Source organism: Andrographis paniculata, unplaced genomic scaffold, assembly GCF_009805555.1.
Source record: "Andrographis paniculata isolate CXL003 unplaced genomic scaffold, ASM980555v1 Contig71END, whole genome shotgun sequence".
NCBI lineage: Eukaryota > Viridiplantae > Streptophyta > Magnoliopsida > Lamiales > Acanthaceae > Andrographis > Andrographis paniculata.
The window spans coordinates 3397599-3469687 of NW_026137608.1; the positions used below are offsets into that span (position 1 = coordinate 3397599).

Below are 72089 nucleotides of genomic sequence, written 5' to 3' on the forward strand. Positions count from 1 at the left end.
TAAAATTTGTAAAACTAACATTAGAAGCACTTTTGGACATCTTGCTTGTGCTGATTGGTCAACACATAAACGTCGTTTGGATCACCATTATTTCCGGAACTAATCCGAATTTGCCTGTATTGATATGCATCTTTTTGTACGTGCCATGGAACTATGCACGGTTGCTTATGTTTTCCATTTACTTATGATAATGGAGTTTTAATTTTGCGAGATTCTTCGAAAAAAAGCTCGTTACCCTCAGCAGTCGTGTGCACTAGTTGTGAAAGTTTCCGGGAGTCTACGAGCATATCTTTTATTGGGTGTTCATAACGTAGGAACTGACGCAACAAATGGATAGAGGAAATCAGAAACCATCACTTAAAATTACTTGGAAGTTAAACGGAGCAAAGTTGAGTGATGTTTATTGGAAGCCGGTTGACGAGCCAAAGGCAGTAGAACAAGAAACGGGAGCAGCGGGTAGTTCTGCTCTTCCCAGCACCCCGGCAACGAATGTGCAGGATCAAGATCAAGAGCGTGAAATTTCAGCGAGTGAAAGCGACAGCGAAGCCACCCGAGATGATCCTCACATATTGGAAATCAAGCAGCTACGCGCTGGCGAAACAGGAAATGCACCGGATTCTGATGCCTGTCAAACCCCACAATCGGCCATAGAAAGCAACCTTCTGAAGAAGAGGCCTCGAGGTATCCCATCAGTGGGTGCCTTCACAGTCCAATGTGAAAACTGTTGCAAATGGAGACTTATCCCGACGAAGGAGAAGTATGAAGAAATTCGGGAGAACATCATGGAACGGCCGTTCGTCTGTGAAGATGGTCGAGAGTGGAAGCCTGAGATGTCATGCGATGTTCCTGCCGACATAAATCAAGATGGCAGTCGATTTTGGGCGATAGACAGGCCCGGTATTGCGAAAACACCTACCGGATGGCAACGGCTCATACGAATCAGAGCTGAAGGAGGAACCAAGTTTGCAGATGTGTAAGAATCCGATTCTTTAATATTACCTGCCATCATTGTTACAATAAAGTGTGGATATTTTCTTATAATTAATCAATCTTCTTGCAGGTATTATGTCTCGCCGACGGGCAAGCGGCTTCGCTCTATGGTCGAACTTGAAAGGTATCCATCGCATCTTAAACACACCATTGGCGTTGTTATATCATATTCCACTATCTGATTTTACCCTCTTTGAAGGTACCTTTCCGAAAATCCCGAATATGCAGCCTCCGGCATTAACATGGTGAATTTTTCCTTCAAAATCCCACGACCACAACAACCGGATTATGTTAGGAAGCGTCCTCCGCCTCCTTCTCCACTTCCCCTATCGTGGGCGCCCCCTGCTCCAATCACAAATACGCATCTCAACCGGGCAAGTTCTTTGACTGACAAGAAGAATGAGAGTTCTTCAAGTCTAGCTGAGCTGTCCAAGAATGAGTAGAGACTACAACCATTAGAAAATATTGTTGTAAGTTCTTTGACTGACAAGAATAATGAAAGTTCTTCAAGTCTAGCTGACCTGTCCAAGAATGAGTAGAGATTACAACCATTATAAAATGTTGTTGTACTTCATTTGATATGTCATAGAAGAAGAAACAAAATAAGTAAATATAAATTATATTGTGTAATATATATGTTGGAAACCATAAACATGTAAAATTTAATGAAAATATTAGTGCATAAAATTGATTTATTATATTCGAAACTAATAACCATAACCCTAGTTATTTGGTTAAGCCTACTTACGGGTTAGTCAAATATTCATTCATATGTTTAGATATTTTTAATTTTGATATATATTTTATTTATTATACATATTCATTCATATTGACTTTAATTTCCCATTGGACATAATATTGATGATCCTCAATCTAAAATACTTTTGGAAATTGAAAGTTCCATTAGTTTAATTTATTGTTTATATTTTAGAATTATTTCAAGTTATCTAAATTATTAATAGAATTTAAACACTGAACTCAAATTTAAATATAATCCTATGCAAAAATCTTTTGATAGATTTGTTAAATTAGATAGATTTGCTGAAAATTTAACACTACAATTATTCTTTGAAATAATAGGTAACAAATAGAATTATAAATAAAATTTTTATTGAAATATGCTTAATATTAAATATAGTAAATTATTAGAAATGCATTCCCACTGTAGTCAACAGTTAAGCATTACCTAGGTTTAATATTTTTGGCAATTTTATCCTTTGATGTCATGATATTTCAGACGCAAAACAATCATTCAATAATATTTTTAGAATATCAAAAAAGCAGGTTTACTCCTTCTACCAGTGCTGTCGTGAACTTCTCAGCATAGGCTTCTCCTGACTCCATTGCATTCTTTTTTTCCTTTTTTGATCGGAAAACTCCATTGCAATCTTGTTCTTCAAGATCGGTGTTAACACTTGGTTTCTTTGATTTTCAGGCCAGTCGTTCCCTATCAGCTAAGATCCGTTGGTATCAATTTGTTTGTGTAATTTTCCCTCTCACTGTCTCTCTAACTCTCTCATTTTAATTGTTTGGAATATTTTCTTATGTCATTTTTAGATGTGTTTGTGTTCTTCCATGTGGATTGGGAATGATACTGTTAGTCTTATTTGCTTTCCTTAATTTGGATTTTAGAGTAATACTATTAGTAAATTGTTTTTGGATTCACCTTGTTAACATTTCACCTAGGTTTTGTCCCTCGAAGCTCTAGGATTTTTCATAAAGTTCTCCTTTTCTTTCGAAAGTTTTTCTTGCTTTCCATGGGGAATTTGTTCTCTGCATATATATTTCCAACGTACACCAACAACTTCGTGTGTGAAAACATGTGTATGAACTAGGGTTTGATGTTAGTTAGATTTCAGATATTCAATGTTTAAACTATTTTATTTGTTACAGGGGTTGTCTTGTAATCCATCCAATAGAGGTGTAGAGTCTTCAGTGTGAAATTTGTTGTTTGATATGGTGATTCCAATATTTAGCATATTTTGAAAGAAGAAATAGATTTCTTCAATAATAAATGGAAATCAAAGAGAAGCATGCATGCATGCCATAATTTTTTCTTGTATCTATACAGCATTTTGTATATGCACTTGGCTAATTTGTCCGACAGTCAATTACATTTAATTTATTTTCTACATCAAGGTGGAAGCATGCGTTATATTGACATGAAATCTCGTCGATCACTCTATATTTTTGGATATTATAAATTAGTTATACATTAATATACGAGCGACATGATTTGTCCACTGTAAAAAGTACCTTAGATTCTAAATTGGTTTTTTAGTAAAGGCTAAGTAGTCATAATCGCCATTTAATTAGACGATCACTGCACAAAGTTTTCAATTGAGATAGGTAATGTCGAAACTAAAAGGCTACACAATTTGGGCATCTATCCTGGCTTTACTGTTGCTTTCATATATTTTATATGCGTTTAAGTATTTGCGGCGCATTGATTGCTTGCTTCTTTGTGGATTTAATTTATCGATACAATTTATTGTTATTAATTGCTTTCCATTTGACGTTTCTATTACTATTCTATTGTTATTAAATACTTTTCGGAAAACTTTTCTAGGTATATATGTCGGCGATGTGGATCTAACAATTTTTTGCCTATGAATTCTTAGGTCTGCATGAATATTTCAAGATCCAGACCCTTAATGCTGATGTTTTATTAAAAATATCTTAAAAATTATAAAACTGACATTAGAAGCACTTTTGGACCTCATAGTCGTGCCGATTGGTCAACACATAAACGTCGTTTGAATCACCATTATTTCCAGAACTAATCCGAATTGGCCCTGTATATATTGATATGCATCCTTTTCTATATGCCATGGAGCTACTCATGGTTGCCTATGTTTTCCATTTACTTATGATAATGGAGTCTTATTTGTGTGCGATTCTTCGGAAAAGAAGCTCGTTCCTCTCAGCAGTCGTGTGCACTAGTTGTGAAAGTTTCCGGGAGTCTACGAGCATATCTTTTTATTGGGTGTTCATAATGTAGGAACTGACGCAACAAATGGATAGAGAAAATCAGAAACCATCACTTAAAATTACTTGGAAGTTGAACCGAGCAAAGTTCAGTGATGTTTATTGGAAGCCGGTTGATGAGCCCAAGGAAGTAGAACAAGAAACGGGAGCAGCGGGTAGTTCTGCTCTTCCCAGCACCCCGGCAACAAATGTGCAGTATCAGGATCAAGAGCATGAAATTTCAGCGAGTGAAAGCGACAGCGAAGCCACCCAAGAGATCCTCACATATTGGAAATCAAGCTGCTACGCGCTGGCGAAACAGGAAATGCACCAGATTCTGGTGCCTGTCAAACCCCACAATCGGCCATATAAAGCAACCTTCTGAAGAAGAGGCCTCGAGATATCCCATCAGTGGGTGCCTTCACAGTCCAATGTGAGAACTGTTGCAAATGGAGACTTATCCCGACAAAAGGAGAAGTATGAAGAAATTCGGGAGAACATCATGGAATGGCCATTCTTCTGTGAAGATGGTTGAGAGTGGAAGCCTGAGATGTCATGCAAGGTTCCTGCCGACATAAATCAAGATGGCAGTTGACTTTGGGCAATTGACAGGCTCGGTATTGCGAAAACACCTACCGGATGGCAACGGCTCATAAGAATCAGAGCTGAAGGAGGAACCAAGTTTGTGTTAGCAGAACAGGAAAAGAAATGCGCAGCAAAGAAATACGAACAAGAACAAAGGAGAATATTTTATTTCTGCTAAAAATATGATATAATCATTACTAAATATTATAAATTCAAATTTTAAACCAACGGTTGCAACTCCTAATAATATGCACATATTATTTACTCAAATAACAATAATAATTTGAAGCACTTAATTAATACTCCCCCTTGCTTTAAAGCTTGTCACTCCCATACGTCATTCTAAAATAATCATGTTTGGCTTGAGGAAGTGATTTGGCGAACATATCTGCTACTTGCTCGTTGGTTCCACAAAACATTACTGCAGTTGTTCCATTTGCTACAAGTTGTCGAATGAAGTGATGTTGCACGTCAATATGTTTTGTCCTCCCATAGAAAGCTGGATTTTTGGCGGTTGCAATTGTTGTCTTATTGTCACAGCAAATTTGTGTTGCCTCCTTCTGCTCATGATCCAAATCTGTAAGAAGTTTCCGAATCCACAAAGCGTGCTTTGCTGCCGAAGTTGCTGCTGAATATTTTGTTTCACGCGATGATAAAGCTACCGTGTCTTGTTTCTTAGAGCTCCATGTTACTGTTCCAGAACCGAGATTAAATATATCACCAGACACACTTTTTCGATCATCAATACACACAGCCCAATCACTATCGGTGAAGCCAACAAGTCTGAAATTTTTTTTCTGACTGTACCAAATGCCAAAGATCAACGTCCCAGCAATGTAACGAAGAATCCTCTTAGCAGCCCCAAACTGTTGTTTCGTAGGATAATGCATAAATCTAGACACAACACTAACCGAGAAAGAAATATCAGGTCTAGTGTGTGTTAAATAATTCAAGCCACCAACAAAACTTCGAAATAATGTTGCATTTGCTTTTTCAGTCCCGTCTTCATGCTGTAACTTCTCATTAATATTCATTAGTGTGGCTGTAACTTCACAATTCACCATGTTAAATCTCTTTAGAAGATCGGCAGAATACTTCTTTTGATCCATAAAAATTCCATCTTCACTCTGAATAACCTCGAGTCCCAAAAAATATTTTAGCAACCCAAGGTCTGTCATCTCGAATTTGCTCATCATGGTATGCTTAAAATCATCAAGTAAGGCCTTTGACGATGCAAGATATACCATATCATCAACATATAAATAAAACAACAAGAAATCCTCATTACCTTTCTTCTTTGTATATAAAGTAGGCTCATTCTTACTTCTTGAGAATCCATTTTTATGAAGGAATGAATCAATTTCACTTTACCAAGCCCGAGGAGCTTCTTTCAACCCATAAAGAGCTTTTCGTAACCTATAAACCTTACCTCCACTGCCAACAATATTAAATCCAGGAGGTTGAGAAACATACACCTCCTCTTCCAATGCACCATTTAAAAAAGCCGGCTTCACATCAAATTGATAAATTGGCAAATTTAATTGAGCAGCTAATGCCAAAATAATTCTCACAATTTCGAAGCGAGCAACTGGAGAAAACGTTTCGTCAAAGTCTATACCTTGTTGTTGTGAATATCCTTGTGCAACGAGTCGAGCTTTATGCTTTTGAATACTTCCATCCGGATTATATTTGGTACGAAACACCCATTTCAAGCCAACAATATTTCTATCATGTGGGGAATCGACCAACTCCCAAGTTGAATTTTTTTCAATAGCATTTAGCTCATCTGCCATGGCTTCTTTTCATTCTGATTTTTGTACAGTTTCTTCAAAAGACGTAGCATCAGCCGCTAACAAAGCAAACTCACATGATTCATAAATTTTTGTAACAGATCTGAATTTTCTTGGTGTCGATTCAGCACTGCTGCTGTTCTGGACAATGGATGGTGACAAATATTCTTGGACATATTCTTTTTCTTTCATACTCAATGTTTCAAAATAACGCCGAATGGTTTGCAATTTAATTATAAGTACTCTGTCGTTACCCAAATATTCTTAATTCAGAATATCCCATGCCATCTTGGATGTTCTCACAGCTTCAATATGGGGAAAAATATCATCCTCTAATGCCGATTGGATGAGTAGCAATGCCTTTGCATCTTTTCTACGATTTTCCTGCAATTGTTGATCCGGTGCTGCAAGAGCCGGATCTGGGTCATCAAATCCAATTTCAACCAAATCCCACAATTCTTGGGACTTGAATAGAGTCTTCATTTTCAAACTCCAAAGATGGAACTTCTCTCCTTTGAAGATTGGAACTAATGGTTGAATTGAATAATTTCTGTGCAAACGAACAAAAAACTTTAAAAAAACTTTACTTCTAAAAAAAAAAAAACGCCATAAGCCCTCACTTTCTTCTTCTTTGTGGAGAATATGGACCAAAAAAACCTAAAATTTATTTGTTCTGATACCAAATTTGTTAGCAGAACAGGAAAAGAAATGCGTAGCAAAGAAATACGAACAAGAACAAAGGAGAATATTATTATACAATACAATAATTACTAAATAATTATTTTGAAGCACTTCATTAACAGTTTGCAGATGTGTAAGAATCCGATTCTTTAACATTTACCTGCGATCATTGTTACAATAAAGTGGGGATACTTTCTTATAATTTAATCTTCTTGCAGGTATTATATCTCCCGACGGGCAAGCGGCTTTGCTCTATGGTTGAACTTGGAAGGTATCCATCCCATCTTAAACAAACCATTGGCGTTGTTATATCATATTCCACTATCTCATTTTACCCTCTTTGAAGGTACCTCTCCAAAAATCCCTAATATGCAGCCGCTGGCATTAACATGATGAATTTTTCCTTCAAAATCCCACGACCAAAGCAACCGGATTATGTTAGGAAGCGTCCTCCGCCTCCTTCTCCGCTTCCCCTATCGTGGGCGCCCCCTGCTCCAATGACAAATACACATCCCAATCGGGCAAGTTTTTTGGCTGACAAGAAGAATGAGAGTTCTTCGAGTCTAGCTGAGCTGTGCAAGAATGAGTAGAGACTACAACCATTAGGAAATATTGTTGTACTTTATTTGATATGGCACAGAAGAAGAAACAATAAGAAGTAAATATAAATTATATTGCATAATATATAAATATATATTGGAACCGTTAACATGTCAAATTTAATTGAAATAATAGTAAGTAAAATTTATTTATTAAATTCGAAATGAATAATGATATATTTAGTTATTTGGTAAGTCATACCTACCGGTTAGTCACATAGTCTTTCATATGTGTAGATATTTTTAATTTTGGTACATTTTTTCTTTATAATACGTATTCATTCATTTGGACATTAATTTTCGATTGGACGATTCACGATCTAAAGTATTTTAGCGGATTGGAAGTAAAACCATTCAATATATTTTTAAGTTTTTGTATTATTTAAGGATATCTAAATTTTAATTGAATTTAGACATTAAACACAAATTTAAATATATTCCTAATCTTGCAAAAAAACATTTGATAGACTTGATGAAAATTTAAAATTACTACTATTCTTTTGAAATAATTGGTAGCAAATAGATAATATTTCTTGAAATGTGCTTAATATAAAATATAGTAAATTGTTATAAAGGCATTCCAACCGTAGTAAATAATTCTTGTTGAATTGTTGTTTTAGATTCTTCCAAGCTATACCCACACCCTTGTGTATATAGAGAAAATTGCAGTAAATATCATCATATATATATACCTCATTATCACTTTTATTCTATATTTATCTTGCTTAAAAAATTTATTCTATATATTTGCAAAAGTAGTTATTTCTGTCATTTAGCCGTCTGACGTTTGCTAAAGGATATAAATAGGAATTTTTGCAAACTTGTGAAATGTATTTTTGCCAGCGAGATAAATACATGACAAAAATGTGTGTGTATATATATATATCAATAATGATTTGATCAGGGGTTTAAGGAAATTTGATTTTAGATATTTCATTTCGAAATTATTTAATTTCTTACCTATGTTGTCTTGTTTTGCGCTCCATAAACATCTAAAGTTTCTAATGTAATAATAGTTGTTCGATGCCGTGCTTCCAATCTATAATAGTTTTTTAATATAAGAAATAGATTTTTTTAATACTAGGTGAAAATAATAGATGAACATATCCTAATATTTCTTGGATCCATAAATAAATGCCTTTTGTATTTGCACTTGGTTACTATCTTTCGCCGAAGGTAATTACGTTAAATCTTATTTCAACATCTATGTGGCGGTCATGTTGTTATTGTTGACATAGTATCTCTTCGATCACATTATATTGATGATCCGCGATCTATTGTATTTCTACATATTAAACGTAAAACCGTTAACTTTATTTTTAAATTTTAGTTTTATTTTAAGACATCTAAAATTTTAATAGAATTTATACATTTAACTCATATTTAAATGTAATGCAAAACAATTAATTCAAAATTCTATTTATACTATTCAAAATCTGCAAAAAATATTTGATAGATTTGATGAAAAGTTAACATTACAACTATTCTTTGAAATAATTGAAAAAGGATAAAAATATAAGTATAGTATTTACAAAATACTTAGTATTAAAATAGTAAATTATTATAAATTCATTTCTATTGTAGTCAACAGCTAAGCGTTGCTATAAATTCATTTATATTGTAGTCAACAACTAAGCGTTGCCTAGGTTTAATATTTTTAACAATTTCATCTTTTGATTTATGATATTTCAGGCGCAAAACAATCATTTAAATAATATTTTAAGAATATCACAAAAGCAGGTTTACTCCTTCTACCAGTGCGGTCGTGAACTTCTCGGCATAGGCTTCTCCCGACTCCATTGCAATCTTGTTCTTCAAGATCGGTGTTAACACTTGGTTTCGTTGATTTTCAGGCCTGTCGTTCGCTCTCAGCTAAGATCCGTTGGTATCAATTTGTTTGTGTAATTTTCGCTCTCACTCTCTCTCTTTTTAATTGTTCGGAATATTTTCATATGTCATTTTGAGATGTGTTTGTGTTCTTCCACCTGGATTGGGGATGATATTGTTAGTCTGATTTGCTTTCCTTAATTTGGATTTTAGAGGAGTAGTACTATTAGTAAATTGTTTTTGGATTCACCTTGTTAACAATTCACCTAAATTTTGTCCCTCAGCAGCCTAGGATTTTTCTCAAAGTTTTCTTATTTTTTCAAAAGTTTTTCTTGCTTTTCATGGGGAATTGGTTCTTTACATAAATATTTCCTACGTATACCAACACCTTCGTGTGTGTGTATACATGTATATGAACTAGGGTTTGATGTAAGTTGGATTTCAGATATTCAATGTTTAACTATTTTATTTGTTACAGGGGTTGTCTTGTATTGCATCCAATAAAGCTGTAGAGTCTTGAATGTGAAATTTGTTGTTTGATATGGTGCTTCCAATATTTAACATATTTTGAAAAAAGAAATAGATTTTTTCAATAATAAATGAAAATCATAGACAAGCATGTCCTAGTTTTCTCTTGGATCTATACATGCATTCTGTAGATGCACTTGGCTAATTTGTCCAACCATCAATTACGTTTAATTTTATTTCTACATCTAGGTGGAAGCATGTGTCATCTTGACATGAAATCTCCTCGATGACTCTATATTTTTTGGATATTATAATTTAGTTATGCATTAATATATGAAGGACATAATTTTTCCACAATAAAAAGTACCGTAGATTCTAAATTGGCTTTACAATAAGGGCTAAGTAGTCATAATCGTCATTTAATTAGACGTCACTGCACAAAGTTTTCAATTGAGAAAGGTAATGTCGCAACTAAAAGGCTACACCATTTGTGCACCTATCCTGACTTTACTGTCGCCATCATTTATTTTATATGCGTTTATGTATATGTGCTGTGCATTGGTTGCTTGCTTCTTAATGGATTTAATTTATCGATACAATTTATTGTTATTAATTGCTTTCCATTTGACATTTCTTTTACTATTCTATTGTTATTAAATGCTTTCCGGGAAAATTTTCTTGGTATATATGTCGGCGATGTGGATCCAACATCTTTTGCCTATAATTCTTAGGTCTGGATGAATATTTTAAGACCCAGACCCTTAATGTTGATGTTTTATTAAAAATATCTGAAAAATTATAAAACCAATATTAGATGCACTTTTGGACATCTTAGTCATGCCGATTGGTCGACACATAAATGTCGTTTGGATCACCATTATTTCCACAACTAATCCGAATTTTCCCTATATATATTGATATGCATCCTTTTGTACGTGCCATAGAACTATGCACGGTTGCTTATGTTTTTCATTTTCTTATGATAATGGAGTTTGATTTGTTTGCGATTCTTCGGAAAAGAAGCTCATTACCTTCACCAGTCGTGTACACTAGTTGTGAAAGTTTCCGGGAGTGTACGAGCATATCTTTTGACAGCTCAATGGGTGCTCATACCGTAGAAACTGACGAAATGTATGGATAGAGGAAATCAGAAACCATTACTTAAAATTACTTGGAAGTTGAACGGAGCAAAGTTGAGTGATCTTTATGGGAAGCCGGTTGATGAGCCAAAGGGAGTAGAACAAGATACAGGAGCAGCGGGTAGTTCTGCTCTTCCAAGCACCCCGGCAACGAATGTGCAGGATCAGCATCGAGAGCGTGAAATTTCAGCGAGTGACAGCAACAGCGAAGCCACACAAGATGATGCTCACATATTTGAAATCAAGCAGCTACGCGCTGGCGAAACAGGAAATGCGCCGGATTCCTGTCAAACCCCACAATCGGCCATAGAAAGCAACCTTCTGAAGAAGAGGCCTCGAGGTATGCCATAAGTGGGTGCCTTCCCAGTCCAATGTGAAAACTGTTGCAAATGGAGACACTTATCCCGACAAAGGAGAAGTATGAAGAAATTCGGGAGAACATCACGGAACGGCCGTTCGTCTGTGAAGATGGTCGAGAGTGGAAACCTGAGATGTCATGCGAGGTTCCTGCTGACATAAATCAAGATGGCAGTCGACTTTGGGCGATTGACAGGCCTGGTATTGCGAAAACACCTACAGGATGGCAAAGGCTCATAAGAATCAGAGCTGAAAGAGGAACCAAGTTTGCAGATGTGTAAGAATCCGATTCTTTAACATTTACCTGCTTTCATTGTTACAATAAAGTGTGGATATTTTCTTATAATTAATCAATCTTCTTGCAGGTATTATGTCTCGCCGACGGGCAAGCAGCTTCGCTCTATGGTCGAACTTGAAAGGTATCCATCCCATCTTAAACAAACCATTGCCGTTGTTATATCATATCCCAGTATCTGATTTTACCCTCTTTCAAGGTACCTCTCCAAAAATCCCGAATATGCAGCCGCCGGCATTAACATGGTGAATTTTTCCTTCAAAATCCCACAACCACAACAACCGGATTACGTTAGGAAGCGTCCTCCGCCTCCTTCTCCACTTCCCCTATCGTGGGCGCCCCCTGGTCTAATCACAAATACGCATCTCAACCGGGGAAGTTCTTTGACTGACAAGAAAAATGCGAGTTCTTCAAGTCTAGCTGAGCCGTCGAAGAATGAGTAGAGACTACAACGATTAGGAAATGTTATTGTACTTTATTTGATATGGCATAGAAGAAGAAACAAAAATAAGTAAATATAAATTATATTTTGTAATATATATATATATATATTGGAAACCAGAAACACGTAAAATTTAATGGAAATATTAGTGCATAAATTTATTTATTAAATTCGAAATAAATAACTATAAGTTTAGTTATTTGGTCAAGTTATACCTACGGCTTAATCACGTATTCATTCATATGTGTAGATTTTTATTTTTGATACATATTTTCTTTATAATGCATATTCATTTATTTGGACATTAAGTTCCGATTGGACGATCGGCAATCTAAAGTATTTTAGAATATTGAAAGTAAAACCATTGAATTCATTATTAAGTTTTTGTATTATTTTAAGTTATCTAAAATGTTAATAGAATTTAAATATTGAACTCAAATTTAAACATAATCCTAATCTGCAAAAAAAATATTTGATAGATTTGATAAAATTTAAAATTACAACTATTAGTTGAAAAAATTGGTAACAAATAGAAATATAAAGATAATATTTATTGAAATGTTAACATAAAGTATAGTAAATTGTTATAAATGCATTCCATTGGTACCAAATAATTCTTATTGAATTGTTGCTTTACATATTAAATAATTCTTGATTTCAGATATTTCATTTTTAAATTATTTAATTTCTTACATATATTTGTCTTGTTTTGCCCTCCATAAACATCTAACGTTTTGAATGTAAAAATAGTTGTTCGATGATGCTGTGCTTCCAATCTATAATATCTTTTAACATAAGAAATACTAGGTGAAAATAATACATGAACATATCCTAATATTTCTTGGATCCATAAATGCATTTTGTATTTTGCAATTGGTTACTATCTTTCGCCAAAGGTAAATTAAGTTAAATTTTATTTCAACATCTATGCTGCGGTCATGTGATTATTCTTGACATAGAATATTTTCGATCACATTATACTAATGATAAGCGATGTAGAGTATTTTTACATATTGAAAGCAAAACTGTTAATTTTATTTTTATATTTTAGTTTTATTTTAAGATATCTAAAATTTTAATAGAATTTATACATTTAACTCATATTTAAATGTAATGCAAAACAATTAATTCAAAGTTCTATTTATACATTCCAAATCTGCAAAAAAATATTTATTAGATTTGATGAAAAGTTAACACTACAACTATTCTTTGAAATATTTGGTAACAAATAGAAATATAAATATAATATTTATAAAATACTTAGTATTAAAATAGTAAATTATTATAAATGCATTTCTATTGATAACTTGGGAATCAGCATCCGCTACCGAAAGAGTCATACCGGATAAACTCTCACGGTCACAAATCCAATCCCTACATCACCCAGTCATCCCTTATGGACAAGTTTTCTCCACTTCTCCGCATGGGCTTCTCCCGACTCCATTGCAATCTTGTTCTTCAAGATCGGTATTAACACTTGGTTTCGTTGATTTTCAGGCCTGTTGTTCCCTCTCCGCTAAGATCGATTGGTATCAATTTGTTTGTGTAATTTTCGCTCTCACTCTCTCTCTATTTCTCTCTTTTTTATTGTTTTTGAATATTTTCTTATGCCATTTTGAGATGTCTTTGTGTTATTCCATGTGGATTGGGGATGATATTGTTATTCTGATTTGCTTTCCTTAATTTGGATTTTAGAGTAGTACTATTAGTAAATTGTTTTTGGATTCACCTTGTTAACATTTCACCTAGGTTTTGTCCCTCGCAGCCTAGGATTTTTCATATAGTTCTCTTATTTTTTCAAAAGTTTTTCTTGCTTATCATGGGGAATTGGTTCTTTACATATATATTTCCTACCTACACCAATACCTTGGTGTGTGTATACATGTATATGAACTAGGGTTTGATGGAAGTTGGATTTTAAAAATTCAATGCGTAAACCATTTTATTTGTTACAGGGGTTGTCTGGTATTGCATCAAATAAAGGTGTAAAGTCTTGAGTGTGAAATTTGTTGTTTGATATGTGCTTCCAATATTTAACATAGTTTGAAATAAGAAATAGATTTCTTCAATAATAAATGGAAATGCGTAGACAAGCATGCCCTAGTTTTTTCTTGGATCTATAGATGCATTCTGTAAAAGCACTTGGCTAATTTGTCTAACAGTCAATTACGTTTAATTTTATTTTTACATCCAAGTGGAAACATGTGTTATCTTGACATGAAATCTCCTTGATCACTCTATATTTTTTGATATTATAATTTAGTTATGCCTTAATATACGAAGGACATAAATTTTCAACGGTAAAAAGTACCTCAAATTCTAAATTGACTTTTCAGTAAGGACTAGGAAGTCATAATCGCCATATAATTAGATGATTACTGCACAAAGCTTTCAATTGAGAAAGGTAATGTCGCAACTAAAAGGCCACAACATTTGTGCACCTATCCGGACTTTAACGTTGCTTTTTTTTTTTATATATGTCTAATAATGCGCATCGGTAGCTTGCTTCTTAGTGAATTTAATTTATTGTTATTAATTACTTTTCATTTGACAATTCTATTACTATTCTATTGTTATTAAATGCTTTCCGGGAAACTTTTCTTGGTATATATGTCGTGATGTGGATCCAACATCTTTTGCCTATAAATTCTTAGGTATGGAAGAATATTTCAAGACCCAAACTCTTAATGTTGATGTTTCATCAAAAATATCTTAAAATTTATAAAACTAACATTAATTAGAAGCACTTTTGGACATCTTACTGGTGCCCATTGGTCAACACATAAACGTTGTTTGGATCACCATTATTTGCAGAACTAATCCGAATTTGCCCTGTATTGATATGCATCCTTTTGTACGTGCCATGGAACTATGCACGGTTGCTTATGTTTTCCATTTACTTATGATAATGGAGTTTTAATTGTGCGAGATTCTTCGGAAAAAAAGCTCATTACCCTCAGCAGTCGTGTGCACTAGTTGTGAAAGTTTCCGGGAGTCTACGAGCATATCTTTTATTGGGTGTTCATAATGTAGGAACTGACGCCACAAATGGATAGAGGAAATAAGAAACCATCACTTAAAATTACTTGGAAGTTGAATGGAGCAAAGTTGAGTGATGTTTATTGGAAGCCAGTTGATGAGCCAAAGGCAGTAGAACAAGAAACGGGAGCAGCGGGTAGTTCTGCTCTTCCCAGCACCCCGGCAACGAATGTGCAGGATCAGGATCAAGAGCGTGAAATTTCAGCGAGTGAAAGCGACAGCGAAGCCACCCAAGATGATCCTCACATATTGGAAATCAAGCAGCTACGCGCTGGCGAAACAGGAAATGCGCCGGATTCTGGTGCGTGTCAAACCCCACAATCGGCCATAGAGAGCAACCTTCTGAAGAAGAGGCCTCAAGGTATCCCATCAGTGGGTGCCTTCACAGTCCAACGTGAAAACTGTTGCAAATGGAGACTTATCCCGACAAAGGAGAAGTATGAAGAAATTCGGGAGAACATCATTGAACGGCCGTTCATCTGTGAAGATGGTCGAGAGTGGAAGCCTGAGATGTCATGCGAGGTTCCCGGGGACATAAATCAAGATGGCAGTCGACTTTGGGCGATTGACAGGCCCGGTATTCCGAAAACACCTACCGGATGGCATTGGCTCGTAAGAATTAGAGCTGTGTTCGTCCTAAGAGCTATAATCACACACAAACAAAGTACACAACAAAAAAAAAAAAATGATTGACACTTAGGGAAAGAAACTGAAATTTAATTTCTTGAAACTAATAACGATAAGTTTAGTTATTTGGTCAAGTCATACCTACGGGCTAGTCATATACTCATTCATATATGTAGATATTTTTAATTTTGATACATATTTTCATTATAATACATATGCATTCATTTGGACATTAATTTCCGATTGGACAATCCGCGATCTAAAGTATTTTAGCAGATTGAATCTAAAACCATTGAATATATTTTTAAGTTTTTGTATTATTTATTTTAAGATATCTAAAATGTTAATAGAATTTAAACATTGAACTCAAATTTAAATATAATCCTAATCTTCAAAAAATCATTTTATAGATTTGATAAAAATTTTAAATTACAACTATACGTTGAAATAATTGATAACAAATAGTAATATAAAGATAATATTTATTGAAACGCGCTTAATATAAAGTATAGTAAATTGTTATAAATGCATTCCATCGGTACTAAATAATTCTCGTTGAATTGTTGCTTTACATTTTCCCAAGCTATACCCACACCCTTCTTTATATAAAAAATTGCCAAAAATACCCTGTATAACTTATTTTCACTTTTGTCTCGTTGAACAAATTTATTTACATGTTTGTAAAAGTGGTTATTTTTATCATTTAGCCACGTGACGTTCACACCACATGCGGTCACGCGCGGCTAAAGTGTATAAGAAGGAATTTTTGCAAACATGTGAGATATTTACCAGCGAAATAGATAAAAATGCATATATATATATATCAATAATGATTAGAATCAGGGGTTTAAGGAAGTTTGATTTCAGATATTTCATTTCTAAATTATTTAATTTCTTCGGCATGTTGTCATGTTTTGCGCTCCATAAACATCTAAAGTTTTTTAATGCAAAAATAGTTGTTCGATGTCGTGCTTTCAATCTATAATATTTTTTTACAGAAGAAATAGATTTTTTTAATACTAGGTGAAAATAATAGATGAACATATCCTAATATTTCTTGGATCCATAAATGCATTTTGTATTTGCAGTTGGTTACTCTCTTTCGCCAAAGTAAATTACGTTAAATTTTATTTCGACATCTATACTGCGGTCATGTTGTTACTCTTGACATAGAATATCTCCGATCACATTATATTAATGATCCGCTATCTAGAGTATTTTTACATATTGAAAGCAAAACTTTTAATTTTATTTTTATATTTTAGTTTATTTTAAGATATCTAAAATTTTAATAGAATTTATACATTTAACTCATATTTAAATGTAATGCAAAACAATTAATTCAAAGTTCTATTTAAAATCTGCAAAAAAATATTTGATAGATTTGAAGAAAAGTTAGCATTACAACTATTCTTTGAAATAATTGGTAACAAATAGAAATATTAATATAATATTTTATAAAATACTTAGTATTAAAATAGTAAATTTTTATAAATGCATATCTATTGTAAGTCAACAGCTAAGCATTACCTAGGTTTAAATTTTTCCAATTTTATCCTTTGATGTCATGATATTTCAGGCGCAAAACAATCATTTAAATAATATTTTAAGAATATGACAAAGCAAGTTTACTCTTTTTGTTCCGCTACTCGAATTTGCGCATCTGATAAGCCCTCCAACCTATACCCTGCAAATTATGCCTGACAAACAAGTCACAAAGTTTACTCCTTTTACCAGTGCTGCCTGAACTTCTCCGCATAGGCTTCTCCCGACTCCATTGCAATCTTGTTCTTCAAGATCGGTGTTAAAACTGGGTTTTGTTGATTTTCAGGCCTGTCGTTCCCTCTCAGCTAAGATCTGTTGGTATCAATTTGTCTGTGTAACTTTCGCTCTCACTTTCTCTCTTTTTAATTGTTTGGAATATTTTCTTATGTCATTTTGAGATGTTTTTGTGTTATTCCATGTGGATTGGGGATGATATCGTTAGTCTGATTTGCTTTCCTTAATTTGGATTTTAGAGGAGTAGTACTATTAGTAAATTGTTTTTGGATTCCCCTTGTTAACATTTCACCTAGGTTTTGTCCCTCGCAGCCTAGGATTTTTCATAAAGTTCTCTTATTTTTTCAAAAGTTTTTCTTGCTTATTATGGGGAATTGGATCTTTACATAAATATTTCCTACGTACACCAACACCTTTGTGTGTGTATACATGTATATGAACTAGGGTTTGATGTAAGTTGGATTTCAGATATTCAATGTTTTAACTATTTTATTTGTTACAGGGGTTGTCTTGTATTGCATCCAATAAAGCTGTAGAGTCTTGAGTGTGAAATTTGTTGTTTGATATGGTGTTTCCAATATTTAATATATTTTGAAATAAGAAATAGATTTCTTCAATGATAAATGCAAATCATAGACTAGCATGCCCTAGTTTTTTCTTTGATCTATAGATGCATTCTGTATTTGTAACTTGGCTAATTTGTCCAACAGTCAGTTACGTTTAATTTTATTTCTACATCTAGGTGGAAGCATGTGTTATCTTGAGAAGAAATCTCCTCGATCACTCTATACTTTTGGATATTATAAATTAGTTATACATTAATATACGAGGGACACGATTTTTCCACCGTAAAAAAATACCTTAGATTCTAAATTGGCTTTTCAGTAAGGGCTAAGTAGTCATAATTGCCATTTAATTAAACGATCACCGCACAATTTTCAATTGAGAATGGTAATGTCGCAACTAAAAGGCTACACCATTTGTGCACCTATCGTGACTTTATTGTTGCTTTCATTTGTTTTATATGCGTTTAAGTATTTGCGGCGTATTGGTTGCTTGCTTCTTAGTGGATTTTATTTATCGATACAATTTATTGTTATTAATTGCTTTCCATATGACATTTATTTTACTATTCTATTGTTATTAAATGCTTTTTGGAAAACTTTTCTTGGTATATATATGGATGATGTAGATCCAATCTTTTGCCTATGAATTCATAAGTCTAGATGAATATTTTATGACCCAAACCTTTAATGCTGATGTTTTATTAAAAATATCTTAGAAATTGTAAAACTAATAAGCACTTTTGTACATCTTACTCGTACCGATATGTCAACACATAAACGTCATTTGGATGACAATTATTGCCAAAACTAATCCGAATTTGCCCTGTATTGATATCCATCCTTTTCTATATGCCATGGAGCTATGCACGGTTGCCTATGTTTTCCATTTACTTATGATAATGGAGTTTTATTTGTGTGCGATTCTTCAGAAAAGAAGTTCGTTACCCTCAGCAGTCGTGTGTACTGGTTGTGAAAGTTTCCGGGAGTCTACGAGCATATCTTATATTGGGTGTTCATAACGTAGGAACTGACGCAACAAATGGATAGAGGAAATCAGAAACCATCACTTAAAATTACTTGGAAGTTGAACGGAGCAAAGTTGAGTGATGTTTATTGGAAGCGGGTTGATGAGCCAAAGGCAGTAGAACCAGAAACGGGAGCTGCGGGTAGTTCTGCTCTTCCCAGCACCCCGGCAACGAATGTGCAGGATCAAGATCAAGAGCGTGAAATTTCAGCGAGTGACAGTGACAGCGAAGCCACACAAGATGATCCTCACATATTGGAAATCAAGCAGCTACGCGCTGGTGAAACAGAAAATGCACCGGATTCTGGTGCCTGTCAAACCCCACAATCGGCCATAGAAAGCAACCGTCTGAAGAAGAGGCCTCGAGGTATCCCATCATTGGGTGCCTTCACAGTCCAATGTGAAAACTGTTGCAAATGGAGACTTATCCCGACAAAGGAGAAGTATGAAGAAATTCGGGAGAACATCATGGAACGGCCGTTCGTCTGTGAAGATGGTCGAGAGTGGAAGCCTGGGATGTCATGCGAGGTTCCTGCCGACATAAATCAAGATGGCAGTCAACTTTGGGCGATTGACAGGCCTGGTATTGCGAAAACACCTACCGGATGGCAACGTCTCATAAGAATCAGAGCTGAAGGAGGAACCAAGTTTGCAGATGTGTAAGAATCCGATTCTTTAATATTTACCTGCCATCATTGTTACAATAAAGTGTGGATATTTTCTTATAATTAATCAATCTTCTTGCAGGTATTATGTCTCGCCGACGGGCAAGCGGCTTCGCTCTATGGTCGAACTTGAAAGGTATCCATCCCATCTTAAACAAACCATTGCCGTTGTTATATCATATCCCAGTATCTGATTTTACCCTCTTTCAAGGTACCTCTCCAAAAATCCCGAATATGCAGCCGCCGGCATTAACATGGTGAATTTTTCCTTCAAAATCCCACAACCACAACAACCGGATTATGTTAGGAAGCGTCCTCCGCCTCCTTCTCCACTTCCCCTATCGTGGGCGCCCCCTGCTCTAATCACAAATACGCATCTCAACCGGGGAAGTTCTTTGACTGACAAGAAAAATGCGAGTTCTTCAAGTCTAGCTGAGCCGTCGAAGAATGAGTAGAGACTACAACGATTAGGAAATGTTATTGTACTTTATTTGATATGGCATAGAAGAAGAAACAAAAAGAATATATATTGGAAACCATAACATATAAAAGGTTATCTTGTATTGCATCCAATGAAGGTGTAAAATCTTGAATGTGAATTTAGTTGTTTTACGCCGTGCTTCCAATATTTAACATATTCTGACCTAATAAATAAATTTCTTCAATTATAAACGGAAATCTTGCATTTGCACTTGGTTAAGTCCGAACGTTAATTAAGTTTAATTTTATTTCTACATCGAGGTGGAAGTCATGTTTTTTTTGTTTTTTTTTTTTTTGTGATGGGAGAGTCATGTGGTAATTCTTGACATGAAATGTCCTTGATCACTTTATATTTTTGGATGCTCTAAAGTAATTATGCATTAATATATGAAGGTCATGATTTTTCTACCTCAAATTCAATATTGGTTTTTCAGTTAGGGCTATTTTGTTTTCATCAAAACGTTGTGTATTTTTCTTTTTAAAATTTTTTTTAATGTCATAATCGTCATTTAATAAGATGATTACTGCAGAAAGTTTTCAGTCGAGAAAGGTATTGTCCCAACTAAAAGGCTATGAAATTTGTGCACCTATCCTGACTTTTACCGTTGCTTTCATTTATTTTATATGCACTTAAGTATTTGAGGCACATTGTTGTTTGCTTCTTAATGGATTTAATTTATCGATAGAATTTATTGTTATTAATTGTTTTTCATTTGACATTTCTTTTACTATTCTATTGTTATTAAGTGCTTTCTGGAAAACTTTAATTTCTTGGTATATATGTCAGCGATGTGTATCCAACCTATGAATTCTTGTGTATCATTTTTTTGAATTATCTGGATGAATATTTCAAGATCCAGACCCTAAATGCTGACGTTTCATTAAAAATATCTTGAAAATTATAAAAACTAAAATTAAAAGAACTTTTAGACATCGTGAATTTTTCCTTCAAAATCCCGTAACCAATGCAGCCGGATTATGTTTAGAAGCATCCTCCGTCTTCGTCTCCACTTCCCCTATCATGGGCACCACTCTGCTCCAATCAATAATGAATGTACATCTCAGCCGCGGAAGTTCTTCCATAGTATTTTATTATTTTATTTTTATTAAATTATTTATGTGAAACTTTTCTTGGTATATATGTCGGTGATGTGTATCAAACATTTTTCGCCTATGAATTCTTACGTAGTATTTTTCAAGTTATCTGTGTTGAGATATTTTAGATATTCAATTTTAGATTTAGTAGATTTATATTTAGATTTGGTTTTATCCATAAATTAGATTACTTAAATTTGAGTCTATCGAGTCTATTTTGTATTGTCTATATATAAGCCCCTTATTTTGATGAATAATAAGACAATTTTATTTTTCCCCCAAAATTTCTAACATGGTATCAGAGCCTATATTTCTCATGCCGTAAATATAGCCTACCAACCTACGTTTCTCCGGGTACATTCAACCTGGATTGTACTTGGAGGTCTTGTGATTTTGATATCATGCTATCTGCCATATGTTCATTGCCTACGTGCAATCTAAAATATATCTGCTATCTGTCTGTTGTCTGCGTGCGATCTTAAACCTGTCTGTGATCTGCTATACATCTGTTGTCTGTGTGCGATCTAAAATATGTCTGCGATTTTCCATATGTCCGTTGTTTGTCTGTTGTCTGCGGGCGATCTAAAATATGTGTGCGATCTGTCATCTGTCTGTTGCTTGTGTGTTATCTGCGTGCGATTTGAAACCTATCTGCAATCTAACATTTGTCCATTGTTTGTCCGTTGCCTACGTGCGATCTGAAATTTGTCTGCGATCTGCCATTTGTCCGTTGCTTGTTTATTTTCTGTGTGCGATCTGTTTGGTGTTTGTGATTTATCTCACGGTTAAGTCATATCGTTATCGGCTTTGGTAGAGTCATGTCATTTTCGGCTCCGGTGGAGACTCATCTCGTTTTTAACTCCGGTGGAGACTCATTTCGTTTTTGGCTCCGGTGGAGTCATCTTGTTATCGGCTCTGATGGAGTCATCTCATTTTTTGCTCCGGTTGAGTCATGTCGTTTTCGACTCCGGTGGAGAGTCATGTCATTTTCGGCTCTAATGGAGTCATCTCGTTTTTTGCTCCGGTAGAGAGTCATCTCATTTTCGGCTCCGGTGGAGTCATATCGTTTTCAGCTCCAGTTGAGTCATCTCGTTTTTTGCTCCGGTTGAGTGATCTCGTTTTCAGCTCCGATGAAGTCATATCATTTTTTGCTCCAGTGGAGAGTCATCTCGTTTTCAGCTCCGGTTGATTTATGTCATTTTCGGCTCCGGTGGAGAGTCATCTCATTTTGGTTCCGATGAAGTCATCTTATTTTCGGCTCTTGTGGAGGTCATCTTGTTTTTTGTGTTTTTTTTTTTTTTTTTTTTTTGCGTTTATACTCAATTTTCTTATTAAACTCAAGTTGGTTTTTGTTATACCACTTAAGTTTGAGGGAGGATGTTGAGATATTTTAGATATTCAGTTTTAGATTCAGTAGATTTGGTTTTTATCATAGATTAGATTACTTAGATTTGAGTCTATCGAGTCTGTTTTGTATTTCCTATATATAGGCCCTTATTTTGATGATCAATAATACAATATCATTGGATGAATATTTCAAGACTCAGACCCTAAATGCTGACGTTTCATTAAAAATATCTTGAAAATTATAAAAACTAAAATTAGAAGAAATTTTAGACATCGTGAATTTTTCGTTCAAAATCCCATAACTTATGCAGCAGGATTATGTTTAGAAGCATCATCTGTCTTCGTCTCCACTTCCCCTATCATGGGCACCACTCTGCTCCGATCAATAATGAATGTGCATCTCAGCCGCGGAAGTTCTTCGATAGACAAGGAGTATGACAGTTTGTCAATTTGTTGAAGAATCTTGAAAGATCAATCAACTAACACACGCGATGATAAATCAAAAATAAAAAGACGAGATTTACAAGATTCGGCCAAGATTGTCTAGTCCTCGGGTGTGTGCCATTTTTATTTCCCGTGAATCGTTTCTTGCGGTACAATATCCAACAATCAACCAATTCACAACTACAAAAGAAACCCTATACACCCCGGGTCATTTGACCCGCTCCGTACTGCAGGGGCTCCAGCCCCGCACCCCTGGATCCGTCACGGCCCTTTGATGATGTTGAGTCCATTTCGACAAATCTCCACCTTGGTGAAATATTAGCCCATTGTATTGCCTTTGTCGAAAAGGAAATTGTGTTGTTTTCCATCACCATACCATAGAAAACAAGTTAAAGCAATCCTTGAACTTTTCGACTGTGACCGGTTTGGTGAACATATCTTCTGCATTCTCATCTGTATGCACATTTTCCAAATATATTTGCCCAGATGCAACAAGTTCTCTAATTTTATGAAATCTGACCTCAATGTGTTTGCTTCCAGAATGATATAGTTGATTTTTCGCTAAGCATATTGCGCTTTGAATGTTGCAGTGTAGCATACTCCACCTTGTTAAGGAATTAGTTCATCGGTGAATCCCTTCCACCATAAGACTTCATTCGCAGCTTCTGAAATAGCAATGTACTCTGCCTGTATTGTGGACATAGCTATTATTGACTGCATGGTGGACTTCCAATATACCGGTCCTCCACCAAAAGTAAAGATAAAATCAAATGTTGACTTCTTATTATGCAAGTCTTCGGCATAGTCAGAGTCGACATATCCAATCAGCGATTGCGGGTTATCTCATTTCCTAAATTCAAGACAAAAATTTGATGTTCCCCGCAGATACCTCACTACCAAAAAAAAAAAGGGGGTAATAACCACGAGTTGAGGGTTCATAACAATAGTATCGTGAAAAATAAGTATTTTGGTTACGATAAAATCCGTGACTAAAGAATTTTTGTCCGGTCAATGTTTTAGGTTTAGTAGTTACTCAAAATTTTCCATAACAATTAAGAGTATGGTAAACTTTGGTCAAAATAATATTAGTTATGATAAATTTTTGTGACTAATGACATTAATTTTTTTCAATTTAAACTTAATATTTTAAATTTTAAATTAAAAATAAAAAATAAAAACGCATTTACACTTTCATCCAAAAATGATGGATAACGTTTTTAAGAAGGTATAAGGACTACACTTAGACAAATTAGGCCACACCTTTCCCCCCTCTCGCAATCGTTGTTCTCCTCCCTCCTTGCGCCGACATGACCATCATTGTCAAATTGGTTGAATCGACAAGCTACTCCAGCACCGACATTCATGTAAGGTTTTTTAGTTTTCTCCACTATGATTCAGTGTGGATATACGTTTCTTCGTCCGTTGCATTCTCAAACCGATATCAATTTGAGGAACACAAAAAATTGGTTTGTATTAATCTTTAATTCTTCTTTAGGTTCATACGGATCAGTCGATTTGGGGAGTAGCTTGGGGTACGGCACGATTGCTTCCTCTTTGTTCGGGTTTGTGTGTGAAACAAGCTATTGAGGTTGATTTTTTTAATTTTTTTTGGATAAACATCGTTCGTTGAGAATGTCACATAAGATAGGTTTCTCATCACCCATGAGAACATCATATTGGTATGTTGTTCAAATTTAGGGGTTCTCCAAACCTAACCATAAAATTTTGCACACCGAAGTATATTTCGTAATTTTGTGTGTACATATAATATCAAGGTTGGAGAACTACATATGTCATATGTTAAGTTAGAAACTATGATGATTCTTAAAGTTTTTTACAAAACATAACATTAATGACTAGCTATACCAATTTTGTAACCATACACTTCAAACTTCAATTGTTTCCAATTCATGCATAAAAATTAACATATAAATATGTTAAATGATACTAGACAGTTCCTTCTAGATCTCTTGATAAAATCTTCACAACAATTTTTGCTCGACATATTTTGACATTGTCGAATTCGGTAGCTCATCTGCTAAGCGAATAAGTTTTTGTGTTATATAAAGCGTAATTTTCGGATAACATACATATTAGTAGCCCACAATCATGGCTTTCACCTTAGGTCTGACAATATTTAAATCAAAGACATAAATCTGCAAAAGTATATACAACATTAATTCAAGTTTATGAATGACAATATAGGTATTTAATTTTTTTACTTAGAAACATCAATTGAAAACTAGTGCATACATTATATACTATTTGTTGTAACCAAAAGTGTTACTATAAAATAAAACATAAAAATATGAAAATGAAGATACTTTTATATATAATAAATTATTTACAATATAAAACACATCAAAATAACTTATATTTAAAACGGTGGTGGAGTACAATGTCAAAGTAAGCTCAGCTAGTAGGAAGCTTGTACTTCCCAAATAGAGGCACAAGATAAAGATACTAGAATATACTATGAATTCGATAACACAAAACTAAAATATCGATATTACCAAATACAAAAACTATAACTTAATTCTTTAACTTCATTTGTGAATAAGACTCTCTTCAATATTTCGAGTAGATTGCGTACCTTTGTTTTATCCTTTCAATTGATTTTTATCCGGAAAACTTTCAATGCAGGAGTAATGATTTTAAGAATGATTGTCATAGACGACTCCAGAGAAAAATTTATAAAGAAAAAAAAATTGATTGAAATCGTATGTATATTTTAAATTTTGTTGTATTTTTTTTTTTTTACTATTTTGTAACTGATATATAAATAATAAACTAATGTACATTGATTTGAAATTAAATTTATATGATGTTATAATTTTAACTATAATTTTAGAGTACGGTAATTAAAAACTATATGTTCATATAAACACAATAGGATTATATTATATAACAAATATATAAATTTATCATTAGATGGCCAAAATAAATAATACTAGTAGAAAACTATCTATAATCATTTTACAAAATAGATAATATGGTATCTTAAAATAGATAATACAGTACATTTTTTTGTGGGATTTAGATCAAAGTTTCATATTTCTTTTCTTTTTTTTTTTTAATTTTATTATCAGAAAATTTTTAGGTGTTTTGCCCTACACCTACAGCGCCACCGCCGCCCAATTTTATTCTTATCGCCCCGCCGTTCATCTTCTTCGTGTTTCCTTTTCCTCTTCCCCGTGTTCTTTTTCCTTCCAAGTCGTCCCTCCGCTGCTGCTGCTTCCGCCTCCGCCTCCGTCAATCAAGCTTCGCGGACGACCGTCGCTGCTTTTCCCAGCCGCCGTGTCCGCCTTTAGTGTTTGTCCATTAGTGTCGGCATTTCTCCAGCCACAGTACGTCGCTTTAAGGAAAACTAATAAGAAAAATTGCCCGATCCACCGCTTCGAACAGGCGGTTCGAAAGAATGTGAAACCGACACAGTACCGTAGCCGCCGCCTTCGTCGCCGTCACGTAGTCTACATCGGCCCTGCTTGTAAGATGATTGAAATTTTTTTTGAAATCTTCCACTGAGTTTTCTTTCTTTATTATGAATTTCAGAGGTTAGTTTATTGTGGTTGAGATTCCCGCTCTTCTTATATAAGATTCTTAATTTTTTTTTTTTTTAATACACTTTCTATTTTATTGTTCAGGATTTTTATTTCAACTTGGTTTCGTCTACTTTGCTTGCTAATTTTTTCAAGTTTGTTAATCAAAAGATCCACTTTGTTTACTGAACTTTCAGTAGGAATAATGGTGTTCTACATCCAAGTAAAGGGAATGTATTGATTTTTAGTGTGATGCTACGACGATTAGTAATGTTTTGATTGTGGGGAATACTTTCTGTTTGCTTCATCCGACAATTTTGATGGTTATAAAAATTTATTTGTATATAAATAGCATGGCTTATTGGTTTGTATGGATTTGGTGGGGATTAGATAATATGTTATTTGTTTCTAACTTTCTATTCATCTTTTTATCTTCTTAAAAGTTCTAAAAGGCAGGTTGTGTGTTAGGGTAGAGTGGTCGGCCTCCGGAAAGGCTTGTTCTTAATTCTTACTTTAGCCCCAAATCCAAATTCATTCCTTTTCCCCTTTTCCAATAGGCATGGCTAGACTTTTCCCTGGCTTCGTTGTCCTCTTCTTCAGCTTTGGCTTGGGCTTCTTAGAGGCTTTTATAAGTTCAATCATGCACTAATTTTGAATTCTTGGGTGTTATCAATGCAATACCGAGTTTTGCTGTAGTATAACTTGTGATATTTCACTTTCAATATATGGGTATCAAGATTTGCTGTTATATTATTTCAAGTTGGTGCTTATTGTTTGTTAATTCAGTTTGCATACATTTTATTGAGTGTTTGTTGTTATATTAATTCTATTTCAGTTAATATGACCATGTCGTTATCTTGCAAGTTGCACTATTTATGGCCCCCCCATTTTGATGTTGAATGCTTATTATGTACACAAACTTTTTGATTAGTTGCTATTTCATTACACATCTGTTTGTTGCATTCTGAGTCAAAACTAACTGTAATCTAATGTGTTTGTTGTATGTTATTCGATTTTGTTGCATGATTATTCAATCAATTGTGTGCATTAACCAGTTTAAATCTTGTGCAGGTTCTGAATTCCCAAAAAGAATGGCGAAAGGATTGATCTGGGCAACTGCAGAGGATATGGCTAGGAACAGAGGTAGAGTTCTATCACTGTACAGACAAATTCTAAGGACCCTTAATTCGCCCATTTTGCCATTGAACTACGCAGCAAGGCTGGCAAAGAAAGCGGAGGCTCGGGCAATATTTCTTGTGGGTTCCGAGGAGCGATCCCTACATAACATTCAAGATCTAATTGATACTGGTGAGTATGCTCTTTCTTGCTTGAGGAAAGGCGAAATCCCCAAACTTAAAGAATAAATTGATCTTCATATGTCATATGTAGAATTTGAAATATAGCTCTGGTTTAGAACAGAATTTGATTATCATACACCAATTTTTGTGGTGAATTTGGGATTATCATATAGTGAGATGTTGGAATGGGATTTTGTGGATCAACAAAATGGTTCCATTTCTAATTAGCTTCTCATGGTGATTTGATTTCACAATTGTGTTTCAAACCGTTTCATGTGTGTTTACTTTGAAGAATTAGAGGGGATTGATTGAATTAAAGTCTCATATGGATAAAGCCAGATAATTAATTCTACCTATGTTTATGTGATTATTTTATCCAAATAATATTTATACTATAGTTTATGTACTCTTATATTTAATCAAATAAAATAAACATCATATTAATTAATCCCATCATAACAATAATCTAGATATTATAATAAGTAAAGGCACCATCATGATATAATTACCCAACATAGTATATTATTGACTTCAATAAATATCGTTCCTATTTACGTTTTGCATGCTTAGTACAAATAAGGAAAAATGGAAAAAATATGCAAATATAAAAATATGCAAATATAGAAATATTTTTAATATTAAATACAATAACATACAAAATAAATAATAACCTTAGAGCCAGAAAGTATATTTTTATATGCTCGCGATTGGATCAAATAACAAAAACCGACCACAGCAGCTTGAAACAAACTCTACCCATGTCATGAACAGGCATTTTAAATACATGTATCGTCTGATAGTTATTACATCATAATTATAATTCCTGTGCAACTTCACAAAAGGGCTGCTGGCTGCTGCAAGGATCTCTCCCAAATGATCTTAATAATAATAGTAATAATAATGTAGGTTAGGTAAGGTAAGGTAACTTATGTTCATATAGGTCATACAAAGAAAAGTAAAAAGAAGAGCTGCAACAAAACCAGAATGTACATTCTATGGTCGGGGCTCGACTGTGGCGCGCTCGTTCTGCAACTATGCTTCCAAACAAACAATACCAAGGCTGCCTGCCCCTGCTCTTGTTTCCCTTCCCTTCCAACAAGGTTCCTCCCTTTTTACTGCTTCCATGGTCTGGATGGATGGATGGATGGATATCTACAATGTCGATGTTTCTTTCTCCTGCAAAACACCAAACATCACCAGGGGGGATGAAAGAGATGGAGAATACAGTTAGTTGAGCATGGTTTCTGCTGATTAAGACCTCTTTACATAACAACGAATAAAATATGTCAGCTGTATTCTTTGAAAACCAATACAGATCAGTTGGCATGAGTTAAGAGTAATTATTGTCGGCATAATAACATCTTTCTACTATATATATACTCGGCAAGTTCTTAAATTACAATACAATCTCAAAATAAAAGAGGCGGCGATGGGGAATGGAGAAACATCCAAATATTCGGTAAATGACAAAAGATGAATCATTCTCCATCAGTTATACTTATCATCTGCCTGTATGACGAACACCATATAGTACAAAAGTTAGATACTATACCGCACCCACATTACACAGTTAGCTAACAATTATGTCATGTTACATATCACGCTGGCGTGCAACCAACAAAAAGTTCATAAGAATATCGATGTTAGCTGATCATCAAGTAGCAAATAATTGTGATAATTAGAAAGCAAGAAACCGAGCAACTCAAAAGATGCCAAAGAAATTACACATTGATTTAAAGATAGGTAAGAATGGCCCCAATAGCCAAGCAGAAGCCAAAAAGGAAAAGAGCAGGAAACAAAAAACATGATCAGATAGACCAAGCAGACAGCAGCAACCACACAAGATTAGAAGGAAAAGATGAAGAGCAAGAGAAAAACAGATATAATGCCAAGTCACAACTGAACACAAAAACTACCTAGATTTAGAGGGATAGCAAAGAAAGCAAAACAGAACAAGCATGGCCAATCATAGCTATTGATTTATTTGTTTATTTTGATGATTTCTGTGTTAAAACATAAACTATAACATTGCACAGGTCTTTTAGCGTTCTAGGGTTTACTCATACTAGAATACGAGTTCTGTAAATAGCTAGGTGTATGGATAGAAAAAATTAATTTGGCCGATCCTAGATAAAAGCAATGCAATTTTCACCCTAAATGGCACCAGCTGAACCATGATGCACAGTTAGACACCAATTTGAACAGCGTTAAAAATTGAGGCAACTTTTTCAACAATTTTTAGACTTCCTCAACACACAACATTTAAAATTTTGACTCCTTTCGGCAGCACGGATAATTCAACTGTATATACAACCAATTTGATAGCAAAGCCTCAAGAAGAAAGGAAGAAAAAGAAAACTAAGAAATAAAGAAAAGACTATTGCTGTATATCACGCTTCATATGACTATAAAAAAGAAAGCCAAGTTATTAATTGTTAATAGTTATAAGCACCTAAGGACATTTAAGTGGGAGCTAAGGTTCATCCTTCCTCATCCGCGGAATTAGATGCACCAACTTCATTGTCTTCACTATTTTGATCTTCCACCTTCACTTCCACTGCCGGAAGAGGATGGACGGGTGAAGTACCTAAAATGGAAAAGGGTGTACATCAATATATATAAATCGGTAAGATCCTGCAGGCATAGAGGCTTTCAAAATTTTCAGTATATTTATTTATACTAGTGCTAATTAAATAGTATAGATATAACTCGGACCAAATAACTTAAGAAAGCTCAGATAGCATACACATGAAAAGAAGCCAAGACAGAATAAATGAAAATATAATCGTGAATTATAGCGAGCATGGATACAGATTCAAGATACAACTATTGTAGTGAATATGGGAAAGGATTCAAGCCTAAATTAGTTGTTCTGTGTTTATATAAATTAGGGACAAAAATGTTTTTGAAGATATTATGCACTTTATGTGTTATCTTAAAACTGTATCAGAATCTAAAGTCGTTCTAAGGCCTCTGGCCTTCAATGACATTCTCAATAAATAAGACCTCTTCCAAGAACATGAAAGAAATTCCAATATAAATTTTCTGAAGATTTTTGGAAGAAATGCAGCCCTAAAAGCACTAAACACTTATATCATTGGATGGTAAATTCAATTTAATCCAGAATCTCAAATTTTGCATCAATGGTTAATTCTCCAATTCAATGTCAAGATCAAAAAATTGATCATGATTATGATTTCTTCAGCAGATGTGAATCAATTAAGCATCGACTTGATTATTACCCTCAACATAGAACTCATAGGACGGCCATCCTTTGGTAGAAGTTAGAGACATCTGCTCATCCTCCGAAAGCTCCTTTTGCGACATCCAATCCCTAGACGTGTCGGAAGGAGAATCGAATTCCTCGACGGCCATAATCATTTTCCCCGCGGGGGAGATGCTATGGAAGGAGGTCGCCCGCGGTGGGACCCAGTAAGAGTACCCGGGGAGGAAGGGCAACCAATCGGGGGCGGCGCGGCGCACCATGATGTTTTGGATGGCCTCCTCGAACTTCCTGATTCCGACGGTGATGGCCTCCGCAGCCGCCTCGGGCGAATCGGACTGCGACGAAGACGCGGCGTCGGCATCGGCGTCGGCGATCTGGGCGGCGCGGCGTGCCTTGGTGGAGCGGTGGCGGGGGTGAGCGATGAGGGGAGCCGGCGGGCGGAGAGAGGATCGGGCTAGGGATTGGGAGAGGAATCGAGAGACGGCCATCGACATCGAAAAGGGGAGAATGACGGCGACGAGTAGAACGAGGAAGAGAAAGAGTAGCAGATTGATTATTATTGTTGATATCTATTTATTTATTTATAATAATAATAATACGGTGTCCGGTGGAAATTGGAACGAAAATCCGGATAGGGTCGGGTTTTTGGAGGCTCCGATGTTGTTTTTACCGAATTTGTCATCCAGTAAACCATTTTCACCTAAGCTTTGATTTGTTTTCTACTGTACAAATTGTAATTTTAAAAACATCAAATAAATTTGAGCGTTAATTATTATATGAAAAACGTATATAACAAAAAATATTTTTATTAGTGTCATTTAATAATGATATTTGTGCAAAATAATTATACAAATATAAGAATAACTTCTGCTGCTAAGAAGAAAGAGAATAGCCATTACAATCAAGAATCGATCCGGTATGCCAATCAATTCTTAACTACGGCATATTCTTATTGGAAAACTTCGAGATAGATAAAAAAAAAATATATGAAATAGTTTCGACAAAATATGACTGTATTGTTGAACATTTTTTTTTGGCGTAGAAAACTTTTATTTTGGACTACAATCTTTTAACTTATTATTTATTACTCTTCTACCGGGATAGAGGTAGTATATATTTACTAAGTGTTGTTATGATAGGTGTTCTATACAATTGATTTGAATACATAAGTATATAAATTATTAATTGCAATTGCTAATAGGAATTTGATTTAAATTGAATATTTTTTCAGCTTGAAATTCACCCAAATTAACCAAATGACATGTATGCATTCAAATCGACTGTTGAAGTTGAAGTAATTTATTCACTTCGTAATGTTTTTTATTGTATATTTTTGTAAATTTTTTATAATATTATCTTATATATATATAGGTTCTTATTACATACACACTAAAAATATCCAAAATAATTATATTCAAGCATCTTAAAAGAATCTTTTTTATCCCTAATTGTATACGGATGATTTATTTAGTCGTCAAGTCGAGTGTCAGAGCTAGGATCACATGAAAAGACAATTAGAGTGATGCTTCAGGGTTCTTATGTGTTTGTGCAGTATAAATATTTGAGATATTGATATGCATTCATTTTGGTGGAAATATAATGAGGAATGAATTAATCAAATAATTAATTTATTTTAGCATTAGATTGTATACATTTTTAATTAAGTATATTTCTACACTTATTTGAAATACAATAAATATAGAATCTCAAATATTTTAACAGTTGTTCGATATATGTTATAGTTCTGGATATTGCTACAATTATTTTGAGATATAATATAGTATGCATTCTCGATTATTGTCATAGTTATTCAAGACAAAATATCTCGGTTATTATTATGATTATTCAATACAACACATAGTCTTGATTTGGAAATAGAATGTAGTCTCGGATATTGTCATAATTCCTTGCGACAATATAATCTCAAAAATTGTCACAGCGGTTTAAGATAATATATTTTTGGAAATTATCACGGAACTTTGAGACAAAGTAGTCTCAAAATTTTTCACGACTGTTCAAGACAAAATATAGTCTAGAAAATTATCACAACAGTTTGATACAAAACACACTCTTAGAAATTATCACCATTGTTTTAGGCAAAATATAATCTCAACGACGCTTGTGAGTATTTTCAAGACAATCTGTTGTCACGATATTCTCTCGGTCAATTTGGCGAGATAATTTGTCTCGCCATTCCGTGATTTCCCAGATTGTCACAATAAAACGGCCAAGACAAAAGTTTCGAGCCAATTACCGAGAGTATTCAATTAATTATCTCGTATCTATTGCTTACGGTTCTAACGAGCCACATTCTAGTTATAATGTTGATAAGATCATTCAAAAATAAATTGAGAGTTATCCAGATGAAATTAAAGATGAATGGACAACAATATTTAGCCGATGTACCTTGTCAACTACGTGCTAAGATAATTTTCTATCAAGCCAATATGGTGAGGTTAAAAGAAAATTTCAAAAGACATGGTTTAAGAATTTTACCTGGTTGAAATATAGTGTCTCTAAAGATGTTCTTTTTTTTTTTTGTCTTGGTGCTATTTGTTTAGTGAATGTCATAAACACGAAGCAATATTTCACCAAAGTTTGATTTAGAATTTTTTTTAAAAAAAAAAAGAAAAAAAAAGAGCATATTACAAAATTTAAAAAGCATGAAGGTGCCGAAAATAGTTCACATTTATACTGGAACTAAATATTATGGATACAAAGATCAAAAGCATAACGTGAATTATCTGTTTGCGCAAAAAATGACAAAATTGAGATTGTTTATCGCATATGCAATTGACTATTGTTGTTGATATAATTAGATATCTTATAGGGCATTTTGCTTAGTTTTTTGTGGACATGACGACTAATCACAATTTGTGCATTGAGGTAATTTTCGAACTCATCAAATTTGTTGGGGAATAGGTGTTGCACTAAAAACTCCTTCAAACACCTATTCAAGGGTCAATTCCTGAAGCGTAGCTATACACAATTATAACATCTTGTCAACGAAATAAATGCACTGGTCAAAACAATAAATGACAAGATATTTGGTTACCCGGTTCAGTCATAACCAACCTACACTGGGGGATTTCAATCAATGAGTAGTTGACTAATCAGTGCTGGTTAAGAACAAAAACAATCAAAACTCCTTCAACCCATACTACAATACTGGTTACCTAGGAAAAATCCTCCACAGGTATACGTCGTCACAAGCTCGTACTAACAACTACCAAATAGCAAGGCTGCTCGGAATATGCTTTCCCTGATCGAAATTCCGATTTCTTCTTCCTCCGGCGAACTCTCCAGTGAGATGTGAAAGACACTTACTTAACGCATGGAGAATGAAAGGGTTGGGGTTTAGAAGATTGAACTCATTTTTCTCTCACTATACTCCACTCTCAAAACTCTTACAACAACCACACTCTCAATCACGGTAAAAAAGATAGCCACCATGCAGGCCATGCAAGAGAAACATAATTAAAATCCCTTGCACCTAAATAGAATGACGTGTCTGCATGAACTCTGATGCCAAGTTGACTAACCCAACGTATCCATCCCTTTTGTCTTGAAAAGCTACCACGAAAGACAAGACAAAACAGGTTGCTAGACAAGACAAATTACTCCAAAAGAATCTACGAAAGGCAGCACAAAAAAAAAAATGGAAGACCTATATGCCAAAATAGGTGAGGGAAATTCTTGTTCCAACAACATGGTATTCTAGTGAAACGAAGAAGTAAACAAAACTATAAATTCTAATGCTCATGTAAATAATCAACCGACTTCTCCATATATTTAAAATATATAAAAATATAGATATTATTTTGTAAATATAAAAAATTTATATAATACAAATAAATAGAATATTTATTTATTATGATTAACATAAAATAAATTTTATAAAAAATGAAGATTTTAAATATAGTCCTTATTATAAGATTATAGAAATTCAATTAAACTGATTTATATTTTTTAAATATATTTAAAATTGATATATTACTAAAAATAAAAATGTATTATGAGGCGATTAAAATGAACTTTTATGGGACAACATGAGTATTATATTTATAATTTTAAATGAAATATAGAATATATTATTATTGATAAAAATGTCATACAATATATATACACATTGTTGTCCAACACCTCCAAGTCTAATTCAGAGCGGAATTATGAAATTTTTTTAGGTAAACACAGCTTTACAACATGATTCTCGCGTAGTTATAACTTCAATGTGTTAAACAAGCAGTAACCTATAATCGGATAAGTACAAAAATATAAACAAACAACACACATGATTCTACATTTAAGAATTCTAATCCATCAGCGTCTTTACTAAACTTATCACCAGATTCACACATTCAAGACACTCAACAAAGTCCACAACCTATCATTTAAATAAACTCTCATTATTTTACAAACATAGAAGAATTAATTGTTACTCAACCCTAATAACACCAGTAGACATACCGTCCAGCTCAAACTAAGATAACTTATAAGTTGATCATCTTCTTCGGATAGAACTCATTTTTCTCTTTGATAAGATAGTTTTACAAGACCGCGGAAACATTCCATTCTTCTCATTTCCAAATCATAGAGTATCTTATTATGAAAAATTGAGAGAAACTCAACTAGTCTCTCACTTTATTTTAGTTGAAAACCACACACCTTAATTAAGATTAATTCTTGTGTCTCTTTGTGGCTGGATAATCAAGGGAATAAATGTATCCATACAAGCTAAAATTTCCAGATGGCATGAAATATGAAACAAACTTCTTTTGTTTCCAAATATCAATTTTCCTTTGAATGTAACATTTGCAAGTAACTTCTCATGTGCAAGACTTGTCTTTTTGTTGTCAATGCATAACCTGAAAATACTGCTACATTGACTACATTAGCCAAAATTAAAAAGACTTCAATTTATCTTTTCTAACACACAATAAGATAATATATAACTGCTCATTCACAAAAATATATAATATATATATATATATACAATCACACATGATATACATGATATATATATATACTACTCATTCAAAAAATACAATACATACACAATCATATAATATGTATAATACAACATATTATTAGGTATTTAACTTGATTACTTTGTATTTTTGGATAGATATATGTATATATTTATATTAAAATATACAAAAAAATCATGTTTTATATTGAATTATTAATTTTGTAAATAAATAAAAAATATGTATATTATAAATTGTATTAACGAATGTGTGTACATTATATTTTTTAAATAACATTTATGAGAAACCGTGTTATGCAAAAACATTGAATAAACAAATCCACTATAACAGCAGTCCTTCAAAAATATCTCTATCAATCAGCGAGCCAACGAACCAACAAAATCAAAACCAAAACCAAAACAAAATAAAAAACAGAAAGGACATTTGGGGAGCTTGTGAGCAGCATCAACAATAAATGAAATCAAAGTCTGACCTTGTGGAAGAAATATCAAAGCATCTTTTCTTCACCTTTGATCATACGTCCAACAGCAGCCTTCGAGGATCTTCCACCACATCTTTGATCCTTCTCAAGAAAAACACTGCCTCTCTTCCGTCAATCAGCCTATGATCGTACGTCAGTGCAATGTACATCATCGGCCTCGCCACCATCTCGCCTCTCACCACCATCGCCCGATTCACAATTGAGTGCATCCCCAGGATTGCAGACTATACATACATATACATATATATATATATATATAATGAAATCAACCAACATTATCCAACAGGATAAACAAGTTGTGTTGCAGCTTGATGGGAAGAACAAACCTGAGGAGGATTGATGATGGGGGTGCTGATAAGACTTCCATATACACCACCGTTGGATATGGTAAATGTTCCCCCGCTCATTTCATCTATCGATATGCTCCCGTCATTGGCCTTGCTTGCAAGATTGTTGATTTCTTTCTCAACCTCCGCAAAATTCATCTTCTCCGCATTGCGCAGGACAGGAACCACGAGACCCTGATGGAAGTAAAAGGTTAGAATTTTTAGAGTAAATCTTGGCAACATCTGCAAATGCTACACACTGACTAATAATGAAAAATAAGAAAGAGATATGCTTAAGTTATTAAAAGACATGCAAAGCAAAAGCCTGAATTGGTAAAAAGGGTAAATAGTGCATCTCTTGCCTTGCCGGTGCCGACAGCTATGCTAATATCTATGTAGTCTCTGTAGATTATGTCTTCACCGTCAATAACGGCATTCACTATCGGCTGCTTCTGAAGAGCACTGACAGCTGCCTGAAATTCACAGGGAGAGCGAGTTAAGTTTACCAGAAGCATTCACGAGGACCAGAGTTAGATATTGAATCGGCCTACTTTTACGAATCCAGACATCAATCCCAACTTCACTCCATGTTTTTCAACAAATGTATCCTTGTAGTCAGAACGGAGTTTCATCAAGTTGGTCCTGATTTTACCAAATTGTGCAGCATCAGAATTTAAACAGGATAATATATGATGGATGGTAAGCACAATGTAAATGTGGTTATCAAGCAGCAACGAGTTGACCAACAATGCAGGCGATTAAACAGTCGAGATAAACACAAAGCAAATTGTTTGGACAGTATCCTCATTATGAATGTCAGAAATGTCGATTATAACTTGAACATGGTTGAACTAGCATGGTTGTAGTTAAAAACTTGAATTCATCGTTACTAACAGTCATCAGATGAAGGAACAAGTCTAGAATATCCAGTTCAAGATTTAAGAATGAAAATTCCAACACATAAATAAACTTACATGTCTACTTCATTGAATGTCGTCAACAAAGCAAATGTGTTTTGAGAATCTTTTAATCGAGTTGCAACTCGTTTCCTAAGTCTTGTCATAGGAACCTGTCATCAGTATAACTTCAGATATTAGTCATGCCAAATGCAACACAAAACTGCAAGGCATAAAAGTATGTGAAAACTTCGGCCTTACACGTCTTTCTCTTTCTTTAGGAGGCAACCGAGGTTCTGTAGATGGTGTTTTGGGAGGGGAAGAACTTCCCTTCGTCATTTCTGTTACTGGGGCTTTCTCAACTCTGGCCACTGGTTTCTCCTGTTTCTCTTCAACAGGGGAAGAAGACAGTGGTGGAGATTTTTCAGATGGTTTCTTATCAGAAGGTGAGGCAGGAGCTGCACCTTCATCAGATTTTGATATAGTAGCGATCTTGGTGCCAGGCTCCACAGTATCTCCCTCTTTAGCTATCAACTACGAACATGCACAATAAGCAAAATTATCAGAATATCAGATATATGTGAATGAGAAGGATACAGGTAACAATAGAAATCATATTTGTGTCATTGTACCTCTTGGATTACACCTGCTTCAGGGCTGTTAACATCAATGGTAACCTAGATAACAAGCAACCCAAGTCCTGTTAATCAAGTACTCAAGAAAGGAGCTCTATATCAATAAAATAATAATAATAATAATAAAAGTTCAATAGGAACATTAGTGCTAGAACTAATCAGGAGTTAGATGGAGATGGCATTAACATTTCTTCCAAAACATTTAAAAACATGCTCCTTTAAATCTATTTGGAGGAAAAGAAACTCCCACCTCTTGAATATACAAAAATTTCCTACCTTGTCTGTTTCTACTTGAGCAATTGGCTCATCAACTGCTACTCTGTCCCCAGGTTCTGATCAGACCAGAAAGTGGAACAGACAAAAAACAATAGTTTATTGGCATTCATTCTGAATTGGGTACTTTAGAAAAGAATAATAGATTTACATACTTTTCAAAAATGTCGCTAATGTGCCATCAGTTATAGATTCACCCATATGAGGGACCACAGCTTCAACAAGATCACCATCTGCCCATGAATTAATAGGATGGTTAAGTTACAAGCAAGATTATTTACTAAAACATTTTTATACGGTCTTATCCCATGGATGTCACTGCAGTACTGCAATGCTATCACATCCTAATTTTGGCAATTATATGTCGATAAATTGCTGCAACGAGGGGGTGTGAACAAAATAATCAACCACGAATCAAAAACCTCAAAGTTTAAATATCATAAGGAAAAAATGCAGCTGATCTTGAGGGCTGTTATTACACCATTCAAATTTCACATGTATTCATTCAAGATGATGAAATAACATTGACACTCAGGAATACTTAAGTTAGTGAGAAGGCCTCTAGAGAAAAATAACACCCCCAAGTCCCGATAACAGCCAACCCTAACCCTAACATTAGAGGACAAAAAGACAAATAAAACAGAATTGAATCAAAAGACACAGCACAAAAATGGGATGAGTGAGAAGTAAGACTGGAGGGCAGAATAAAAAAAAGGACAGCCAACAGAGGCTGAGATAGAAGAGGAGAGGGAAAGTGAGTTGATTCTGAGAACAAAAATAAGGATGAATTTAATTGCCATGGTTCCATGCATCAGGGGTGTATAAATGAAACAGCAACCACAAACATGAAAACTAAAACAAATGGTCCCCAGAAATAATTTAGTCAGTATTCATACGTAAAATTGCCCCACAGATCCTTACTGGTTATGAGTGATCTGATGACTATTTCTCCATTTCTTTTCATAAGTATGCAATTTATATATTCCTCCTAAATAGTGCATACTTAACTTGAATTTTTCCAGTGATGAGTCTGGTGAAGTTTCATAAATCATAACTTCATACCAAATTTGAATAGGTGATGCAAAAGTTATAAAACAGACTTATATATGGAAACTTCTGTTTTTATCCACTGACAAATTTAAGCAAAACATTCTGACATAAATTGGCAGTTAAAAAGTAAAATATACCAGAATTCGAACTGTACGCCCTGCTCCATATCTGCAAATTGACATCATGCCGAAGGTTGATCAAGAATTCCCTACAACAACAAAAATAAATATATAAATAAATAAATAAAAGAATCTGATCTTCAAACATGGAATTACTTCAACAACTCAACCTGCATGTTTCCTCAAATTTTAAAGACGATAATTTTCTAGAAAGATACGTTAAGATCAACCAAATACAAGAGCGCTAAGAGGATTCAATTAAGTCATGAGAATTCATGTAGCAAGCATACATTAACATATAACCTGGTTAATGAGCCTTAAAAGGTTGTCGTATTACAAAGCTCATATATGAGAAGATTTGACAAAACATATGGCTTCTATAACATACTATCAACTAACCAAGAAATAAATCTCTAACCATATTGGCTGTTGTGCTTTCAACATTACAAATAGTTTAGTTTTGAAAATACAAGAAAATATATTGACAATGAATCATTCACCTCTTTGGTTGCATAGAGAGCGTCATGTGTCCTGCAGAAAATTCATTCAGAACATTATAAATGCAAATCCATGAAAAGTATGTCAGCCTATACAAAGGCAAAGAAAGAACCAAGAGGATAGACCAGCCAAAGAAGGGTGAGAAGTAGTCCGAGCATTGCCAAAGCCCCTGGTGTAATGTGCAATCTGATAAAAATATCAAACACAAGGGAAGGATGACACAATCGATTAATGACAGTAATTAACATTAAACATGATATGATCTAACAACCAACTAAACAACATTCAATAGACTAACTAGATCAATTTAAAATTTTAAAAATATAAAAAGTATGCACTTTTACTGAGGTATAAATCTTGTGTACTTTACAGTATGCAAACTACTGTGTAAGTTTCATTTGATTCTGCTTATATTTATAAACAAATAAAGGAAAAATACTGATAGGATATTGGAACAAGATAAAGGGATACAAATTGGTTTCTTAAGATTTTACAAACTTTTAAATGCATATATGTGTAAAAACAATAATAAAATCTAGAAAATATTGTTAAATATAGTTAATTATTTGTCACAGAAGCATGCATTTTATGTAACAACAGTAAACTTGTAGAGCAGCCATGAATGTGAGGATCAAGATTATTGAGAGAGATCTATATGTGAATTTAAAACACTCTATGCCCTGATTTGATATAATATAACTGTATAAGGATTCATATTTAGTTAAGTAACAGAGTAATTAATACATTTGCAAAAAAGTTCAAAAAAACAAAAAACAAAGCATCATCATCATCTTCCTTCGTCTTCAAAAACCAATAAAACCACAGAACACAGCAAATCCGTAATTCTACAGCAATGCCAAATTGAAGAACCAATTTACCTCTTCCGGCATAGCTGCACGAGCTCGTGGTGTTGACAGGGGCTTGTGTTTATACAAGCATTTCCAGTACGCCTAATCCAAAAAGCCATGAATAAGTATCTAATACACATAGTGCTTCTTCACAATGCATGCAATGCAACCATACATCCAAAATACGCATCCCCACCCACACATCCGCCTCAGTAAGTCCGTAAGAATGTCAGAGAATTAACGTGAAGATATTACCGAAGCTGACGAAACTTTCCGTCTTACAACACCCAACATGGCGCCTCTGCTCTGATCTCCTATCGCTTTCAAAACCAACATCAGAAAGCCAAACAATGGCAAAGAAAACGAGTAAATCAAATTAAATAAATTGAAGCAAGCAAACGCCATACACAGAGATCCGAGAGAAAATCTTCACGAAAGCGAGAGGTGAGAGCTACTGATCAGACGTTAGGGTTCGATCGGAGCGTGAAGAAAATTCTAGCAATGATTAAATGAAGCAACGTTTCAAAAAATTATTATAATAAACACACATGACTATTATGTAAGTATAACACTATTAAAATCATTTGTATTTGTTTAGTGAAACAGTTTAAAAACAAAATTACGCAAATTATAGAGAATTGTTAAAAAAAAAAGTTATAAAAATAATAAAAATATATATTATCTTTACATTCTATTGGTAATAAATATTTTTTATTATTATTTATTTCACAACAAATCTTAGAAAATTGAGGTGAGTTTCTTTTATTTTTTAAATTTAAATTTAAATTATTTATTTTGATAATAAAAATGTATTATTTTTTCTCATAAATCAATCCCATCAAAATATTACTCCCCCTCAGTCCTACGTACCATATCACGTTGCGGTTTCTATCAGTCCGACGTAACATGTCACTTTTTTTTGTTTTAAAATAATTATACATTTTAATTTCATTTTAAAATTTTTATTTTATTTTTTAATTTGAATTAAACTAATAAGTTATTTTAATCTTAATTTATAATTATTTATATTATAAGATAATTATTTTTACTAATTCATTCTTAATTATCTACTAATTACATCCAGTGTATATCAGTAGACAAGGGGACGGAGGGAGTAATAAATACTCTATTTTAAATTAATTTTAAATAACAATTAAATAAACCTTTTAGTGTGTGTTATCATAAATTGTATGTAACGTCTCTCTTTTATCCCTCTACTTTATAATGTGTATGTTCATACCAAGGGATGGAAGAGAATATAATACTACGTGTGGCATTTGTTCCATTATAATTATTTAAGTTGTTTAACTTATAAGTTATTGTTTGATATTTAAAAATATAAATTAATATATATGATTAAAATAAATTTGTTTAATTATGTTTTATATTATATTTTAATAAATATATTATAAATAAATAAATAAAATGTATTTATTGATTTATAATTAACTTAAACTAATTTTATAAAAAGAAATATGAATTTTAAAATATAAATAAAAATATTTATTTATTTATTAAATATATTTAAAATGAATAAATTTACTAAATTTAAAAAGAATTATCTTTCATAGGACATATTAAAAATCACAACAAATTTTTAATTAAAATAAATCATCTCGGACATAGATTGTATCTTTATTGTGAGAAAATCTGAAGTTCCTAACCCTAAATCGTATTTGGTATTCCACATCCACACAAACACAATCAATTTCCGCCGCACAGCCTTAGGCAGAGCCGATCGACGCCTTGATATTTATAATGGGTGGAAGTGCTATTGATTTTGAATAATTTGGTGTACAGAAGTGGGAAGCTTGCCTTTGAACGATTTTAGCTATTTTGGTGTTATTCCAAAGAATTGATGCATGCATAGTTTGACGTTGAATTGTAAATATATGATTTGGAAGTATTTTTATTTTTCGTAAGAGTTTTTATGATAGTGATTTAGTGTTAATGTTTCCTTTGAAAGTAGGGGTGGACAAAAAAATCGAACCGAACTGTCGAACCGCTGAATCGAACTGAACCGAATCGAATTTTTGGTTAACCGAGTAAATTCGGTTCGAATTCAAATACTTCATATATGATATTTATTCGATTCGGTTCAGTTTCGGTTTTTGATATTTTTTTTCGGTTCGGTTAACTGAACCAAATTTATTTATATATTTATATTATTATATTTTAAAATTTATATTAATAATAATATTCGGTTCGGGTTCGGTTCGGTTACAATTTGATTTCGGTTATGATATTTGAAATATTTGTAATTATTTTGATTTAATTAGAATTTAAATTATTTTTTAATATATTTATTTTTTAATTTCGGTTCGAATTATATGCAAATATTGCAAATATTTTCGGTTCGGATACGGTTCACGGTTTCGGGTATTTGTTCGGTTCGGTTCGGATATCAAATACCTGCATATTTGCAAATATCCGAACCGGGTCCACCCCTATTTGAAAGAATACAAACTTCTTTGTGCTAAAGACATTCATTCGACGTTATTTCAACTTGACACTGTGTGATTATTGTCTTTTTATTCAATACAAGCTTTTCAAAATACATTTTCTCAAAGGTGTGTATAATTACAGCAACTTATTATAGACATCTCATTTTCAACTGTACATGTGCTACTTTTAATTACGTTTTAGTTGTATTATTTATTAATTTTCTTTTTGTTTTTTTTTTTTTTTGTTTTTTTTTTTTCCGACTGGAGAGTGAATCTTCAGGTTCTTTGCCAACTCAAACTAGTAAGATATCGGATGAATACTCAAGCCGTAAGCATTCATGTGAAGACTTAACAAAGCCCCTTGTGGCTACTAAACAAAGGAGTCAATATTGGTCGCATTGTGAAAAAAGAGTTCGAATATTAAAGAATGGAAGCAAGCAATCAATCGGAACATACAAGTATTGTAGAGTTGAGATGCTCGTTACTTATGGAAGTACAAGTGGGTTGAAAATTTATTTGGTGAAAATATGTAAGTTAAGTCCATTGTATAAGGAAATTGAAAATGAAGAAAAATAATGTGTTTTGACGAATAAGTATTTAGGGATGGGGCAAGGAATTTCATTAGTATCACATTCTTTCAATCAATAAAAACGGTGCGTATTGAACCCTTTTTTTTTTTTTTTTTTGTCCCCTTATTTCCAATAGGATAATTTTCTTTATTATTGAATTTTTTTATTGCAAATAGTGACATTCTTTTTTATTGTTGTAAAAAATATTTGCATTGAAACTTGTTGAGTATGTGAAGTGATGAAGTATCCTTTCGAGCAGTTGGGGGGGGGGGGGGAAGGGATTCATAAATTTCGTGCATGAGTTACAACTAAGATTCAGGCTCCCTGACCGACGAAAGGTTGCGGGTATGATTTATAATCTATTCATAGGGGAGAAAGCTAAACTAAAATTTACAATTAATGGTCTAAGAGTGAGCATTACAACTGATACCTAGATATTCATTCAAAATATTAACTCATTTTATAGATATTGAATGAAAAATACATAAGAGAATTATAAGTTTTACAAAAATTACTTGTCATTTTGAAAAAAAAAATTTGAAAAATAGTTGAAGTTTGTTTGAAAGAATGGGGATAGAGAAAAATTTTCAATAGTAGTTGATAATGCTTCTTCCAATAACACTGCTATTGATTATTTGAAAATGAGATTGAAGATGGAAAATTTGTTGATTTTTTAAGGAAAATATTTGCATTTGAGGTGTTTATGTCATATTCTAAACATAATTGTTAAAGAGATTTGAAAGAGCTTATACATTGATTAAATCCATCTTAATGCAATTAAGTTTATTCATTCTTCTCCTTCAAAATTGAATAAGTTTAGAAAATTTGCAATTTTAGCTAAGTTTTTCTAGTACATAACATTTTCTATGTATCTGAAAACTAGGTGGAATGTCACTTATAAAATATTTGATGTTGCATTAAAGTATCGAGAGGTTTTTTGATAGGATGACAGAAGAATAGGTGTCTTTTATAAATAATATTTCTAAAAAGAAGGAAAAGGGTAAAGAAAGAGTGGGCCCACCAAGTGAACAATATTGAGATAATGCGAAAGCATTTAAAAATTTTTTGAAAAATTTTTATGATGCGATTTTAGAATTAAGTGCACTACAAATTGAAATTGACAATGAAGGTCAAATTTGATAAGTATTGGGTCAGTTGGATCATAATAATATCTCTTACATATTTCGATTTCTTCGATTTTTTTATAAAATTTTAAATTATCATTAGTTGGATCCTTATAGAAACTCATCTCATTGGCTTTCAACCAATCACTAGTGCACTAATGTTTCTACCACTTTAGAGCTTAAATTACTTCTAAAATGATCCACAACTCGTTTTCCCAAACTAAAAGCTGATTCACTAACCACATTTGAATTTGGAATTGCAAAAATATCTTTGGCAAGGATTGAAAGAATAAGGTACTTGGCTTTATTTCTCTTCCACCACTCCAATAGATCAAAATATAGATTGGATCGTTTCTCAATATTATCTACTAGATATTTATCCACTTCATTAGATATCTCTTCAAAATGATCTTTTTCATTTTCCGCATTCACATATTCAAACAATTCATCACAAATACCACCCCCACCACTAGTAAAACCATCTTCACTATTGCACTCTATCTCCATATTATGTCTTCTCGCAGTTGAAAGTTCATTCATTCCCTTATATTATGTCCAAAAAATTATCAAATTATTTATATCCGTATCAACAACTTCTTGAATCTTTTGAGAAGTTCCTTTCAATATTTTGATGCTCTCTTTGACCACCTAAAACTTTTTTCTCGGGTCCAAAACATTGACAATAAAGATCAATGGATTTATGTTATCCCAACTCCCCCAATACTTATCAAATTTCACTTTCATTGGATTTGCAACCTTTCTAAGTGTCAGACCTGAAAAATCATTACACTTTTTGTCAATTTCAATTTGTAATGCAACCAATGGTTGATAAATCAATTAAGAAGTCAAATTTTTTTATACACTTAATGCTAAAGTGGCATCATAAAACTTTTTTTAAAAAAAATTAAATGCTTTCGCATTCTCTCAATCTTGTTCACTCGGTGGGCCCACTCTTTCTTTACATTTTTTTCCTTTTTAGAAAAGTAATTCATAAAAGACACTGTTGGTATAAGATTTTCTTTTGTTTGTATCATGAATCCACAGACAGATCGGACGACGGGTCAGCTGCCTGCAAGTCTGCACCTGCTTGCAGGACTGCAACATGGCTCAGGATCTTTCTTCAAGGCCTGATGTGTTGGACGTTGTAAACATAAGAAGAGGATCAAGATGAGACAAAATTTGTATGAAACACTACAACAAAAGACAAAATGAGATTATTCCCCAAAAGTTGCATGCAAATGAAAGTCAAACCTCACCTCCATTCCCAAAGAGGTACTCTTGACTTTCATCTCTTCCTAGGTCATTAATGAAGAATTAGACATGTCATTTTGTCCCCTGCCCTAATATATCTCTTAAGGACATGTCCAAATATTTTTTGACATTTTCTAAGCTTGTTGTGTCAGTATTTGATTGGCCAAAGGGAGTCTTGTTTATACTATTTATACATGCTTCCTAGGAACATTTTATTCAAGTTTTTCATCACTTACTTGAGAGAAAATCAGAGCATTTTTGTGACCATTGTGTGAGGTGAGAACAGAGAACCTTGAGAGTTTATCTTACCTTGTGAAAAGCTGAAATCTCATGTTATAATAGATTGAGTTTCACTTCAAATTGAGGGGGAGTGTTCTCATTTCTTTCAAGGGACTTTCTTGAAAGGATAGACCATGTCTTGAGTAGAAAAATCAGGGAGGATTTTTTATTTATTCTGCTTGGTCTGAACCTTGTCGAAGCTGCTGTAAACTTGAAGCCAAAATGATATCCTGAGCATATTTCTATTGTCTGCTGTATCGACAAACTGTCGAAGAGTCTGTTTTGAAAAAGGGAATTCCAAGGAGAACTGAAGGAGAAAAATATGACAAACCACCTACACTTTCATCCCGCCTCAGAACACATTCAATGGAGGCTGAGTCCATGCATGCTTGCCTTTGCGAAGGAAGATGCATATGAATATGGTAGGAAACCCATACATTAGTTTGTGTGTGTTGTTGGAGTTTTGTAGAGTTTGTGTGAGGAATCTTTGTATCTTGCTTTTGCCTTTCTCATAGTGGAACATCCCTGGGTTCATACCCTCCAGACATAGGCCGGTTGAAGGCCGAACTGGGTCAATAAATGCTTGTGTGTTGCTTGTTTTGATGCACTATGCACTGCACTTCTCGTTGCATGTTTATTGTTCGAATTTCGAGCAGACGACATCACTCTGAACTCACCAAACCTTTTGAGTTTGCATTTCATTCCGCTGCATCGTTCAAGAGTAATTAGAATTGGAATTTAAGGTGTAGAAATACATCTTTTGGGACCGTTAGGCACCTTTTCATCTGTCATCCTATCAAACACCTCCCGATACTTCAATGCAACATCAAACATTTTATAAGTGGCATTCCACCTAGTTTTCACATCCATAGGAAATGTTGATGTGCTAGAAAATTTAGCTAAAATTGCAAATTTTCTAAACTTATTCAATTTGAATGAGAAGAATGAATGAAATTAACTGCATTTATGATAGATTTAATCTATGCATCAAGCTCTTTCAAACTATCCTTAATTGCAAATACTTCCCTTCAAACATCAATATATTTTCCATCTTCAATCACATTTTCAAAAAATCAATAGCAGTGTCACTGGAAGAAGCATTATTAACTAATATTGAAAAAAATTTCTCTATCCCCCACTCTCTCAAACAGACTTCAACCATTTTCTCAATTTTTTTCTAGACTGACAAGTAATTTTTGTAAAGGTGATAATTATCTTATGCAATTCGCATTATCTATCTATAAAATGAGTTGTGATCACCATATAGTTAATTTATTGAATAGATGTATCAGTTGTAATGCTCACTCTTTGACCAATGATTGCAAGTTTCAATTTTGATTTCTCTCCTAGGAATTAATCATAAACCTTATCCGCAACCTTTCGTCGGTCGGGAGCCTGAATTTTGGTTGTAGCTCATGCACAAAATTTATATATCCCTTCCCCTCTACTACTCAAAATGATATTTCATCACTAATCATATACTCAACAAACTTCAATGCACACATTTTCTGCAACAACAAAAACAAATGTCACTATTTGCAAAAAAAAAATCAGGAATAAAGAAAAATATACTATTGGATATAAGGGGCAAAAAAAGGGTTCAATGCACATAATTTTAGGTTGGAAGAATGTGATACTAATAAACTTCCTTGCCACATCCCTAAAGACTCATTTGTCAAAACACATTTTTTTCTTCCTTTCAATTCTCTCGTATAATGGACTTAACTTACAATTTTTCACCATTTAATTTTTCAACCCATTTGTACTTCCATAAGTAACGAAAATCTCAACTTTACAATACTTGCATGTTCCGATTGATTGCTTGCTTCCATTCTTTAATGTTCGAACTCTTTTTTCACAATGCAACCAATATTGACTGCTTTGTTTAAGAGCCACATGAGGCTTTGTTAAGTCTTCACTTGAACGCTTACGGCTTGAGTATTCATCTGATATCTCACTAGTTTGAGTTGGCAAAGAACCTAAAGCATTCTCCATTTAAAAAAAAAAATGAATAATACAACTAAAAAATAATTAAAAGTAGTACATATAACACTAAAGATGAGATGCCTATAATAAATTCCTGTAATTATAAACATCTTTGAGAAAATGAGTTTTGAAAAGCTTGTATTGAATAGAAATATAATAATCACACAGTGTCAAGTCGAAATAGCATCGAATGAATGTCTTTAGCACAAAGAAGTTTGTAATCTTTCAAAGGAAACACTAACACTGAATCACTGATCATAAAAGCTCTTACAAAAAACAAAAATACGTACAAATCATGTATTTATTATTCAGCTTCACATTATATCTGCATCAGTTCTTTGAAATAACATAAAAAAAAAAAAACAATAGCTAAAATCGTTCAAAAGTAAGCTTCCCACTTATGTATACCAAATTATTCAAAAACAAAAGCACTTCCACTCAGTATAAACATCAAGGCGTCGATCAGCTCTGCCTAAGTCTGTGTGGCGGAAATGGATTGTGTTTGTGTGGATGTGGAATAGGAAATACGACTTAGGGGTAGGAACTTAGGATTTTGGAATAATTTGTTTTTTTAGTAATTCTTTTATTAAAATATAATTATTTAATAAAAAATATCGGTACAGTATAATACCGAAATAACGAATTTTTCGAAAATCAATAATAATACCATACTGAAGTTTTTGGTACGGTACATGTATTTCAGTATTTTCGGTAAAATTTTCCATCCTTACTTTCAACTTTACAAAAAGCACCTAGTTGATCCAACTCTCTCAAAAAGACACTGAGAATCAGTCTCGTAAAGGATGTCTTGGTGGTGTAAGAATGAACATATGACTGTGATATCACGAGGTCAAATCTACAACGCCCCAGATCTTGTCTGTCACACATAGTTTGCCTAATGTGACTTGTATTGTTGGGTTTAGTTTGTAGACTATTAAGTTCGACCGAGGGTTTACCAAAAGCGCACTCAAAAAGTAGTGGATGCAATTTTCCACGTTATAAATAAAAGACAAAATTGCACAAAATTCAATTTTAATTTTACAAAATTGCGCCAAATACCATAAATTTCAAAACTGCATGAGACTTCCTTATGGTTTAATCAATTATGTCTTTTAAAATTTCAAAATTTAGTCTAAACTCTTAAAATTTCCATGTCTAAACTCTTTCAAAATTAGAAATATACTCATTCTTTTTTATATTTAGTCTTAAGTAAACCAGTAAATATACTCAAAATAGTTATTTTCTTCTAATTCTCATAATTATTTTACAAGCTACTGAATACATTTGTAATTTTAAGAGTTTGAAAATAAAGATTTTGAAACTCATTCGGTATTTAAGATGTCCCTTGTATTTTATTAAAAATTCACAAAATACCATGTATTTTACTTATTGCATAAAACTCCTTAAAGTTGACACGAAATACCCCATTGTCCAAAATTGGTGTTTAGGTCTAAATAAAGACCTGTTTTATACCAATAAAAAATATAAAATATCTTAAATATTTTTTTGAATAAAATAAATAAAAAATAATTGATTAATCCTTCATTTTATAGTTATTTGGAGACAAATCAATCATCTTTTTTTTTAAAAAAAAAAAACTATAAAAATAATTGATTTATTTATTTATTTTATTCAAAAAAATCATTTAAATTATTTTACTGGTGTAATTTTGATTTTCACGCTATATAATTTATCCAAAACTATGAGAAAATCTAATGCACATTAAAAGTGCGAAGATTTGGTATAATTTCTTCATTTTGTACAGTTTTGTCTAAATAAAAGAAAAAAAATGAAAATCATTTACAGCAAGCAATATAACATTACCTCCAGATCCAACTGCCACCCCAGCGGATTCTCACATTATATAAATAAATAACATAAATCAGCCAATCCGTACGGCGAAACAAGCTTCACAATTTCATTGTTACCAATTCAGCACTGTCCCCTCATTTTGAGGAATATTCACTAATTCAATGACACCAAAATGCCTCAACAAAATTTAATCAAACAATTCCCAAAAATAATTTCTTTTTAACCAAAAAAGAAAAAGAAAAACGAAAAACAGCAACTGCCATGAACATATTTGCAACTTCTACAAAAGGACAGCCAGAAAGACAGAAAGAAAGAGTGTTAGAACTTAACACAGAATCATGCAATAAGTGTGCCTCAACAGCAATTTTAATTTCTTCATTGTCACCTTCTGCGCTCGCCCCGCCCCGCCTCGTCGATCCTATATACTTTAAGATGATTTTTACAACAGGGAGAGAAACCATCGATCGAATTCAACTCAATGCTTGAATATGAGAAAAGAATCGATGCTCTGGTCTTATGGGATCAGCTAACTGCTGCTGCAGTTGATGTGTAGTTTGGGAAAAGTTGGATTAAATTATCGAGAGTTTCCGGCAAAAATTTCCTCCCAAACAGATAACACGGCCGCTGATCTCCATTCCACAAGCATCTCCTGGTCTGAACCTCTTTCTGCAGCTCAAAAAACGATATTTTCATCAGATATGGCGAAGAACATAAAATTTTGATGAGGACAACATAGCTCTAGTTTAGTTACCTTTTCGTCGCTAGTAACATGTACGCTTTCTGTAATAGACTGCAATTAAAAACGGGACTGAGAGTCAGCCATGGTTATTACCCGACATAAAGCTGTAAGAAAAAAATTCGTGCAAGGAGACAAAATTATATAGGAAGGGTAAGAATTGTTGTACTGTGATATTTTTCATCAATTCTAAGGTGATGTCTTGTGCTCGATACGACTTTGGATGCCACTTCATTTCGGACCAATCGACGTGCGTCACTGACCAATTCGCTATTCCATTTGGATCGAGCATCTGAATAAGACGAGGTCACAAAAAACAACTTCAGACATACAGCAATTCTAACAGTAGATATGCAGAAATCCAACAATTCTCACATAGAAAAATGTCGGCAAGTAGTGTTCATCGGCGTAGCAGTTGCGCCCACCCTCCATGCCCGGCTGTTCAATCGTAATGATAAAGCAGTAAATCAGCGGTTCGAAAGTTTCAGACATGGAAAACTGCCACTAAATAGTTTCATATACAGAATAAAATGACACAACGTATTTCAAATGTGAACACCATTTACCATGACTGAGATAGGGAAATAAATGATTGGCTAATTTACAAGCATTTTCAATCTACAATGAGAATAGTGAGCATCTGATTACAACATAGGACTAGAACTTGTTGGTTCTGGTTCTTATTTAATTTTTTTTTTTATTCGGTGAATATGATAAATTTTATGTTGGAAAAAATCAAACAAAAAAGAAAATTGCAAGAGATAATAGAACAAAATTTCCATACGGTAATTATGAATCAAACAATGATTACCCGGCAATGATCCTTGAATTTAGTATAGTAGAGATTGTCTGCTGCGATTATAATGGCATGTTGCCGCTTCATTGTGAACCACTGCAACGAACAACAGCATTTTATAACATGAAAAATTCTGAATTACATAAAATTGAATGAGAGCAGTCGATTATAATTTAACTATTCCAAACTTCCTCATAGCCAACATGAAGAAATTACAATTAGCGAACAGCTAGAAAATGCCGCATTGATCAAGTAGGACATTGCAAACTTTGAAAGGAATAAATCATTGATGTTTGTTGAGGATTTGTAAGAAGAATCTTTAAAATGAAAAAAAAAATACAAAAAAGTATGCAATTAAATGTACGGCATCGAAATATGAAACTACACCTGTGACCCCTTTCGAAAATCTTTCTTCTCAACTTCAGGTAACATATAATCAATATACCTGCCACTTCCATGTGGGCCGGGATCCTCAAAGCTGCAGAAAACAAGACCAACGCTTAACTTTGGTATATAGATAACAAATAACATTTTAGTGCCTGAGGTTCACGTCGTGAGTCATTTTTGTATCTTATCTAAAATGAATATCACAATTATTCCTTAAAATCCCGTGAATTAGGGAAAGACGATTTAAATATAAATGTGTTTTGTATATAGACTACAGATCTCAAGAAACCTTCACGTACATTTATATCAATATTTGAAACATTTATTGTACCGTACACATTTAATTTGTCAGGGTTCATTTTATCTAGCAAGTTCAGCATTTTAATATGTAAAGGCTAACTGCTAAAAAACACTTGGCAGAGGCTATCATGGCAATGTAAATGGAGAAATAACATGATAATCGAAAACCTAAAAAACAATGAACTTACCAATCTACGAAGCTGACATTTGTATTCAGAAGATAGTCATATACATAATCGAACTGCTGAAGTGGTATGCAGCTGCAGTACCCAGAAAAGCACGGTTACTCTCCGAATGCCTTCAGTTCGACAATCAACGAAAGTGGAAAAACTAAAGCAAATCTGATGTATATAAACCTGTCAGATAGTAACACAAAGTGCTGATTGTCTGGATCGTTAAGTGCATTTGCTAAAAGGCGTCTTTCTGCGTCGACCATTGAAATTTTCCCCCAATCTACCTGAAGTCCAGATTCTCAAAATGTTAGAGATTTAGTTTATGTTTTAATCCCACAGGGATGGGATTTCTACACTGGTTCACACAATACTATTACAGGATGGATTTCCAGGAAGAATTAAAATGAAACAAAGAAAAGAATCCCTTAAGAAAATCACGATTTTCATTAAAAAAAAAACAGTGATAAACAAGCGTGCACATAACTTCCATCTATGTAATAAAATATGCAATTAACCTCCCTTCATTCAAAGAAAAATTGCGCCGGTACAAAGACAGGCATTCCTCATAAATATATTTTCCATATGAGAATTTTTAAAGGAAAAAAAACGACACTTTGTATGGATGTGTTTCTTTTGAGTTTTTATTATATTTTTACTATTTGAACTTCACGTTTTCAAAAAAATATATTATGTAATATACTTTTTTCTCAGTACAAAACATCACATAAAATATTATTCAAATAAAATCTCAAACCTCAAAACTCAATTCAGATCGAAAAGAAACAAACGAGATTAGAGAGCTTAGGAAGTTTATTTATTAAAGCATGATGTGTAACATGATAGTAATATGAAGAAGAATATACGAAAAAAAAAAACGAAAGTATATACACACCGCGTTGCTACGGATCTCCCGGTTGAAAAAATAACGACTAAAATGAATTGGTTTATTCTTGGACGCGTGCACGTACACAGAAAATTTACCTTCATGGCCCTGTTATAAAGAAAAATATGAGAAACAGATCGTACTAAATGGAAAGTCAAGAATAAAACAAATAAACCGACAAAAAAGCATTACAGACTTCATATTATAACGACAAATGGCTGCTTTTCCCAATCTCATTCCACCAGAAATATATATAACTGTCGTCTAATCATAAAAGCTAAAGGAATTCAATTTCCGAAGGCGCGAATAAAATTTAACCTCTTATACATAAATACTAAACTACAAATAACATGGGATCGGATTATGTTGCATTCAGTTAAACAAAAACGGATTTTCCCATCAACGAGATTGTAACAAACATTTAGCACTTTTATTTCAACATTAAAGAAAGCAAGTACCTGAAAAAACAGATCCCAAAGCTTCTCGAACGGTAATGGACCAGGTGTCAAAAACAGGAAGGCGATCTTGGGAGTCGTTGATAGCGCCGGTTTCATTTTAAGAATATCAGTTAGTACGACGCGAGAGGCAACCTCAGCATCAGTTAATTCTCTAAGAGGTGTTGGAGGAAGCCAATCATGTAAGGCCTTGCAACCGTGGGTTGAGAATACGTAACATGCCCCCGAATTGTGAGGAGGATAAATGTAAGCACAAACTAAAAACAAGGAGACTAATGAAATTAGTGTAATAATCCACGTCGGCTTCTTCAATTGAGCACGCTGTCGAGGCATCGGGAATATCGGGGCGACTTTCATGCCAAGACGCCAGGCTTGAGCTGATTTCATCTAGAACCTCATTACAGGAAAACTAACGAAAATGTTCTGTCTTCTCCCACCGCTCGATTTAATCAGCTCGCCGACGATCCTGTAAGAACACCATAATTAAGAAATATGCAAAATTCTCAAATACAAACAGCGGAAAAACAGGCCAATATTGATCAACTGTAAAAATTGCATAAATGTGACATAAAGAAGCAAATGCTGTAAGGAACCTATGATGTATAAATCAAATTGAGTCGATGAATCAAATGTCGGGATCCAAGAACATATCGACTTCTATGTCAGAAGAACACACATTATTTTCTAAATGAAAACTAAAGACTTGATAATTTATATTCTTAAAACCTAGAACCATTGTAAAGTGCATTTAGATCACAAAAGCTAAATTCAGACATCCCAGTCGAAATTTCACAGTTAAAATCGAAAATCAAAAAACAGATCAGACTTTTTACATAACGAACCGAATTTCATTCGACGATTAGCAAAGGCTAAGGAAAGGGGAAAAAAATAAAACATAAAAAAAAGACTTTTCGAAAAGAGTCTCCAAACCTCAGATCCCCACCTCGAACACCAAAAAAAATTCAAATTGGGACCAAAGAATCGAATAATTTAAGCAGCTGTAGTAACACGAAGTGCAAAAACCATCAGCAGATTCAAAACTCCACAGCCCCGCCCGCAGCAATTCATTGCCAAATAGCTAAAGTCAAAAGAACCCCCGAAGGTATCGAAAGTCAAACGGAGGGTACCCGAGAATTAAATCCAGGTTTCTCCGAACCAACGGGAAACACACATCGTACACACAGACAGACAGACAGACAGACAATTCTAAATCTACTACACATTACGCACACGCGCCGCCGCCGGAGGAAGGGCATTACCTGGTCGATCGGGCGGCGGAAGGAGATCGGAGGACTGAGCGCCGATGCCGAGAGGGATCCGTACGCACGTCCCCGCGCAGGTAGTTGTGGCTAATTATAGTATGCGTATGTAAGAGAGAGAGATCTAAGTCTAGGGCACAGAGCACAAACTGATCCAATCAGAGGGAGAGTGGCGATGTGAAGTAAATGGAGATTGGAGAGAATCTATAAATATAAAAAAATAAGGAGGAATAAGGGTTTGTTTTATTTTCAGGCGACGGCGGCGACGGCGACTGCGACTGCGACGGCGGCGGGAGAGGATAGGGAAGAGGATTGGTTTTTGTATATTGCAATATGGTATGGTATTTTCTGTGGATGGAGTCTGAATTTGAACGTTACAAAATAGGTATCGCCATTGAACCTAAGATTTAAGAAAAACAAACAGCAATTTGCAAGCGAAGCCGGCGAGTTTGACAATTCCCATGATGTTTGTTTAACGAGTATGAAAGAGTGGGCCGCACGCGCCACGGCACCCGCGTGGACGGAATTAGCAAGTTGTGGGCTGTGGGCCTGTAAATTTTTTGGTTTATTATATACTTGCTCTTCTGTACATTACCCCTCCATTAATGCCGGATTAAACCTTTTTTTTTGTTTTCTTATTTCATTTACTTTATTTTCTCTATTAGAGATAGCTGGACATATGGTATTGATGTTTATGGTAAAATTGTAAATTTATTTCTATAGTTTTTTTATACCAAAAATTATCTATGTAAGTTTACACATTTTCTTATTAAGAATTTTTGTATGATATTTGTTCAATTTTTTTCATATTTCAATAATATATTATTTCAACTATGAACTTTGTTTACATAAAAAAACGATTTATATAGGTTGTTGGCTTTATGAATCAATATGATACTAATTAAATTTAGACTATAAATTAAAAAAAAAAATTATTAATATCTGATATTTGAATTAACGATTAAAATATAATTATTTATATTATAGTAATTATATAAATATTAAATTATGCAAAAATTTTGCGTGTGTTGTTTTATTTAAAACAAATCAATCGTATTTCTAAAAAAAATTAATATGCTAGACGCACTAATTATTTATGACTATCTCAAATGAAAGATTTGATCGAGTAAAGACATCTATATAAAGGATCTTTTTCTTCATTCTCAAACCAACCAACATGCATCGAGCTCTCTCATTGTATTCTCTTCCTCTCTAATCAAGTGTCCGGCAAGCATTCCGGAAAGCTTAGTTCCATCGTTGTTTTTGTTTGTCAGAACTTCGACTTATTGTGTTGCCACTTAAACCAAAGCAAAGAGTCATTTTACCTTTGGAGACTAAACGTCATTACCGGAGATACTACACTGGGATGTACGTAATTTATCTTGCGGGCAGTTTTAACTCATTTTTATTTCCAATTTGAATCACTTCTACCTGATTGCTGATTATTTTATTATATTATTTATTATTATTATTTAATTTATTATCTCGCATAGCAATTTTCTTATTTTTTTAAAAAAATCGTAAAACAAATTAAGTTTTCTTTATTTAATATTGTAGTGCAAGATAGCACACAATCAAATTATCAACACTTTTGATACTCTCGGGAATCTCACTATGATCTCCACTATTTTCGATGGAGTGAGCCAAACTTATGCTCGTGATGACTATCATGAGCTCATGGCATATGGCCTTCGAGATAATTTTGGTAATAATTTCATTATACCTTATAATTTGTATTACTAAATTAAAGGGCTGTGTTGTGACCTTAAGAAATAAGTTGAAGTCCTAGTATGTCGAGTCTAAAATATTTATTTTTACCGGCTTGTAAACAATGGTGTGGTAAAGGGTTGTTCGATCATTGAACATGTGCAAGAATTTTATCATTTTGTCTACTAAGTCTTGGACGAACACAATGTGCTACCTGAATCATTCATTACGGGTGTGATGATCAAAAAGTTACTACATAATTGGGGTAAGTTCAAGCTCGGATTGAAGCACGTAGAGCTTGATGATTTGTTTGTTTAAATTTCTGTCAATAACAACAAAAAAGAGCACAAGATCCCTAAAAATAAAAATAAAAAAATTCAAGGCTAACTTGGTTGGAAAGCTTTTCAAGAAGTGTGTTAGACAGTTCAAATAGATGGATAAATATCCTTACTGTGGAAAACCAGAACACCTGGAGAAAGATAGTTTGTCATCTAAGAAGAATAAAACAAATCAAAATTCTCACCTCATCAAGATATAGTAAATAACTGATTCTCATGACTTCAAGAAATTTCAACCGATTCCAAACAAATCACATTAAACTAATATCAATTTAATCTAATAAATTATATTTAACCAATATCAACCAATTCAAAATAAATTATAATAATAAAAAAATTCAGTTGATTCCGAACAAATTATATTTAATCTATTTCAACAAATTTCAAAAGAATTTATATTCAAGCAATGTCAATCAATTTTAAACAAATTATATTTAATTCTAGAAACTAAACTAATAACAATCAAGTAGTAAATCATGTTCCGTATGTAGAAAAATCAAATAATGTAATCAATGATTACTTCGATAAAATAATATTTAATATATATATGTCCCAAAATAAAATATAAGCATCAATATACTTAATGCATCCACAATGGATAAGAGTAACGTCTGCATCAAGAATCAAAGAACGTAATCAACTATTATTTCAATAATCAAAATGCAATAATATTTAATCTTTGTTCCAAGACAAAAATGAATATCAATGTACGGAATACACCAGCATAACAAATCAAACAAACGTAATTAATGATTGTTTCAATAAATAAGTTTATAATAATATTTATATGGATGCCAAAATAAAATATAAACATTAATATACTAAATGCATACATCATGCGATAGGAGGAGGAACTGCATCAAAAATCAAACAATGTAATGAATGATTGTTTAAAAAAAAAAAAATTATAATTGTAATTAATATATGTGTCAAAATAAAATATAAGTATCAATATAAAAAGTACATACATCATGTGAAGGAGGAGCACCTGCATTAAGAATAAATAAAATATAATCAATTATTGTTTCCATAAAATAAAAAATAAAAAATCTTAATAATAATTAATATGTGTGCCAAAATAAAATACAAGGATCAATATATCAAATACATACATAATGTGATAGAAGGAACATCTGAATTTAGAATTAAACAACGTAATCAATGATTGTTTCAATAAAAATTTATAACGGTAATTAATATGTGAACCAAAATTAAATATCAATATCAATATACCAAATACATACATCATGCGATAGGAGCACATGCATCACCGTCGGGGCCATGGTGCTTAAATTCTGGTCGTAACCTATGGAGTTTCTCCATAATGCTGAGGTTTTGATTGATGATAGTTTGGTGGATTTTTTCAATACTCTCCACCCGATCGTATACATGATGAACACAATCATCAATATGCTAAAGTCGATCATTGGATTTAGTTTCCATTTGTTGGATGCGCTGATCAATGTCTACAGTGGCCGATGAATGAGCGTCGCTCATAAAAGATGATCGATTAGTGGGCACCGTACTAGCTAAAGACCTGAGCTCGAATATCCAATTTTTTTTATCCCGTTCGACCAACTTTAGAATCACTCAGTCCCTATCGACCCTGTTAGTGCCTTGTTGTGTCAGGACCTTCACAATGGCATCTAAATCCTCATGATCAACAACTAATGTAATGAACATTAATTGAAAATAAAATGTATTATATTTGTTTTATTGTGTTATATTTAGTTTATGGATAATACACAACAATCTTAGATGCTTTTGGATTAACATAGTCAATCCAATTGTGTTGCTTTGTATGAGCCCGAACATAAATTTTTGTCTTATCCAATCCCCTAATTAGAACTAAGAATATAAAATGACAATTGACAAATCAATATTTATTTTAATCTTATGGAATTATATACCATCTTCTCCTCCGTCTCATAAAATGATCGAGACCATCTTGTATGCATAGCTTCAGGTGTAATATCCGGATGACCCCGTCATATATTTTTCTTTGCAATCTCTTACTTCTTTTTGGCATCATCAAAGCTCTAAAATAAAACTCTTCTCCATTCAGCCAAGACCTCCATGTCAAGAACTTCATCAGCCTTTTTTGGCGTGCCCATGTCAGATGCCATGCCACCACTGGTTGTATGCATTTTGAGCCTTCTTGGTATAAATATTAGACTTTCTTCTCTTTAGTGGAGTCCCACGTAATATGATTCTTAAACAATATTATATAAGAATTAGTAAAAAATAAAATAAATATGTATGTAATATTTATTATTCAATCAAATATTTTACCTTCATTTCCCCTACACACCATTTTATGATGTTTGATAGAACTTTCATCCAAGTACTGCCCTGACGATGGATGGACGAATGAAAGATGCCTCTGAACTCCTTTGAGGCTTCTCGAGGCCACATGACACTGCAACAATTGAATATTACATTTTTTACATTTAAACATATGACTTTGACATATATACCTTCCATCTGGTTATACAGTAATCTTAATACGGTTATTAGCGGTGGGTACTATCGCTGGAGCTTATACTACAATTGGTGTCAAATTATTATAAAATAAACAAATAGAATTTATATACTAACCGAAAGCCGCAACAGACTCATATGAATTCATCGAAGATTATGCACATGTATAACATGTAAGTAGTGTGAGAATTCTCTATTTTGTATTAATATGAATAAAGACAAACTCTTCCCAACTTACCTTCATGATTGATCGGGTGCACCTCATCCCTCTATTCTATTTGTTGGTCTCGTTCTCTCTCTTGTTTTCCCTTAACATAAGCTTGGACAACATATGATATATGTCGGTCAATCTACTCATCTAATTAATCCCGAAACATCTGCATTTCAAAAGAACAAAAAAAAAAATCAATTAATTACATTGATTTATGCCTAATAATAAAAACTACAGTTTTATTAAATATAATAAATTTATAAAAATCTCCACCATATTGATCTATTCATATAAAACATCATCTTTATCGCTGGTCTCCTCAAGGTAGTTAGTCTCGTAATCAGATGTTTCGAGGTAAACCTCTTCATTGGTGTCATATAGATATGAATCCTCCAATGGTATTCCCCCAACACTTTCAAGAGACACTAAATTCAAATTCTCGGTAGTAACCCCCCTAAACCTATCAATGGTACAAAGGTCAACCATTGCATCTTGGTATATTTCATGTATGGGCACAATATATATATCGCGTTTTTTTCCTTCAATCCGACCACGAGATTTGACTCGACATAGAACCAACCAGTCTTCCTTGTATTTGTTTAGACTTAGGAATGGTATATAAGACACTTGAGATTCTTGCATGCCCAATATAAAAGGCTCGTAACTCCGAAGATTTTTTATTCTATTTATCTCTATTAGATTGTATTTCTCATATTTTTTAGTACCAACACTTCTCGTTGGATCGAACCACTGAATACTACACACCTTTTAATAGGGCTGAAAATTTAACCTTCATAATTTCTTGAAGTTTTTTATAATATAGTAGACCTCCACTATCTATGGAAACACTACAATTGTATGTCTGAAGAGTCAAAATATTATGAAACCAACCAAGAAGAACCATAAAAATAATTGTTTATAATATTACCCAGTAAGTTGTATATACATTGATATATTATGCAATTTTATTTTTTTTTTATTGAAATTTAGATTAAAGGAAAGTCAAGATGTGTATATACATTCATATCAATTCTTTAGTTTTACATTTTGCTTTTTCATACAATGTGAAAATTGTTGATTGATATAAACTGTTAACATTGATCGGTCTAATATATGTGTTGATTAGAGAAAGACATGGTTCAAATATTTGCAAATGTGCAGGTATTTTGTATCTGAATTGAACTAAATAAATATCCGAAACTGTGAACGTATTCAAACTGAAAATATTTGCAATTTTTGCAAATAATATGAACTCAACCGAAATTTTAAAACTACATTAAAAATAGTTAAAATTCCAATTAAATAAAAATATTTACAAATATTCTAAAGCGAACCGAACCAAAATCGAATATAGTTGGTTCGGTTCGGTTAACCGGAAAATATAAAAAATCGAAACTAAATTGAACCGAACAAATATCAAATATACAATATTTGTATTTGAACCGAATTTACTCGGTTAAACTGAAAATTTGGTTTGGTTTGGTTCAGTTCAGCCGTTTGATTTAGTTTTTTTGCCCACCCTTAATGTTTATAACTACTGGTTTTGATTGATATTATCTAAAAGACAATAGACAGACAGATTGTCCTAAATTATTGTCACACATGATTTACATGGATGCTAATTTGCCTTTAAAGATTTCCATGATGGCAACCACATAGCATAGAAGAGATCGATTAGATTCATGAGGTCAAATCAGGGGTTTTGATCGAAATGGAGATCAATGTAATAACAAATTTTTGGTCCCTACACACTCCCACGTACCCTTAAGTATAATTTATTTTTACTGGTCTCCTACAACATACAAAATCCTCCCACATTTAGATACTTGATGCTTGGTGATTGGCTAAAATGCATTATGGGAATATTCCCATATTGTATACTTTGGTCTATGTATTGTGTCAGAAATAGGGTTGCGACAACAAGATATAAGTGCATATGATACTAATATCTATATATATATATATATATATATTTGATGACATGGGAACCCGCAGCCGCGTAAACCCACGACCGTACCTAATACCCTGTAAACTAGGCTCGACAGGCAAGTCACACTAGGCGGACCATGTGTGGTAGGTGACTTGAGGTGTCGGAGGTTTGAACCTATGACCTTACAGTTATACGTCCAACCCTCACACCACCAGACCATCTCTTATGGGACATATATATATTTTTGTTTGTATTTTGGGTTGCATTTAGCCTAAAAAGAAGAGATAGTTAGAATATAATTTTTTGGATAATGTTCACGTACATACTTAATGTTGACCTGTGTTAAATGTTTACGTAATGTTGAAAAGACATTAGGATAATTTTTGAAGACATAATAGAAAGTCTTTTGGAGAGATTAACTACCAAACATCTTTGATCATATTACAATTTTTTAGATTAGTTTTAGATCAATCTAACCATTTTTTTTTTAGATGTACCAATATACAAGTCATCTCTAGTTGATAGATAATCGAGACACAATCTTAATAAGCTCATTCGATTAATTATATCAAGTTCGATAAAAAGAGAATACAAATAGTTTTTCAGGAATTAAAATTAGCGATTAAAAATATTGTATTCTTGGATAACGTATTCAATAAAAAAAGGTTTGAAAGTGATGTATTGTAAAACCTAAGTTGAAACCAGTTTTGGTTTGATTGCTAATTTGCTGAGTAAACTAAACGGTATGAGCTGGGTCCATTGTTGATTTTGACTGTTAAGACTATTTTTTTGGATCCAAACATGCTAGGATTTGGTTTATGCATCTTTATATTCTCGATGTACTCCCCTATGCAATTAACACTATAAACTTACTAATTCAAATACTTGGTTTGACCGCCTCCAGACGTAGATTATGATCAAACTGGGTCAACAAATTCTTAGTGTTCTTATCAGCTTTGCTTGATTTCCTATTATTTCCCCAACAGAAAGTTATAATAAAATCAAGAATTGTGAACATAAATGATGAAATACCACTATGCTCAAAGGCTTTAAAATTGATATTTTGAGAACGTGCCCAACAAAGACCGAGTCCAAACAGTTTATAATGCTTAATGCTAGTGATAAGTATTTGTAAGTCTTTTGTTGAAAATTAGAGTGATGAGTTTAGTTGATTTAGAAGTCTATTGTTCCAATTATGTTTGAATAATAGATTTATCCATTAATTCATAATCAAGAATATGATTTTAAGAGATTCATATTTTGCTAACAAACGCAACATGTGTTTATTCATCAAACACCATATAAAAATATTGTATACTATTTAGATAGTATCCAAATAAATCTATATTAAAAGAATTATAACATATTATATTTAACATATTATATTAATGTTGGGTGAGTGATCAATCTTTTTATATGATGTAAATATCTATAATGGTTACTATGCAAACTAGACCAACAAAACAATTTAAGCTAGACGAATAATGTGTGATAAAAAAAAAAAAAAAAAAATTGAAGATATCGGAAACTTAAATCTATGATTTTAGAGTTACATATTCATTTCATACCACTCAACCATCTTTACTGGAAAATTTTAACAGTTTTAGAAGTTGATATTTATACATCCAAAAAATTATTACCCTTGGGGTGAGGTTTTGAGGTTTGGTATTTGAATATTATATGAATGATTGACATAGTTATATTTATTTGATAATGCAGAGACTTAAAATGACATTTGTGAGAAGAAAAAGAAATAATAATGAATTGATGGGTCTTGCATTTGATCTTTTAATTTTTAAAGGTTAGTCATCAAATTTAATACCAAAGAAAAAAAAATCATCAATCTTTTCTTTCAATTTTTAAACTTTGGTCCCCCATGTTGTATAATTTAGTCTCATTTAATTCAAACATTTATTCAAATTACTATAATTATAAAACAATTTAAAATATCAATATGCTTAGGAAATGGTCATGAATGCAGTACAAATTGTAACACAATGTGTGTTCCAATAAAAAATTTCGACACACTATTATCAATATATATATATATATAAATTCAATTGATTTATAAAAAAATTAATAATTCAATAAAATTTATTATTTTTTATTTAACTTTATTATATTATGAATAATATAAAAAAAATACTCATATAAAAACAATACAAAAGTGAACACTCATATAATATTTTAGTATTTTTTATAAGATATATGTTGATAAAATAAAAATAAAAATATGAATAAACATATATACGATCATAAATAAAATAAGAATTTGAATAGTAAAAATTTTAAATTAGAATAATGGTATGATATATTATAAATAAGTATTGATATGATGTTTTAAATGTAAAATTAATTTTTAGTATAATTTACAAATAAAAAATATATATTTAATTTAATATTTTTAAAAAAAAAATTGAATGAACAATAAATTTAAAATAAAATTCACAAATCAAAATAATTGAAATTCGTGCAAGCATTCATCGCTTAAAAGAAAATCAGTTGGAAGTTGCAACGACCAGAGAAAACTTGTAAGCTAACAGAAAAATGAGAAATTTGAGGATGCCATTGCCAGCGTGGCATAGAATATTCAAACAAACGTTTACGCCATTGGTCAACTAAGCGCGTGTCCGTCACTACCACAAGGCGCGTCGTTGCTGGCCGCACAATGTATCCCGCATTGCATAGAATTGTCCTTCACGTGCCGGCTTGCTGAAATGACATAAATGGCCCTGGGAGATGTTGACCCAGTCGTTACCGGTCAACGATCCAATGTATACATTCCTACGCACGTTAAGAAAACAGGTGTTGATACGATATTTTGAATGTAAATATATACGTACATTGTTTTGGGGTATGAATTTTGAATTGAGATTTGAATAGTAATATTTTGAATTTGAATAATTGTATAATGTGATATAAATAGGTTTTGATGTGATGTTTTGAATTTAAAATTGATTTTTAGTATAATATAAAATATAAAAAAAATAAGTGTTTGATTTTATATTTTTCTGAGGAAAAAGTAGGATGAATAGTAGATTTAAAATCCAATCCCCCAAACAAACACACCCGTAATGATCCGTAATATTATGAGCTTTATAAAATTAGACAAAAATATATATACTAATATAATTTACCCTTTGTTTAAAAAATACTTCATTTGTTCTATATAATATGACCATATTATTGTAAATATTGGATTTTAGATAAAATATAGGGTTCGTTCCATATAATATGATTCATCCATTCCATATAATATGACCATATTATTGTAAATATTAGATTTTAGGTAAATTTTTTTGATGAATTTGGAAAAAATTTGGTTTGAGTTTGATATGAAAATAATGTTTGATGAGATGTTTTGCGGGAGAAAAAAATATATTTTCTTCGGAAAAAGCAGAATTTAAATAGTAAAATTTGAAAAAACTTAGGTAAAGAAACATACACATAATTAGTAAATAAATAAAAAATATATTATGAAAATAATTATTATATAATAAAAATAACTATAAATTAAAATTAAAATAACTAAATAATTTAATTAAAATAAAAAAAATATAAATTATAAAATTTAAAATATAATTAAAATGCATAATTATATTTTTTTTAAAAAAAATGACAAATTATGCAAAATGTACGAAAAGAAAAAATGTGGACATTTTATAAAAGACGAAAAGAATATACATTATTATCGTTCAATTTAGAAATTGCATGAGATTTTTTATATTTCAAAATATTGTAGTATAATTGTTTTTTTAAATATTATATGCAATATTTTAAAAAATACGAAAGAGTTTTATATATATATATATATTTGAAAAAAATTATGTTATATCTTTTAAAACAAAAAAAAAAATCTCATGAAATTTTAAATTATAAATATAATGCAATAATTTAAAATTATAACTAAATTTAAAATTATTTTATTTAATCAAAGTTTGTAAAAAAGACTTATATGCATATTGGCAGCCGTTTGAGACTGCGTTGAATTACTTTGTATTGGTCGAAGATGATATTGAATGTGTATCCAATAGTTCCAACAGATTACTGACATTTTAATTATTTTTTATTTTATTTCTCTATTTTACAAGCGATATTGTTTAAGTCCGTTTTAGGTATATTTTTGATATAACTCAAAAGCCTATAAGTTAAGTCAGCAAGATCAGTCACATTAGACTAATCATATGTCACTGAAAAAACAAAAAACGTAAGTTGTTTTAATTATTCTTTTTTATTCTTTTGAATATAAACTTTGTGGGTGTCAAACAATTTTTTATTAACATGATTCTTAATATATAATGCTCAATTTGTCCCAACTTCATACATCTTTTTATTTTTTAATAAATTAAAAAATAATTATATTTTTATTTATAAGTGAAAGGGTATAAGATAGTTTTTATATTTTATCATTGCAAGTACAAAAAAAAGTTAATATTTTTGCAAAAATTAAGTTATTTTAATATTTATATAAATGTCATGGGTAAACTGTTTTTTTAGTTCCGTAACTGGACCCCTTTATCATTTTAGTCCTGTAAGTGAAGCCTGTCGCAAACTAGTCTCATAAGTAAAAAAATTTCACTGTTTTAGTCCTCAGGCGCCGGAGACGCCCGCGTGGCTCCCCGAAGGTGACGTATCCGCCAGGTGTCCCTCCAGGTCAGCGACACCTGGCGGACACGTGTATTTATTTATTTTTTTTAATTTTTTTAATTTTTTTTAATTGGACCAAATAAAAAAATATAAAATAAATTTAAAATAAATTAAAAATAAGTTTTAAAAAAATCAAAAAAAAAGTCCACATGTCCGCTAGGTCAGCGACACCTGGCGGACACGTCACCTCCGGCGAGCCACGCGGGCATCTCCGTCACCGGAGGACTAAAACAGCGAAAATTTTAAACTTATAGGACTAGTTTGCGACAGACTCCATTTACAGGACTAAAATGATAAGGAAGTCCAGTTACGGGATTAAAAAAACCAGTTTACTCAAGTATCATTTTTATTACCCAAAAAAAAAAAATTGGGTGGTGGTTACCATGCCTACATTCCGCATCAAAAGGGTGCTACTTGCTCCTCGGCCGTTTGATTACATCTTTGTTCGATTGTAGAGTTATTATTTGAGAAAGATAATCTCACAAATTTGTAATTTCTAATTTAGATTTGAGTTTTGCTGAAAGATGATGAATAATGTGCCCTCAAGTGTGAATATAGAGAGAATAGGGACGGATATTTTTGTAGATTAATATTTGCTATGTTTTGTACAATGATATGCTATAGAAAAGAAGGTATAATGTGCTGACGCAGAATGATTGATATTTTTTTGCTAATATATTTTTTATTATTTTATACTGCTTCCGTTAGGCTTTAAGAGTCTTATTTACTTTTTGTATGTTGATATTTAAATATTAATTATTATATCAAAATGTAGTTAAATTAAAAAAAAATTGCAAAAAATACTTCCATTAGTGTCTTATAATACTAATAAAAGGACATTTGTAAAAAAAACATATAAAAATATAAGGATAAATTTAATGTTAAGTACAATAACGCAAAAAGTAAATGTGTCCCTAAGAGGCGAACGAAGGAAATATATTATTAGGATTTACGTAGTAGATATTACTTATTCATTTTACAAAATTTTGATAATTTAATTTATTAGAGATTTAAAGAAAATAATCATAGTTAACATATTTAACATATTTTCTTTTTTTTATACTCAAATAATAGTTATATGTGCTTGCACATTTGTAATTTAGCACATATTTATATTATAGAGAGCAAATATTTACACTATAATGAGTACATTTCAACACACAACAAACATATTGTAAAATTAGTATATTATTACGTTTAAATAGCACATTTATAGTTTTAAAACATATTTATATTTAGAGAACAAATACTTACATTTCAATGAACACATTTCACCACATAACAAACATATTGCAAATTTAGCATATTATTACGTTTAAAATATCGGCCAAAGACTTGACCCGTAAGGAAGCTTGCACTGCAAATGGGGCACTTGTGAGGCCGATCGTGCTGTCGTTGATTCCCAAAAAATCAATGATGGGTTTGGGGCGGTGCTTGGTTTTGTGGGCGCCGAGGGCTTGCGGTGAAGTGAAAATGGCGTCGCACTGATTGTGATTGCACCGGTAAACCCGTTTCTGAGATTCTGAATTAGTTGTAGTCATGGTTCGCCGTCGCAGATCGGCCTTTACCATTCCAGATACGTAGCAGCATATTGGTCACGGCGTATCGATCAAATATCGGCCTATATGATTTTTTATATATAAAATTTATATTTTTTTAAAAAATAATAATAAATAATAAAAATACATCAAATTATAAATATAATTAATTTAAAAATATATATTATAATTTATAGTAGATTAAAATTTAAAATAAATAACATTTCAACTCAATTAGCACACACATATATATATAAATGTAAATGCTAAATTTTATGTTTTGAATATTGTCATTATATTAATAAATTTATTTTAATAACAAAATGATATACCTTGTGTCTCTCAATGTCAAGATTTCATCTTTATCATCTGTATTACATATGAATAAAAATAATTAGAAATAAAAATACCAAATAAAATTTTATAAAATGTTCAAACTATGTTTATATTAAATATTTATACTTACCATTCAATACCATGTGGAATGTCATGGAGGCTCAAAATCATTTTCATCTGCCGATCGATTATAGTATGAATATCCTTGTTCTGGATTCCTATTGCGTGGATAAGGGGAGATATTCAAACCATATTGATTTTTTCTAAATGAACCCCTTCCATATATATCAAAACCTCGATATTCCATACTATCATTGCTTCTGCTTGATGAACCATAATTTTGTCTACGATCATCAATACTACCCGAACCAGATGTAATCCCTCCGTAATATGTTCCAACTGGTTGGTTGGATCCAAATATAGGAAGATTGGCTGAATCCTGAACATGTCTGGGTAGATTAGATAAACTGTATCCTGGGGAATAAGGATTATGATATGCATTTGGTTGGTCCCACTCTTGTCTCCCCAATCAATTACTCGAACTGTGAGAAGAATCTTCATAGGAATAACCTATATTCAAGTCTTACATGTGTTCGTGAACTTTAGAATATCTCCTAGTATCTGAAAAATTTGAAGCATCGGCTTCACTTGAAAATTGTTTTAAACTTTTTAAAAAATCTTTTTTAGCTTCTATACCAAGACGATATCCATGATTAATGTCTTGGGTAGCATAATAATTTTCATTTCCTTGAGCCAATCCCATATCACTTGAGTATCAGCTATCCCTGTAGCTCCCACCACCACCACCACCACCATCATCATCATTGTTATTATTCTTATCTTCACCATTAGTTGATGAAGATAAAGAGTCCAATATGATTGTTTTTTTTTCTTGGCCGTATTTTTGTTTTCTAATTTTTTCTCTTTCGTTTTTTTTCCATCAGCTATAAATTGAGATAAAAATATATTGCTGTCATGATCATTATGTTCACTTTGACCTCCATCTCCACTTTCTTCAATAGTCTCATCCAACCAATTCAAATTGCTATCATGAATAAGTGGAGATTCATTTTCTCTGACTCATTCATCTAAAATATCATTTTCATAAAAAATATGGTTCAAATCAATTGGGTCATAAAAATCGTCTGTGTCTGTCCTTTGCATAAAATTTTTTACCCGAAGACGCATGTTGTAGTAGACATAGACTAGCTTATGCAATTTCTCAATAGCTAATCTATTCCGAAGTTTAGTATGGATCAAATGCCACATACTCCAATTCCGCTTACAACCCGATGATGTGCAAGTTTGACTTAAAACTTTTAATGCAATTTTTCTTAAATTATGGGCTTCATCATTGTACATATTCGACCAGTCAGCTATTAAAAATAAATAAAAAATTATTAATAATGCAATATTTTATAACAAGTATGTTTAAGAATATAATTTAATGATACATTTTATAATACATACCTGGTAAAGATGTAGATATAGTTCTAATAACAAGTGCACTTCCAAACTCTCAAATTTTGTTAACAAATGTGTTTATATATACACAATATAATGGTAAAATTATTAGAAATTAATATATATATTATTTATAAATTTCACACATTTTACCTTATTCATAGCCTTTACTTGTGTATCTAAATCTAGCTCGAGTCTTTTGATAACTTTTTTTACTCATTTTCGAACCTCCGATGAATTAAATTCACAAGTGCCGGAGTATTGAAGATCATGATTTAAAAAATAAGCTGCATATAATGTATATAAAATTAAAAACTAAAACAAACGATTAACACAATATAAAAATAAAAAAGTAACAACAATAATTACTTGCTGCATGCAAATCTTGATGCAATTGATTATACCATCTTTCATCGATGATATTCCAATATTGTTGAAAATCTTTCACCGCGGTTTTTATTGCCATTTTTGCCCTTTCCATTGCCTCATAAATGATAGGTGGTGTAGATTTTTTATTTTGATAAACTACTTTCAAAATCTTCACTAAGGGTTCCATGACCCCACAAACTCAGCGTACGCGTTTCCAAAATCTTTCATTCAAAATCAAGTCTGATATATCTCCGGTTTCATGTCTTCTCCTTGAGGTATTATTGTACTAAACCCATTCTCTAGAAATTCACATTTTTTTTCAAATCGGTTGCATATCTCAGAAGACTTTCCATTGCAACAAACTCGGTTGCAAATCTTGTTATACCTGGTCGCAACAGATCTCAGCCATTCGTATATGTTTTCATCAAATTGACCAGTTTATCATTGTTGTATATAAATCCTGTAGTTCTTCTGACTTCTTTTATCGTATCTTTCACTGTTAATATATCTCCGATGTCTTCTAATATCAAATCAATGCGCAGCGTAGCGCATGGAGACCAACAATGTGCTTTCTTTTCCTCATCCGTTTTTTCCCAGCTGCCTTCATACTAGCTTCACTATCAGTTACAATTTGTACAATATTGTCAACCCCTAATATGTTTAGACAAAGTCCGTAGTCTTTGCCTTATTTGTACAATCGACCAAACTGTGATATATCATATCTCTATCGCAGTATACCATAAAATTTATGATTGGATGTTTAGTGCGAGTACTCCAACCATCACATATAATTGTACAACTGTATATTTTCCATTTCTGTTTTAAAGAATCAACATAATGTACAACTTCTTGCATCTCCTCGTTTAAATATTCACCACCAATTTGTTTACCAGTAGGTCCTTTAACTCCAAGTCCAACCGATGCAATTGTGTCAATCATCGTTTGGTAGTAAGGACCACTATCAGCAGCGTGAAATGGCATTGCATTAAAATGAAAAAATTTCGAAATTGCTCTCCAACCTTTTTTGCACTATCTTTTGAAAACATATTTTTTTAAGACTTATTCTTCGATTGAAACATGTATCGATCAAGTTTTTTTTTTTTTTTATGCAAACCTTCTGTCTTTTTCATAAAGCTTTCGAAAAAATTTCTTTTACTTCCTTTTGTATTCGAACTGCTTCCTCCTACAAAGATAAAAAAAAAACATATGATCATATATGGTTGTTATCTAA

At 32.7% G+C, this 72089-nt stretch overlaps 5 protein-coding genes across 11 annotated transcripts; 2 read left to right on the forward strand and 3 right to left on the reverse strand.

The window, feature by feature from the left end:
* The first annotated feature begins 329 nt into the window (after nucleotides 1-329).
* LOC127264818 (methyl-CpG-binding domain-containing protein 2-like) lies at nucleotides 330-1433 on the forward strand. The gene is made up of 3 exons (XM_051294363.1): nucleotides 330-973; nucleotides 1061-1114; nucleotides 1190-1433. The coding sequence occupies exons 1-3, from the start codon at nucleotides 330-332 to the stop codon at nucleotides 1431-1433; spliced, it is 942 nt and encodes a 313-aa protein (XP_051150320.1).
* A 23080-nt stretch (nucleotides 1434-24513) lies between these two features.
* LOC127264819 (uncharacterized) lies at nucleotides 24514-28208 on the forward strand. The gene is made up of 4 exons (XM_051294365.1): nucleotides 24514-24575; nucleotides 26296-26693; nucleotides 27817-27888; nucleotides 27961-28208. Exons 1-4 carry the CDS (start codon nucleotides 24514-24516, stop codon nucleotides 28107-28109), a joined length of 681 nt encoding a protein of 226 aa, XP_051150322.1. The 3' UTR covers nucleotides 28110-28208.
* A 499-nt stretch (nucleotides 28209-28707) lies between these two features.
* On the reverse strand, nucleotides 28708-31827 carry LOC127264870 (uncharacterized). 3 transcript variants are annotated; one of them, XR_007841848.1, is made up of 4 exons: nucleotides 31286-31825; nucleotides 30496-30630; nucleotides 29034-29219; nucleotides 28708-28921 (listed from the first exon to the last, which is right to left on the reverse strand). XR_007841848.1 is itself a non-coding variant. In XM_051294429.1 (3 exons), the coding sequence occupies exons 1-2, from the start codon at nucleotides 31761-31763 to the stop codon at nucleotides 30524-30526; spliced, it is 585 nt and encodes a 194-aa protein (XP_051150386.1). In that variant the 5' UTR covers nucleotides 31764-31825; the 3' UTR covers nucleotides 28708-29219; nucleotides 30496-30523. The 3 variants fall into 3 exon arrangements, 2 of the variants coding, with proteins under 2 accessions (XP_051150386.1, XP_051150387.1); XM_051294429.1 differs by having other exon boundaries at nucleotides 28708-29219; XM_051294430.1 differs by lacking the exons at nucleotides 28708-28921; nucleotides 29034-29219 and having other exon boundaries at nucleotides 30495-30630; nucleotides 31286-31827.
* Nucleotides 31828-36502: 4675 nt separating this feature from the next.
* On the reverse strand, nucleotides 36503-41877 carry LOC127264968 (dihydrolipoyllysine-residue succinyltransferase component of 2-oxoglutarate dehydrogenase complex 2, mitochondrial-like). Of its 5 annotated transcripts, none has more exons than XM_051294583.1 (15): nucleotides 41791-41877; nucleotides 41639-41703; nucleotides 41414-41485; nucleotides 40661-40721; nucleotides 40538-40568; nucleotides 40056-40126; nucleotides 39024-39101; nucleotides 38872-38927; nucleotides 38593-38637; nucleotides 38222-38494; nucleotides 38039-38133; nucleotides 37616-37706; nucleotides 37427-37537; nucleotides 37065-37259; nucleotides 36503-36962 (listed from the first exon to the last, which is right to left on the reverse strand). In XM_051294583.1, exons 2-15 carry the CDS (start codon nucleotides 41675-41677, stop codon nucleotides 36771-36773), a joined length of 1410 nt encoding a protein of 469 aa, XP_051150540.1. In that variant the 5' UTR covers nucleotides 41678-41703; nucleotides 41791-41877; the 3' UTR covers nucleotides 36503-36770. The 5 variants fall into 5 exon arrangements, with proteins under 5 accessions (XP_051150540.1, XP_051150541.1, XP_051150542.1 ...); XM_051294584.1 differs by having other exon boundaries at nucleotides 41639-41697; nucleotides 41791-41854; XM_051294585.1 differs by having other exon boundaries at nucleotides 41639-41689; nucleotides 41791-41840.
* A 9053-nt stretch (nucleotides 41878-50930) lies between these two features.
* Nucleotides 50931-56279, reverse strand: LOC127265013 (glycosyltransferase BC10-like). Its single transcript, XM_051294650.1, has 11 exons — nucleotides 55838-56279; nucleotides 54582-55044; nucleotides 54133-54231; nucleotides 53424-53524; nucleotides 53256-53327; nucleotides 52768-52858; nucleotides 52396-52476; nucleotides 51960-52022; nucleotides 51754-51876; nucleotides 51600-51638; nucleotides 50931-51514 (listed from the first exon to the last, which is right to left on the reverse strand). The coding sequence occupies exons 2-11, from the start codon at nucleotides 54963-54965 to the stop codon at nucleotides 51371-51373; spliced, it is 1197 nt and encodes a 398-aa protein (XP_051150607.1). The 5' UTR covers nucleotides 54966-55044; nucleotides 55838-56279; the 3' UTR covers nucleotides 50931-51370.
* Between the last annotated feature and the right edge of the window lie 15810 nt (nucleotides 56280-72089).

Coding starts and splice junctions, on each gene's coding strand:
- LOC127264818 (XM_051294363.1), top strand. CDS start 330: ATGGATAGAGGAAATCAGAAACCATCACTTAAAATTACTTGGAAGTTA. Junction 974..1,060: donor GGAACCAAGTTTGCAGATGT/GTAAGAATCCGA, acceptor ATCTTCTTGCAG/GTATTATGTCTCGCCGACGG. Junction 1,115..1,189: donor TCTATGGTCGAACTTGAAAG/GTATCCATCGCA, acceptor CCCTCTTTGAAG/GTACCTTTCCGAAAATCCCG.
- LOC127264819 (XM_051294365.1), top strand. CDS start 24,514: ATGACCATCATTGTCAAATTGGTTGAATCGACAAGCTACTCCAGCACC. Junction 24,576..26,295: donor AGCACCGACATTCATGTAAG/GTTTTTTAGTTT, acceptor TTTTATTATCAG/AAAATTTTTAGGTGTTTTGC. Junction 27,889..27,960: donor GGATATGGCTAGGAACAGAG/GTAGAGTTCTAT, acceptor TGAACTACGCAG/CAAGGCTGGCAAAGAAAGCG.
- LOC127264870 (XM_051294429.1), bottom strand. CDS start 31,763: ATGTCGATGGCCGTCTCTCGATTCCTCTCCCAATCCCTAGCCCGATCC. Junction 30,631..31,285: donor CTATGAGTTCTATGTTGAGG/GTAATAATCAAG, acceptor TTTCCATTTTAG/GTACTTCACCCGTCCATCCT.
- LOC127264968 (XM_051294582.1), bottom strand. CDS start 41,587: ATGTGTGGGTGGGGATGCGTATTTTGGAT. Junction 38,638..38,871: donor CTCAAGTAGAAACAGACAAG/GTAGGAAATTTT, acceptor CTTGTTATCTAG/GTTACCATTGATGTTAACAG. Junction 37,707..38,038: donor ACATTCAATGAAGTAGACAT/GTAAGTTTATTT, acceptor TGGTAAAATCAG/GACCAACTTGATGAAACTCC.
- LOC127265013 (XM_051294650.1), bottom strand. CDS start 54,965: ATGAAATCAGCTCAAGCCTGGCGTCTTGGCATGAAAGTCGCCCCGATA. Junction 53,525..54,132: donor GGGAGATCCGTAGCAACGCG/GTGTGTATATAC, acceptor TCTGGACTTCAG/GTAGATTGGGGGAAAATTTC. Junction 53,328..53,423: donor TTTGTGTTACTATCTGACAG/GTTTATATACAT, acceptor TGGGTACTGCAG/CTGCATACCACTTCAGCAGT.